Source organism: Eptesicus fuscus, chromosome 14, assembly GCF_027574615.1.
Source record: "Eptesicus fuscus isolate TK198812 chromosome 14, DD_ASM_mEF_20220401, whole genome shotgun sequence".
NCBI lineage: Eukaryota > Metazoa > Chordata > Mammalia > Chiroptera > Vespertilionidae > Eptesicus > Eptesicus fuscus.
The window spans coordinates 77868952-77941040 of record NC_072486.1 but is presented as its reverse complement, the minus strand read 5'-3'; the positions used below and the strand labels follow the sequence as shown (position 1 = coordinate 77941040).

The 72089-nt window shown below is 42.4% G+C and overlaps 1 protein-coding gene across 1 annotated transcript; it reads right to left on the bottom strand.

Annotated features, from left to right (window-relative positions):
- Positions 1 to 42120: 42120 nt before the first annotated feature.
- Positions 42121 to 55693, bottom strand: LOC129151449 (GTPase IMAP family member 4-like). Its single transcript, XM_054726419.1, is given in 4 exon segments — positions 42121 to 43747; positions 43750 to 43833; positions 47187 to 47258; positions 55601 to 55693. Coding segments are annotated over 3 exon segments (954 nt in total). The 5' UTR covers positions 47248 to 47258; positions 55601 to 55693; the 3' UTR covers positions 42121 to 42938.
- Between the last annotated feature and the right edge of the window lie 16396 nt (positions 55694 to 72089).

Sequence of the window (72089 nt, the reverse complement as noted above, 5' to 3'; positions counted from 1 at the left end):
TTAGGCTAAGTTGAAAGTGGAATTAATGTAGTAAAAAGAACAACATAAACTGATGAACAAAAACAGATCCAGAGACAGAGAAGCATTGATCCTTAGGGGTTAAACCTTAAAGGGAAGGTAGGGGAGGGTGGAGGTAAGAGGGAGAGATCAATCAAAGGACTTGTATGCATGCATATATGCATACTAGTAGCCTGGTGCATGAAATCTGTGCACATTGAAAGGGAATTAATTAGATGAAATATTTTAATATTGCTATTTGCCTTTTCTCTATAATAAAAGTGTGAGAGATAAAAGGAAATGAGTACAATGTATATGAAAATAATACATAATTTTATTAATAACTAAACAATAACAAAATGATATAACAACAATAACAAACTCATAATATAAAAACAACATTGATGCAAATGATGACTGATAAAGTGATTAAACTTATTCTAATGTCTCCCTGTATACCACATTAAGAGTAAAAACACTTTCAGAGTGCTTGACTAATTTCCCTTGAGATAAAGTATTTACAACTTTAACTTTAAAGTAACATGCTTTTTGAACTCAAGAGAAAGCAACAGCTGTAACTGGTTTGGCTCAGTGGATAGAGCGTTGCCCTGTGGACTGAAAGGTCCCAGGTTCGATTCCGGTCAAGGGCATGTACCTTGGTTGCGGGCACATCCCCCTTAGGAGGTGTGCAGGAGGCAGCTGATCGATGTTTCTCTCTCATCGATGTTTCTAACTCTCTACCCCTCTCCCTTCTTATCTGTAAAAAAATCAATAAAATATTTTTAAAAATACTTAAAAATAAAAAGAGAGAGAGAGAGAAAGCAACATATAATTGACCATGTCCAAAAACGGGTTCAGGTAGGAATATTCCTACTCTGTTTAGAGTTTGTCCTTGTGATTTATTAATAGTCATCACAAATGCTGGCATAACAGGAAACTATCTTTGAATTAATTTAAATAGGAGGCCAGTGTCAGATGAGGACAAATCAATTCTTGGAATCAGAATACTCTCTCCCTTTGCAGATCCTGTTAATATTTCAGCTTTGATAATGTTAGGTCGCAATCTTGTGATAATAAATCTGGTACCATTACAAAGATGCCATTTACTACTAAGATTTTTCAATAGCATGATGATTGCACCCACTTTCAATTTTAATTTAACACATAGCATTCCAGAAGGAGTAATACTATTAAGAAATTCAATAGGAAAATTTTCCTTTTCAGCATCATCTGTTGAGTCAATGGAATCATCACTCAAATAGGTGTGAAAATCTCCAAGTATAGCCAAAATTTCTTCATTTAATTTTTGAACATGCTCATTTTTTGAACAAAGAATTGCATGTTTAGATATATTTTAATATTATCTATAGATATACTATTTCCAAAGGTGGCTTTAACAATAGATCCATTAAAAATCATTTCGTGGGGAATTTCAATAATATCTATTCCTAAATGAAAACTGCTATCAAGTTTGCCATCTCCAAGTTTTACTAACCATTCACTATGAGCAGAATACTCTGATCTCATATTTGTTTTAAGAAACAACTGTCTGAAACATCCCCAAACACTTCAGTACTTTAAAACTTATTTGTACTATGGCCAATCGTATAGCATGGTGGCACAAAAATACCCTCTGAAAAGAACTTTCCCACCAAATGCAACATTCAAATTAGCGCCAGCAAGAGCTTTATATGTATGGCACGTGTGCGAGTCAAAGTTTATTTTTATATTTCCAGTGTGCATCATATGTACCTGTTGGTCGGACGGATGGACAAATGTCGGTCACTTAGCCTTTGATCTATACAGATTATGACTCATGATTTTACCTTTTAAAAAAATTATCCTTTAATACCTCCAAAGCACAATGAGTAAGAATCTGAAGGTTTATGTGGCTTCTATATGGTTTCCAGGACAAAGTTCTTTCCTTTACCCACCACTCACTTCTCTCCTTTTACTCTTGAATGTTAATTCCAACATAATTTCCGTCACACCTCTTGAAAAGGATCCCAAGTTTTTGATAGTCTACATGATAAAACTTACAGAAAAATACAGCATGAGACTTTCATTCTCTCACTAAGTTCTTCATATAACTGTAATTCCTCAGTCTCTATAGAATGAAAAAGGAAAATAAAAGTGCCTTCTCTCATTCCAAGGCCTTTCTCAGTCAGGCAACCACAAAAATAATGAGCCATGTAATCTCTATCAGGCATAATTCAAATCAAATCCCATCAGGCAAAATCTGGGATAATTAAAATGTATAAGAGAACAGTGGTGACCTGGGGGAGAACTTATAAAACCTTTTCTCCTGCTTTTGCTGAATATTCTTTTTGTTATGCTAGACTGTAAGTCCCTATCAGGGACCTGGTCAGGCAACTGCAGGTGCTAACCCACACGGCCTGCCCTGGCCCGTGATCCGTGATCGTGGACCTGGGCAGGCGGCTGTGGGCGCTAACCCTCGTTGCCTGCTCTGCTCGGTGATCAGTAATGGCGGACCTGGTCAGCTGGCTGCCGGTGCTAACCGCCTGTCCCAGTCCACCATCATGGCTTGGATCCCACCGGCAACGGGCACTCTCCCTCCCCCCCGCCGTCTTTGCTGGTTTAATGTGTATATTTGCTCCTGATTGACTGGTGGGTGTGGCTGGTGGGCGTGGCTTATGGGTGTAGCGAAAGTACGATCAAATTGCATATTACTGTTTTATTAGGTAGGATGTTTTATTAGGTAGGATAAGCCTAAGCAATAGACACAGACACCAGGGGGGTGAGGGCATGAGCCAGGGGAGGGGGGGCAATAGGGGGATAAGGACACATATGTAATACCTTAATCAATAAAGAAAGAAAAAAATAGTCTTAATTTGGCAATATTTGATATAAATGAGGGCAATCTTAGGGGCAAATTTGTTTCAATAAAATTTATAACACACAGAGGTTAAGCAATTAACTGTCTTTAAAGTTTTCTTTTTTACCTATAAACTAGATGGGATTATGAATTTTTCTAGTTTTAAAAAACATTCTGGCTACAACCCTCTGAATTAATGTTTTATTTTTCCCCTACCATTTGATTTGGCATTATTGAAAACTTAAACTGTTTTTCTGATCTTTGCAATTGTAAATTGCAGCTAAATGACATGACATAAACTTGAAAAATCACAACAATTTAAACAATCTCAGTGGTGATTGCTGTTTAAGCCATGAAGAATTTACCTGAGCACCTTTTAGCATCATCAGAGACATTCAATCTGAAGCTAAGAAGGTTCTATCAGATTGTCACTGCTGGCTTTCATTCCAGCAAAAGAAACATTGAGCAAAAATCCATAAATCTTTATGAATGCCAGCCTTACTGACTCAAAAACTGGTTTATAGCAGGTGTTGCTCAGTGGTTGAGCATTGACCTATAAATCAGAAAGATACTGTTCAACTTCCGGTCAGGACATATGCCCAGGTTGCAGGCTAGATGCACAGTGGAGGACGTGCAGGAGGCAGCCAATCAATGATTCTCATTTTTGACTAGAGGACCGATGTATGAAATTCATGCAAGAGTAGGCCTTCGAAGACCTGGCTACCACCACCCTCTATGAAGCAATCGATCACAGAGCCCTCTCCCTTCCCCACTCCCCCCCACAGCTCCAGCTACCTCAGCCCTCGAAGCCCAGGCTGCCTTGTGGTCCTGAGGCTCTCCCCCCACCCACTAATCATTCCAGAAGGTCATTCTGGAAGGTCGTTCTGCCATCTGGTCTAATTAGCATATTAGCTCTTTTTTATATAGGTCCTATATTATAGGATGTTTCTAGTACTCTCTAAAATCAATAAAAATATATTTTAGTAAACTGGTTTATACCATATTTTCTGGCATATAAGACCACTGGGCGTACAAGACGACCCCCAACTTTTCCAGTTAAAATATAGAGTTTGGGATATACTCGCAGTATAAGACTACCCCTCTTCCAACACACACCAAATAAAAATGAAGGCATGTTTTGGGGGGTAGGGGATGCTGGAGAGAGGTCAAGGGGGAAAAAAAGGAGACATATGTACTACTATTTGTAATACTTTAAACAATAAAAGAAAAAAAAAAAAAGACACCTGGCATATAAGATGACCTCCAACTTTTGAGAAGATTTTCCTGGGTTAAAAAGTCATCTTAATACACCAGAAAATACTGTAATTTGCTCAGATCACTAAACTTTGTTTCTGTCTTCTGTTCTCATAAATACCTGATTGCTTGCTCACACAATATAGGCCTCACATTAGAAATTCATCTTCATCATTGCATCCTGAAATTTAACTTAACTGACTTATACTCAGGAATGAATGATTGAATCAATGAAGTAAAAACAATCTACCAACTTAGTTTCAAGGATGTAAAATATTACTATTTAAAAATTCAAATTCAGGACTAAAGGGACCAGGATTCTGTCACCATGAATTTTCCTAATATAACTAAAAGTTATATCTCACAACATGTTCAGGCATTTCATGCTAAACTAATGCCCAAAGGTTCTGTTACAGATTAGTCAGGGAACTTCCATAGAGATGGAATAAGAAATTGTCAATGGGAAATTGTAATTGACCCCATCATTCTTGTAACATTATTTCTGTATATGATGACCTGTTAACTAATATGTGACTGCAGATAAACAGCCAATTTGCTTAATAATTCTAGGGTCTAACTTCAACAGAAAGAGACTCTGACCTTCCAAAGTGCCATCTCTGGAATATTTGCTGACCTTTCACCAATTACTGGTATTGTATGTAAAAGATTGTGTTGGCTTGCAGTCCACTTGACAAAGAACTCTCAACAATCCTCTTTCAATTTTTTTGTTCTGGGTTTTTCTTTTTTTTTCCTTCTTACAAAAATTCCTGCCCATGTCCAGTTGTTCACATGGTCTTTTGGATGTAAGTTCTTGAGCAATTTCACTTGAATAGACCATCTTTCCTTACATTAGCACTTGTCTCTCAAGTATTGGCTTTTGAAGTGGAAGGCATCTGAACCTGGGTTTGGTATCAGCCTGTGTTAGGTATTCTTAGACTTTTCTGTGCCTACTTTCCCTTCTGAATCCTGGAGGAGAGAATGGTTCTTGGTACCCTTGGAGTAGCTGGTAACACTTGGAAATGCCTTGGACACTAGAGATGTGAATTTCCCCTTTTCCTTTTCATAAACGAGATATTAACTAAAGTACAGCTGCTCTCAAAGTGTGTTCCCTGAGCAGCAGCAGCATCTGGGAACTTGTTATAAATTCAGAGTTTTGGGTTTCATCCCCCACCTCCTAAACCAGAGACTATGAATTTAACAAGCCCCCCAGGTGCCTCTGATGTATGCCAGTACTTCAAAAAATACAGAGAAGAGAGGGGAAAAAAAAATGGTGAAGGAATAGAGTCGGTTTTGGAGTCTGGTCCTGGGGCAGAGAGTGGGAGCGGCAGAGGCTCGCAGAGGGAGTGTATGTGGCCAAGCCAAGGGACAGATAAACTCCAGAAGAAGGCAGGGGAGCGCTGGGCAATGTTCTCCTGACCATGCAGCACCCACAGGGGCTGGGTCCCCTCCTGGAGCTGCGCGCTCACCGGGCGCCTCGCCATTTTGCAAGGAAAGGAGGATTTTATTGGAAACCTGACTTTCCGCGACAACTGCAAACACTGAATTGCTGCGAGCACCAGACCATCAGTCCCCTATTGGCGCAAACATTCGGATTCAAGGGAACTCTTCACTGCACCATGGAAAGGTCAGATTTCTCCTGAAATAAGGAGTGGTTTCTAATCCCCACGGTGGGTGAGGGAAGCACTGGGTGAGGGAAGCGTGGTGGCCGCGGGACCGGCAGGAACTGGGAGGTCTGTGCCTGGAAAAATCTGCTGCAGTTGGAACTGCAATGATCCGTGAATGTGGAGGGGGTCTTCTGAGATGCTGACAGAAGTGACCTCTTGAAAGCAACTCATTTTAATCTGACGAGGAGGGTCAGACTAAGAATTTTCAAAGGAGTGCAGGATCCTTAGTCTGGCGCATAGACCCACTGTCTGCACACTTGGGCTCTTTCAGACTCTGACTGCTGAGCCCAATACATAGAAAAACCTAGGTGGAAAACCCTGAAAGACTGCAGGGGGAAGTTGTTTTTTCGGTACCTGGGGAGCAGAGCTGGGTGAGACCATCGCAGAGGCAGCTCTGAGGCGCACACCTCCACAAACCGGTAGTGAGTGCATAGAGGGGGAAAAAAAAAGCTAGAGAGGCCCAGAAGTCAATTCAGAAACACTGCCACCCAGGGGCTGAAACGCTAATTGTCTCTGGTGTAATCAAAAATAAATACGAGAAATTAAAACACAGCCGGCTTAAAAAGCAGGACTGGCTTCCAACCCTGAGGAGCCCTGGAATGAAGCTGAACTGAAATACCGCCCAGACTGGGAAACAGGCGTACCAAACAGAATAATAGAGGAAGTGAATGACAGCCGCTACTGCACATTTTAGTCTTCCTATTTTTTAATTTTAAATTCTTTTTTCAATTTTTTAAATTTTTTATCCTCATTTTTTTTAATTTTCATTTTTTGCATCTTTTACTTAAGAAACTAAATTTTTTCTTTTTCCTCACTTGATTTTCACCTTTTTAATTATTACATTTTTATTTTCAATCAGCATTATTATTACTATTATTTTACTTTTTTTTTTAATGTCATTTGATTTTCTCTTTCTTTTATTTTTGGATTAGTGTCCTACATTCGATTTGCATCTTTCCCTTACAATCGTTTTACCCTATCTCAAAGCTAACATTAAGCCATCACTCTCCTCCTAACCTTTCCCCTTTGGGTCTCCTGTTTATCTTAACCCTTTCTGGCTTTAGATTTTCCCTACTTTTTCAGTTTACTCTCTGCTAAAACTTCACCCTACTTATATATCTAATTCCCAAACCCCTGCTCCAAATCCATACAAACCTCTCTCTACGCTACCTTAAAAAAATTATTTTTCTCTCTGGCCTTTTGTTGTTGTTTGCTTGAATGTTGATTAGATTGAATGTTTATGTATTTTTATGAGATTGTTTTGATTATTCTTTTAGTTGGTTTGGTTGGTTCTTTTGTTTGCTTTGTTTTTGTTTGTTTTTTACTTTTGTTTTCCCTTGCCTCACTTGATATTAGCTGGTGTTGCAGTTTGCATTAATCTCCAGGCTCGTGTTGCTGGAATTTGCTGGGAATAGTGGTTCTTCTAGTGGAGTTTACTCCCCATATATATAGTTTGTTCCCCTTTTCTCTCTTAGTATCGTTCTTGTCTCTCTTACTTTTTTTTCTTTTCTTTTTCTTTTCTTTTTTTTTTCTTTCTGCTTTTTTCCCAAGTTCAGATTCACACTCTTTTTATTTTTTTTGTTGTTGTTCTTTCTTTTTACACTCCCTCTTCCACTCCTATTCCCTAATTTGTCTTTCTCTGGTGGTTACCTTTATTGGAGGTTATTAATATTGTGAATACAATTCTGTTCAGTGCCTTGTCTGTTGTGCCTGGTTCTGTTGTATTTTTTACCTTTAAATCAACGACGGAGAGAGAGATCTATATAACCAGACATCCGGAGAAGAGAGACCATGAGGAGACAGAGAAATAGCCCCCACAGGAAAGAAAAGCAGGCATCAACAGAAAAGGAAGTAAAAGATTTAGAGGCAAACAACCTATCAGAGAAAGAATTCAGAGAAATGGTCATAAAGTGGCTGAAAAGGATGGAAGACAAATTCGACAATATGAGTAAGAACCAAGAAGAAATGAAGAAGAACCAAGAATAAATGAAAAATGACATCGCTGATGTAAAGAACTCAATAGAAAGCATCAAGAGTAGACTAGAAGAAGCAGAGGACCGCATAAGTGAGCTAGAAGACAAGATGGAAAAAAATACCCAATTACAACAGCTTCTAAAAACAAAAATTAGAAAGATTGAGGAGAGCCTAAGGGAACTTTGGGAAAACACAAGGCAAAACAACATCAGGATAATAGGGGTGCCAGAAGGAAAGGAAACTGAGCAAGGAATAGAAAACCTGTTTGAAGAAATAATAACAGAAAACTTCCCTCATTAAGGAAGAAAAAACCCACACAAATCCAAGAAGCTCACAGAGTTCCAAGCAAAATGAACCACAAAAGACCAATGCCAAGGCACATTATAATTTAGTTGGAAAACACCAACGACAAAGTAAGAATCTTAAAAGCGGCCAGAGAGAGACAGACAGTTACATACAAAGGAACCCCCATCAGACTAGCAACTGATTTCTCAACAGAAACTCATCAGGCCAGAAGGGAATGGAATGAAATATACAAAGTCATGCAAACGAAGGGTCTAAATCCAAGAATACTGTACACAGCAAGGCTATCAATCAAAATTGAAGGTGAAATCAGGAGCTTCACAGACAAAAAAGGACTAAGGGAGTTTATCACCACCAAACCAGCAATGAAAGAAATGCTAAAGGATATGCTGTAAAAAAGAAAGAAAGAAAGAAATAGGAAGCAAAGAAGGAACACAGGGGTATAGAATAAAAATGGCGTCAAATAAGTACCTATCAATAATAACTTTAAATGTAAATGGATTGAATGCCCCAATCAAAAGACACAGGGTAACAGATTGGATAAGAAAACCAAACCCATATATCTGCTGTCTACATAAAACCCACCTCAAAAAAAAAGGACGCATACAGACTGAGAGTAAAGGGCTATAAAAAGGTTTTCCAGGTGAATGATAATGAAAAAAAAGCTGGGGTAGTAATGAAAAAAAAGCTGGTACTTATATCTGACAAATTAGAATGAAAAATTATATGAAAAAAAAGCTGGTACTTATATCTGACAAATTAGAATGGAAAACAAAAGTAATGATAATGAAAAAAAAGCTGGTACTTATATCTGACAAATTAGATCTCAAAGTGAAGGACATAACTAGAGATAATGCAGGCCACTTCATAATACTAAAGGGAGAAATCCAACAAGAAGAAATAACTCTGATAAACATATATGCACCTAATACAGAAGCACCAAGATACATTAAAAAACTTCTGGAAGATATCAAAGGAGAGACTGACAGCAATACAATCATAGTAGGAGACTTCAATATCCCACTATCACCATTGGACAAATCCTCTAAACAAAAAATCAGCAAAGAAACATCAATCCTAAATGACTCACTAGAACAGATGGAATTAATCGACATCTTCAGAACATTTCACCCCAAAGCCACAGAATATACATTCTTCTCAAGTGCACATGGGTCATTTTCAAGGATAGACCATATGTTAGGACATAGGCAAAGTCTCTCCAAATTCAAGAAGATAGAAATCATATCAAGTATCTTCTCAGATCACAGTGGCATAAAACTGGAAATCAACTACAATAAAAACAACCCAAAGAAATCAAACACTTGGAGTCTAAACAGCATGCTATTAAACCATGACTGGGTTACCAAAGACATCAAGGAAGAAATAAAAAACATCATGGCAACAAATGACAATGAAAACACAACAATACAAAGTCTATGGGACACAGCGAAAGCAGTTCTGAGAGGGAAGTTCATAGCTATACAAGCCTACTACAAAAAACAAGAAACAATGGTAATAAATTACCTAACCCAACAACTCAAAGAGTTAGAGAGAGAGCAACAAGATAAGCCCAGTGTAAGCAGAAGGAAAGAAATAATAAAGATCAGAGCGGAGATAAATGACATAGAGACCAAAGAAACAATACAAAAGATCAACAAAACCAAGAGCTGGTTCTTTGAAAGGATAAACAAGATTGATGAACCTCTAGCCAGGCTCACCAAGAAGCAAAGAGAGAGGACCCAAATAAACAAAATCAGAAATGAAAGAGGTGAAATAACAACAGACCCCCACGAAATACAAAGGATTGTTACAAAATACTATGAACAACTCTATTCCAACAAACTGGACAACCTAGAGGAAATCGACATATTCCTAGAAAAATACAACCTTCCAAAACTCAACCAGGAAGAATCTAAACAGCTCAACATGCCAGTAACTATGGAAAAAATTGAAGCAGTCATCAAAAAGCTTCTGGCAAACAAAAGCCCGGGGCCAGGCAGCTTCACAGGAGAGTTTTACCAAACTTTCAAGGAAGAACTAAAACCTATCCTCCTCAGACTATTCCAAAAAATTCAAGAGGAAGGAACACTTCCAGGCTCCTTCTATGAAGCCAGCATCACCCTAATACCAAAACCAGATAAAGACAACTCAATGAAAGAAAATTACAGGGCAATATACCTCATGAACATAGATGCCAAAATCCTCAACCAAATTCTAGCAAATCGGCTCCAGGAGTACATCAGAAAGATCATACACCATGATCAAGTAGTATTTACCCCAGGAATGCAAGGATGGTACAATATCCGCAAATCAATAAACATGATACATCACATAAACAAACTGAGAGATAAAAATCACATAGTAATATCAATAGATGCAGAAAAAGCATTTGACAAAATCCAACACCCTTTCTTGATAAAAACTCCCAACAAGGTGGGAATAGAAGGATCATACCTCAACATAATAAAAGCTATATATGATAAACCCACAGCAAACATCATACTCAATGGGCAAATACTAAAACCATTTCCCCTAAGAACAGGAACAAGACAGGGATGCCCACTCTCACCACTCCTGTTTGACATCATACTGAAAGTATTAGCTATCGCAATTAGGCAAGAAGAAGAAATAAGAGGCATCCAAATTGGAAAAGAAGAAGTGAAGCTGTCCTTATTTTCAGATTACATGATATTGTACATAAAAAACCCAAAAGATTCCATAAAAAAACTAAAAGACTTAATAAATGAATTCGGCAATGTAGCAGGATACAAAATTAACGCCAAGAAATATATGGCTTTTCTACACACCAATAATAAACTTACAGAAAGAGATACTAAAAAAGCAATCCCATTTACCATCACATCAAGAAAATTAAGATACCTAGGAATAAACTTAACTAAGGAGGTAAAAGACCTATATGCAGAAAACTACAGGACACTGAAAAAAGAGATAGAGGAAGATGTAAACAGATGGAAGAACATACCATGTTCATGGATTGGTAGAATCAACATCATTAAAATGTCCATACTACCCAAAGCAATCTACAGATTCAATGCATTCCCCATCAAAATACCAACAGCATATTTCACAGACCTAGAAAGAACTCTCCAAAAATTCATCTGGAATAAAAAAAGACCCCGAATAGCCACAGCAATCCTGAGAAAGAAGAATAAAGTAGGTGGGATCTCAATACCAGATTTCAAGCTGTATTACAAAGCCACTGTTCTCAAAACAACCTGGTACTGGCACAAGAACAGACATATTGATCAATGGAACAGAATAGCGAACCCAGATATCGACCCAAACCACTATGCTCAATTAATATTTGACAAAGGAGGCATGAACATACAATGGAGTCAAGATAGTCTCTTCAATAAATGGTGTTGGGAGAACTGGACAGATACATGCAAAAAAATGAAACTAGATCACCAACTTACACCATACACAAAAATAAATTCAAAATGGATACAGGATTTAAACATAAGACGGGAAACCTTAAAAATACTAGAGGAATCCACAGGCAACAAAATCTCAGACATATGCCAAAAGAACTTCTTCACTGACACTGCCCCTATGGCAATGGAAGCTAAAGAGAAAATTAACAAATGGGACTACATCAAAATAAAAGCTTTTTTACAGCAAAAGAAACAATCAACAAAACAACAAGAAAGCCCACTGCATGGGAGAACATATTTGCAAATGCTATCACTGATAAAGGTTTAATCTCCAACATCTACAGGCAGCTTATGCAACTTAATAAGAGAAAGATAAATGATCCAATAAAAAATGGGCAACAGACCTACACAGAATATTTTCAAAAGAAGACAGAAGGAAGGCCAAGAGACACATGAAAACATGTGCAAAGTCACTTATTATCCGAGAGATGCAAATCAAAACAACAATGAGGTACCATCTCACACCTGTCAGAATGGCTATCATCAACAAATCAACAAACGACAAGTGTTGGCGAGGATGCGGAGAAAAAGGAACCCTCGTGCACTGCTGGTGGGAATGCAGACTGGTGCAGCCACTGTGGAGAACAGTATGGCGTTTCCTCAAAAAACTGAAAATGGAACTCCCATTTGACCCAGTAATCCCACTCCTGGGAATATATCCGAAGAAACTAGAAACACCAATCAGAAAGGATATATGCACCACTATGTTCATAGCAGCACAATTTACAATAGCTAAGATTTGGAAACAGCCTAGGTGCCCATCAGCAGATGACTGGATTGGAAAACTGTGGTACATCTACACAATGGAATACTATGCTGCCATAAAAAAGAAGGAATTCTCATCATTTGCAGCAACCTGGATGGAATTGGAGAACATTATACTAAGTGAAATAAGCCATTCCATGAAAGAAAAATACCACATGATCTCACTCATTTAGGGATAGTAATGAACATTATAAAGTGATGAACAAAAAGATAGATACAGAGACAGTAAAGCATCAAACAGACTTTCAAATTACAGGGGGAAAGTTAGGGAGAGTTGGGGGAGTGATGAAATCAAATGAAGGACTTGTATGCATGCATATAATTCATAAACAATGGATGCAAAACTCTGGGGGGGGAGGGCATGTGTGGGTGTGGGGTGAGGGGGTAATGGTAAGATATGTACACATATAATACCTCAATAAAAATATATATAATAAAAAGAAATAACTGGACTCATGAAAATACTGGCAAATAATCATTTAAATAAAAATTGATTATGGGACATACTTCGGTGTTTCCGCATATTTCACGAATAGGAGAGATGGAGGAAAGTAAATTACTGGACGACACAGTGTTCAGAACCACATTTATAAGGTTATTCAAGAATCTTCTAAAAACCGCTGAGAAACTTGAAGAGACCTTCAAGGACCTTAATGAGAATACCAAAAAATTGGAAATGGACCAGTCAGAAATTATGCATACACTGTCTGAAATAAAGAATATACAGAAACTCAACTGTAGATTACGGTACCCGAAGAGTCAAACCAAAGATCTGGAATATGAGGAAGCAAAAAACACCCAACCAGAGAGGCGGAAAGAAAGAAGAATTCAAAAGTGTGAGGATAGCGTAAGGAGCCTCTGGGATGGCTGTAAGTGTACCAACATCCGAATTATTGGGGTGCCAGAAGAAGAGAGAGAGCAAGATACTGAAAACCTATTTGAAGAAATAATGACAGAAAACTTCCCCCACCTGGTGAAAGAAATAGACTTACAAGTTCAGGAAGCACACAGAACCCCAAACAAGAGGAATCCAAAAAGGACCACACTAAGACACATCATAATTAAAATGCCAAGGGCAAAAGACAAAGAGAGAATATTGAAAGCAGCAAGAGAAAAACAGTTAGTTACCTACAAGGGAGTACCCATATAACTGTCAGCTGATTTCTCAACAGAAACTATGCAGGCCAGACATGAGTGGCAAGAAATATTAAAAATGATGAAAAGCAAGAACCTACAACCAAGATTACTCTACCCAGCAAAGCTATCATTCAGAATTGAAGGTAAGATGAAGAGCTTCACAGACAAGAAAAAGCTAAAGGAGTTCATCACCACCAAACCAGCATTACATGAAATGCTGAAGGGTATTCTTTAAGAAGAGGAAGAAGAAAAAAAAGGTAAAGGTAAAAATTATGAACAACAAAAAGACATCAAATACATACCTACCAACAAGTGAATCTAAAAATCAAGTGAATAAAAAATCTGAAGAACAGAATGGACTGGTGAATATAATAGAATCAGGGACATAGAAAGGGAAGGGATGGACAAGTATCAGGGGGAAGGGGGTCTGAGGGGTGCAGGAAGAGATTGGACAAAAATCTTACACCTATGGATGAAGACAGTGACGGGGAGTAAGGGCATTAGTCGTGGCGGGACAGGAATCAGGTGGAGGGGAACTACGGGGGGGGGGGAGGAGAAAGAGGAACACCTGTAATAATCTGAACAATAAAGATTTATTTAGATTTGAAAAAAATATATCTTCTATACAGCCTTAAAAAATTGATTATGGGATTGGATGGACTGAAGATTATTTTTATGACTTTGTTAAAATATTACTGATTTTTAAATCTTTTTGGTTTGTTTACCAGATATAATGAAACATATTTGTTTATTTGCTCGCTTACAATTTGATGAATTATACCTTGACAAGCAATATTGACCATTTAAAAATTATTTTCCCCTATTTATCCCTTTAGAATTTATAAATGCAATAAGAATCTGTTTTCCTTATAACAGGATACAATTGGAAAGTGGTTTTATTAAACACAGCTTTGACTGGAATATCATGTTTTGGAGAAACATGCCTAGACTCTGAATGTCACCAGAAACCTTTAAGGATTTAGGTTTGAGTTGGAAGCCTATAAAAGCCTTTTGAAAAACAGTCTGGTACCTTGCCTAGTCACATGGTTCATGGCATTCTCTTCAGAGAAGGAACAAAGGTTGCATTCCTGGGAGATGGCAAGGAAAGAACCGCAAGACATTTTTGAGGAACTAATAAACTAGAGGAATGTATGGAATTTACCAAAAAATATGAGTATTGCAGTCAAAATGTGATGGCAACTATGTGGCTTGGTTTCTTCTCCCAGAAAGGCTATCTAACGTTCAATTTTCATTATGAGACTGCAAAGCAGATTTAGGATAGCCTATACAGTCAATTGCTAATCTTGTGTTTATGGAAATTATCAGGCCAAATGAAAACTGGACTTAATGCAACAAATAGTATTAATTTGGCTAACTTTAATATAAATGAGGGTGATTTTAGGGGAAGAAATTGTCTTTCAAAAGTATCTATCTTACCTAATAATAGAGAAACATGTAAATTGACCGTACCTCTGCTACGCCCACAGCCCATCAGAGTAAGTATGCAAATTAACCCAACAAAGACGGCAGTTAATATTCATGCATATCTGGGTCCTGGGAACCTCCTTGGCACCCAGTTCATTCCCAGCTGGACATCGGGAGGAGGCTTTAGGCTTGGAACGGGCCGAGCCTGCAATCGGAGGTGCTGGGGGGTGTGGGGGAACCCCTTCCCAAGCCTAAAACCTGGGGAGGAGGCTTTAAGTTTGGGCAGTGGCCAAGCCTCTGATCTGAGGGAAGGGAAAAAAAAATCAATGGAAACATATCCTCAGGTGAGGATAAAAAGAAAAATAAAGAAAGAAATGTCATATTCTATGAAAGACACATCTAGAAAATGCTTAAAGAAAGTTGTCATTTTTTCATGGTGAAGGGACTGAAGTCCATGTTGATGAAAATACCTTGATGGCTGTGGTAACTGGCAGTGGATGCAGCAGTGGGGTGATGGGGCTGGCATCTTCCCCAATCAGCCTGTTCACCTCCCGCAAAGAGAGGCCAGACTATGGCTTAGGTCCACTCCCCACTGGACATCTAAGCCGACAGTAGGACATCCCCTGAGGGCTCCCAGTATGTGAGAGGGGACAGGCTGGGCTAAGGACCCCTCCCCAGTGCACGAATTTTGTGCACTGGGCCCCTAGTAACACATATTTGTGTATATCATATTCTTGTTCAAATTATTTTGAAAGTTTTATTTTCTACCTATTAATAGGCTGGATCCTGAATTTTTCTTACTTTCTTAAATATTTGGGCTATAATCCTCTGAAATAATGTTTTATTTTTCTCTCATTATTTGACTAAGTTACTGAAGTCTAAAAATTTCCTCTGAGCTTTGCAATTGCAAATTGCAGCTACAGTGCATGATATAAATTTGAAAAATCACCACAACAGCATCTTAAGCAATTTTAGTGACTGATCCTGTATAAACCATGCAGAATGTAACTGAACACCTCATCGCATCACAAGAGACATTCAAACTGCAGAGAAGGAGGATCTATCAGATTGTCACTACTTGATTTCATTCCACCAAAAGGAACCTTGAGTTCCACATATAGAAATAGTCTTGTTTGACAGCCCTGCAGAGTCAGAAACTCGAGTGACTATCGCTATGTAATGTTCATCTATGTGTCTGTTCTGAAGTCTAATATATTTGCTATCAATGCAGTCTTTCCTTCCTTTTGCATGAGTAATATTTAAACTATTTATCTTTTCCTTCCTTTAATTTTCAGATTATTTCTACCTGAATATTTGAAAGGACTTTTCTGTAAAAAAAACTATAGTTGGGTCATGTTGTGTTTTTTTTTTTTTAATTTAAATTCTTTATTGCTTAAAGTATTGTATGTGTCTTTCCCCCCTCCCCCCATTGATCTCTCCCAGGCTGTTCCTACCCTCTCCCACCCCACAGCACATACCCTCACATCCCTATCTTGTCCTGTTCTTAGGGGAAATGGTTTTAGCTGTTACCCATTGAGTATGATGTTGGCTATAGGTTTATAATAGAATGCTTTTATTATGTTGAGGTATGATCCTTCTATTCCCACTTTTCTGAGGGTTTTTATCAAGAAAGGGTGTTGGATTTTGTCAAATGCTTTTTCTTCATTGATTGATATGATTATGTGATTTTTGTCTCTCAGTTTGTTTATGTGATGTATCACATTTACTAGTATTGATTTTCAAATATTGTACTATTCTTGCGTCCCCGAACTAAATCCCACTTGGTCGTGGTGTATAATATTTTAAAATAATGCTGGATCCGATTTGCTAGAATGTTGTTGAGGATTTTAGCATCTATGTTCATGATGGATATTGGCCTGTAGTTCTCTTTCTTTGTGGTGTCTTTATCTGGTTTTGGAATTAGGGTAATGCTGGCTTCATAGAAAGATCTTGGGAGTGTGCTCTCCTCTTGAATTTTTTGGAATACTCTAAGTAGGATAGGCTTTAGTTCTTCTTTAGATATTTGGTAAAACTCCCTTGTGAAGCCATCTGAAAAAGGGCTTTAGTTTGCTGGAAGTTTTATTATTATTATTATTATTATTATTATTATTACTGCTTCAATTTCATCAGTAGTTATTGGCCTATTCAGGTTTTTTGATTCTGCCTTTTGGAAGCTTGTATTTTTCTAGGAATATATCCATTTCTTCTATATAATATATCCATTTCTTCTATGTTGTCCAGTTTGTTGAAATAGAGTTGTTTGTAGTAATTTTTTTTACAATCCTTTGTATGTCTGTGGGGTCAGTTATTACTTCACCGCTTTCATATCTGATTTTGTTTATTTGGGTTCTCTCTTGTTGTTTCTTGGTGAGAATAGCTAGAGATTCATCAACCTTGTTTACCTTTTCAAAGAACCAACCCTTGGCTTTATTGATCTTTTTTTGTTTGTTTGTTTTGGATTTTTTGGTCTCTATGTCATTTGTTTGCACTCTAATCTTTACTGTGTCCTTCCTTCTGCTTATTATGGGCTTTTCTTGTTGCTCTCTTTCTACTTCTTTAAGTTGTAGCATTAGATAATTTATTATTATTTTTTCTTTTTTTTTGTGGTAGGCCTGTAGAGCTATGAACTTCCCTCTCAGGAATGCTTTCATTGTATCTCATGGATTTTGGATTTTTGTGTTTTCATTGTCATTTGTTTCCAGGATGCTTTTTATTTCTTTTTTTATCTCTTTGTTTACTCAATCATTGTTTAATAGCATGCTATTTAGCCTCCAAGTGCTTGATTTTTTCATTGTTTTTATTGTAGTTGATTTCTAATTTTATGCCATTGTGATCTGAAAAGATGCTTGATGTTATTTTATCTTCTTGAATTTTTAGAGACTTTGGCCGTGTCTGAGTATGTGGTCTATCTTTGAAAAGGTCACATATGCACTTGAGAAAAATGTATATCCTGTAGCTTTGTGGTGAAATGTTCTGAAGATGTTAGTTTATTCCATCTGATCTAGTGAGTCATTTAAGATTGCTGTTTCTTTGCTGATTTTTTTTTTTGTTTGTTTAGAGGATTTATCCAGTAATGTCAATGGGGTATTAAAGTCCTCTACTATGATTATATTGCTGTTAATCTCTCCCTTGTTATCTTCCAGAATTTGTATTTTATGTATTTGTGTGCTTCTGAATTGGGTGCATATGTATTTACCAGAGTTATATCCTTTTGTTGAATTGCTTCCTTTAATATTATGAAGTGGTCCTCTTTATCTCTTGCTATGCCCTTCACTTTGAGGTCTATTTTGTCAGATATAAGTATTGCTACTTTAGCTTTTTTTTTTTTTTTCATATCCATTTACCCAAATAATGTTTCCCATTCCTTCACTATCAGTATATGTGAGTCCATTGTTCTGAGGTGGGTCTCTTGTAGACAGATTATATATAAGTCATGTTGTTGTATCCATTCAGCTACCCTGTCTTTTGATTGGAGTATTTAGTCTATTTACATTTAAGATTATTATTGGTAGGTATTTGTTTGTTGCCATTTTTAATCTTTATGCATGTATTCCTTCTTCACTTTCTATTTCTCATTTTTACAGCAGTCCCTTTAGCATTTCTTGCATTGATGGCTTGGTGGTAATAAACTCCCTTAGCCCTTTTTGTCTGTGAGCTCCTGATTTTACCTTTAATTCTGAGTGATAGCTTTGCTGGGTATAGTATTCTTGGATGCAGTCCTTTGCTTTGCATCACTTTGTATTTTTTATTCCATTCCCTTCTGGCCTGATGTGTTTCTGTTGATAAATCAGTTGATAGTCTAATGGGAAATCCCTTGTAAGTAATTTTCTGTCTGTCTCTGGCATCCTTTAAGATTCTTACTTTGTCATTGATGTTTGCCAATTTAATTTTGATGTGTCTTGGTGTCAGTCTTCTTGGGTTCATCTTGTTTGGAACTCTGTGTGCTTCTTGGACTTGTGTGACTTTTTTCTTTCCCAAGTCAGGGAAGTTTTCTGATATTATTTCTTCAAATAGGTTTTCTAATCCTTATTCCTTTTCTTGTACTTTTGTATGCTTATTAAATAGATGTTGTTTCATTTCTTGTTGTTTCAAAGCTCCATGAGGCTCTACTCCAGCTTTTTAAGTTTTCTTTTTCTTCCAGTTGCCGCTCTGCTTGGGTGTTTTTTCTACATTGTTTTTTAACTCGCTGCTACAGTCCTTAGCTTCTTCTAGTCTACTGTTGAAACATTCCTTTGTGTTCTTTATTGCATTCTTCATTTCCTCTTGACTCCTCTTAATTTTCTCTTGATTCTGTTGAATTTGTCTTTTATCCTTTTCAGCATCCTTATATCCATTGCTCTGAATTTGTTCTCTGACAAATTGCTTGCCTCCATTCTGTTTATTTCTTTTTCTGGTGACTCCTCCTTTTCTTTTGCATGGGAGTTGTTTCTTTGGCTCCCCATATTTGCTGTTCCTTTGTGATTGTTTCTATGTATTTGATCACACTTCTATGTCACCAAGATTTTTTGAAGTTTGTCTAATAGAGTAGATGTTTTATGGGACCCTGTGGTGAAATCTCTCAGGTCTTGTGGCCTGGGTATTCTGGGGATGCCTTCACTTTGGAAATTTGGGTTCTCTTGTTGTAGCTGGTTCTTGAGTATTATTGTTCTGTTTGTGGATGGAATCTCCTCTCAGGGTGTCTGCTTATGTGGCTCACACTCTACCCATTCTCCATGCATCCTCTGACCTCCCTGGCTGCAAATTGTCTCACCAGCTGTGTCTAATGCACCAATTCCACGTGGATGTTATTCTATTTACTTGCTCCTTCTATCTGCTCTGGGACCAGGCGAGGACAAATTTGCCTATTTGGCCACCATTTTCTTCCTTCTGTTTGTCTGTTTCTCTCCCTCCCGCCAACCCCCCCCCCCCCCCCCCCGCAATTCAGGGATCTCTTTATTCAATCTGCAAACTGTCAGCAACTTGGCCCAGCCCACTAAGACCTCCTCTGAGGGCATACAATCAAAATGCATTTGGTGCCTTTCTTATTACCAAGAACTGACTACCAACATCTTTGCGGCCCCAAAGCAATTCAATGGTGTTTGCTTTGTCTTGTTTCAATACACACACACACACACACACACACACACACACACACACACATATATATTGTAGTCCTTCAAGCAAGTGGCAAAGGATCTGCTGCTCTCCACAGTGTTGCTCACCTGGTGGAGGCCAGGAGGCACAGGTTCTCCCTGGGAAGCACCTGGGGGTGCAGTGCTGAGTCAGTGTAGTGAGAAGGGTGGGCCTCCCACAGAGAGACTGGGCTATGACAGACCCAGGCATTCCTTGCCAATCTTCCCACACATCTTAAAATGAGAGATGTACCTAGAACTTTAAAACTAAAATCCAAAGTGCTGATTTTAAAGAAAAGAATCCCCCTGATAGGCCTGTGGGGAGACGAACTTCTTGGGGAGAATTCCAGGAGCATCATGTAGCAGGCTAGGGGAGCAGCAGGAAAGATACCCACCACCAGCACCCAGGACCCCTGCAGACAAAGGTGTCTAGTATCCATAGGCCTGCTCAACCAGTTAGGAGGTGCCGGGCCCAGAAAACCAAATGGCCAAGGTGGGGCTTGGGTTGCTCAAGAAAGCCTGAGGAATGGGTTGTGGGTGGTGAGATGAACTGGGGACAATCCTAGAGACTCCCTTCTCCAGAGTGATGTGCATTGTACCTATTGCCCAGAAAGGTAAGGCTTGAAAGAATGTGCTGATGTAAGCTATTAGAAAGGGCTGGGTCCAGCAGCCACATTTATGTCCTGAGGCCCATCTTGGGGCTATGGCCTAGGGTCTAAGCAGGCTGCTTTAGCTTGGGTGTTTCCAGGAAGATGAATATGGATGGAAATGGAAGTTTACTTAAGGCCAGAGCTGTGTCCCTGACCAGACACCAGAGGCCCCAAGTCACTTGGCAGCAGAGGGGTGCACAGTGGATCCCAACTGGCCTCATCAGGCAAAGGTCAACGCCAGGCATTATCCACTAACTCAGCCTGGGAGAGCAACCCAGTGGTTCATCTTCTTCCCACTTGCCAGTGGAGTCAAACTATAACTGCTCTGGGCAAAACCTGAGAGTGATCCAAAACCCTGTCCTCAGACGGGGGCATGGGACCAGGGCTGCTGGCTCCCCAAGGCACAGAGGCCTGGGAGGGGGAGGAGGAGAACAGCTGTGAGGCTCTCAAGGAGCAAGAAAGGAACTCAGGAAAACCATTGGGCAGCTTGCAGGGTTTGTCTTTGGTGCTGGAGAGCAGAGAGCTGAGGTTCAAGACTAAAGCTTGTGCAAAGCCAGAAATCAAGGTTCAGGGATGTTGAGGGAGGGTGGAAGGTATGGTTTAGGGGTTTCCAGATGGGGAGGTAATCAAACCACACAGACCCGACTACACATTTAGATGCTGCACAGATACTCTGGGGAGGGGCCCCCATGTTGATGTGGCCTCCCAACTACTTCCTTGATTATAAATGCCACAATGAGTCCCAAAGAGCAAGGAATTTGTCCACCCAGCTCCATGAGCAGCTCCCAAACCCAGCAGGTCCTGGAGGGAATGCAGGGTGGGGTGGGGGAGGCGAGAACTAGGGCTGCAGCTTGCAGAAGTGTTCCCTAGAGATGTATTTCCCTGAGGTCCTATTCCTCCCCCACCCCATGCTCCCTGCTTCCTGCCTACCCCTACATGGGGCAGCCCCTCCCTCCCTGCTGCTGTGGGGGTATCAGAGCTCTCTGGGGATGATGGAGAAGGGCAGTACTGGCTGCTGTCCTCCAGCTCCAGGACGGTGAGGAAGCGGTCGATGGCAGCCTCGCTCTGGCCCTGGGCCGGCAGCACTTTGCCCATGCCCTGCCATGCCTGGTGACAGGTACTCTGCCTTTCCAGGGCATCCTGCAGCACCCTCTGGGCCAGGAACTTGTGGTCCAGCCGACTCAGCATCAGACCCAGGCTGTGCTTGATGCGCACGCCATCAGGGTTCACTGTAAGCACCTTATTGTACAGCTACTGGCCTCCTCCAAGCTGCCCTTTATCTCAGCCAGCCACCCTGTATGTAGATTACTGAGTGCGAGGTGGGGAAGAGGCCCTCTGCCTCCTGGATGCAGAAACCAGCTTCCTTGAGGTGTTGCTGCTCCATGAACAACTCAGCAGCCTGGAGCCAGATCTGTTCCAGCATGGTCCACAGCTGCATGGGGCCCTGTTTCAAAACAGAGCTGGTCATGGTCAGCTCCCACATGGCCTCCTCTAGCTGCGAGGCTGAGATGAACAATGCCCCTAAGAACTGGAGTCTGCATCATGGGCATCAGGCAGAGTCCGGTGCATGTCACTCTGCTTCTTCAGCATGTGTTTGTCTGGTTTTTGAACCCCTGCTCACCACAGAGCTGCATGTATGCTGCTACACTGCTTGCAGTACTGCTTTGCCAAGCACAGCACTCCCCTGCTCCTCCCTTCTCAGCTGAGAAATGGGGACTCTGCTCTGTGACAGCAGTAGGCTCAGTGAAACCAGGCTGCTGTGAGACACTCTTGGCCAGCTTGGCACCACCACAAAGCCTGGGTCATGTATTTTAATCTACTCTGACAATCTCTGTCTTGTAACTAGTGTATAGACAGCAAACACACTCTCTTCCATAATGTGTCCTGATTGCCACACTAGTGGGATTTGCCTGCCCCCTGATGCCCCTGGATGCTCCTTCATACATTCCACAGCTCACTCACTGTCTCTTAGGGACTCTCTGGGCTCCATTCCTCCCTAACCAAAGAAAAATAATCAAATGTTTAATTGCTTACACTGAAAATTGTTATTCTTATTTCCCCCTCTTTATTTTCACAGCCACCATGGCCTTTCTTAGCAAGTGATAATGGTAGAGTTTTCCTGTTTGTTCCTTGCAAAAGGATATTGAAAAGTGGACAAGACCAAAATCCAGATTACCTATCAGTGCCTCTTCTGGGATAAGTGCACAACCCTTAAACCACAATGACCTTGGCAGCAGAGGAAATGCCCAGTCTCAGCATTTGGCACTGGCTTTGTATTCCCAATGTTTTCCAGGCAGAGTTGTGGGCATCATGCTAAAATGTCACTCCGCTGTTGAAGATTATTTCTGCCTTTCATTTGTCTCTTTGGTGATGTGAAGGCATCAGTGACCTGGGAGACTTTGTCTGTAAAGACACAACGCAGAGGATACTATAGGGAAGAGATATGGAATTATCCAGTAGTATTGGAGGTGAGCTTGAGTTTGTGAGCATAGAGACACTGGGGACAGAGCAAGTGTGGGTAGACAGGTGAGCCATGCTAACCTGCCTCATTTTTTCTAGAACAGAAAGCTGACTCCTTCAGACATGCATGGAACAGAGGGGATCATTCTTTACCCCAGCTTTTTCACCAGTTCTCAGCCCACGAAGGCCTGTTTGCCCTTTATTGTGAGATTTAAATAAAAATTGCCAAACCTCTCAATTTCTTTTTATTTACCTACTAGAGGCCCAGTGCATGATTGAATCATGCATGTGTAGGGTCCCCTACACGCTTTCGCTTTTCTCGGTGGAGCTGGGTGCCGCTGATGCACCAGGCCTTTCAGAAGCCTCTGGCTTAGCGGAGGCTTCTGAAAGGCCTGGTGCCAGAGCAGACAGGCACCCAGCTCCCCCACTTTTGATGGTTCGTGGCCGCTGAGGGGGGCTACCCTGCTGTTGAGAGGCGCAGGGGGCGGGACTCCTGCCCCCTGCGGCTCTCAACGGCCCGCTGAGGGGGGCTGCCACGGACACCTGGCTACCCTGCTGTTGAGAGGCGCAGCTGGGTGTCCGCGGCAGGCCCCCTCAGTGGCTGCGGATCTGGCCTTTGAGAGGCACAGAGGGCGGGAGTCCCACCCCCTGTGCCTCTCCACAGCAGGGTAGTCCCCCTCAGTGGCAGCGGATCCATGCTGCTCAATGGCCAGATAGGCCACCCCGAGTCCCTCCCCCCAGCCTCCCACCGCCCAATCGTGGGCGTAGCGGAGTGATGGTAATTTACATGTTACTCTATTATTAGATAGGATGACTTGAAAAGCCTATGCTCACCCTATCAGTGTGCCAGCCAGTGAGAAGACTCCTCTTTGTAAGCAGAATTTTTGCAGGCCTCAGTGGCTCCTAGGAACTCAAGTCTCTAGTTAAATTTTCCTTGGACTTGTAGAAGCCTCTGCATTGAACTCGCTAAAGGGTCTGAATGGAGATGCAGTAGAAGATGTTCCTTTCTGGGACAGATGGACAGTTCTTTAGTGATTTGTATGCTTATGGACACACACCCCAATATGTGTGTGTATAAGTGTGTCTGCATGTGTGCGTGTGTGTGTGTGTGTGTGTCTGCACTTGGGTGGGTGGTTTTTGCAGATGGGGTTAAGAATGACAGAGCAGTGCCTTTGTTCAACAGGCACATACTAGTAAGGCAGATGAACAAGCATCTACAAATATTGATATTCATTAACATAATTTTAATGTCCAAGGCATTTGTTCATGCAATTCAGGTTCAATTGAAAAAATGGGTCTGGACTTAGGTTTTGTGTTGGCTTGGGCCTTTGAACCACAGGGTATACCAGGGATGATTCGAGGACCTCGAGGCAGCCTGAGGTCAGTGGGAAACAGGCAAGAGTAATAACAGTTGTTGGGCTTCAGTAAGAGAATAGCTCAGGGAGGTCCAGGGCCCATGGGCTGGGTATTATTTTTTTTTTTTGGGGGGGGGGGTGGGACCGGGCAGGACTTTTGTTGGTAGGTTACTGCCAGGTAAGGGACACAAGGAAAGCCTGTGGGCCTCTGAGGCACAGACACCAGGGAAGGATGTGATTGTCAGGTGATGGGTCCAAATCCTACATAGATACACTCTGTCACTCAGGACGGACCTCCTCCACAGCCTGGAACCAGCCTCTGGAGAACAGTCTCCAAGGCTTGAACAAGACGCCCAACAGTGCAGATATGCACCACTTCCAAGCCATCACCCAGTCCCACAGCTTCCACCTTCCTCGCCCCCAGGTGCTGCCCACCAGCCTCTCTGCCACCCATCGCAGCTGTTCCTCAGGCCTTAAGAAAGCCAGCTCCTGCACCAGGCGGTACATGTCTTTGGAGTAGGGGGCACCTGCGTGGCCCAGCACCAGGCGCTCCACCAGCAGCATCAGCTCCTGCACCTGGGCCTCCTGCTCCCTGCCCACTGCCCTGTTGTCAAAGGCGCACACTTGGTCCCCACACTGGGAGACCAGAGCCCTCAGCACCTGGTTGTCAGTGTGCCGCATGTACTCCTGCAGAGAGTCCCCTCCCAGGTCCTCCTTGCGCGTGAACAGCACGATGGTGTGCTTCACTATGTTGTCTCCAAAAAGGTCCTTGAGCGCGCTCACAGCCTGCTGGTCCTGCGCAGTGAAGCGGCCCAGCTAAGTCACCAGGAGTAGCACATGGGGCCCAGGAGCTGATAGCAGGTAGCAGCGGGCTCGCTCCCGGCATCCCGGGACTGTCTTGGGGACCAGGGAGCTAAAAACGTCTGGGGTGTCCATGACTTCTACGTGCCACCTGTCCCACCTGTGGCTCCCCACCTCGCAGATTCTGGTCACGGAGGTGGCTGCCAGTCTGGAGACGAAGCGCCTGCAACCCAGGATGCTGTTTCCGGTGGCACTCTTCCCAGCCCCTGTCTTCCCCACCAGGATGAGCCTCAGCCGGGGCTCCTGCAGGGCCTGCGTGGTGTCTTCAGAACCTAGAGGACAAGTGATCTGTGAGCTTCCAATCCTGAAGCCCTTGAAAGAAGAACAACAGGGCCTCAACTCTGCTTTCGAACCAAAGACTTACTTAGGTCATTGGTAAGAGCTTTCTGAATTCCAGGGGATCTTCACCCCCTGTTTCTGTCATCTCTGGTTTAACCACAGGCATCTGTAGATGCTCAACACCTGTTGGGCTTTACTCTAGAGCAGGGGTGGGGAACCTTTTTTTTTTTTTTTGCCATTGGATATCCTATATAATAAAGAGGTAATATGCAAATAGACCATCACTCCAACACACAAGACGGCTGGCCCCATGTGGACACAAGATGGCTGCCACAAGATGGCCAGAACTGCAAGCGAGGGCATTTGGGGGAGATTGGGCCTGCAGGGTAGGGCAGTAAGGGGCGACCATGCTGGTAGGGGAGAGCAGCTATGGGTAATCAGGATCAGTTAGGTGTCGATCAGGCTTTCAGGGGAATGGTTAAGGGGTGATCAGGCTGGCAGGCAGGCAAGAGGTTGGGAGCCAGCAGTCCTGGATTGCCAGAGGGATGTCCCAGATAGGAGAGGGTGCAGACATGGCTGAGGGATATACACCCTGCCATGCACTAATTTTGTGCACTGGGCCTCTAGTTTATACATAATTTGGTTAATATAATCAACTTAATATACATTTATGTTGCTATGAATAAAGCTCCTAGATTTATTGAATTTTGAGAACTGACTGCTATTGCCCTGGCAGGGCCAGATCAAATGATTTAGTGGGCTTTAACCAGCCTGAGGGCAAGATGTTCTCCAACTTTGCTCCAGAGGATGCCCCTTCCTAACTCCAGGTAAGGTCTCACCCATTATCCCTGCTCCCGAACAACCTGTGATCTGGCCCTTCAGTAGCCTCTGCTACACTTCTCCCAGATTCCATAGAATATGGGCAGGAGGTGGCAGTAGGCTGGGAGTGAAGGGTTGTCTAGAGTCCCAGACACCTGGGTTTGATTCACTGCCCTTTCATGTGCCAGCTATTTCATCTTGGAAGTTTCCAGTCAAGTGTTAAACCTTTGTACAAAAATAGGAATAATAGTATAGAGTTGTTTCTCTTGGAAGAGAATAGCTGGCACATGAGAGGATTGAATGAAATCACCTCTTTTCTTGTACCTTCTCTCCCTCTTTCCCTCCTCCTACATCCCTTCACTCTTAAACTGGCTGCCTGCTAATAAGACACCTGTTTAACCCTCCATGTTCTCTAACATTCTACCTAGTGTATCACGCTCCCTCTAGTGCATGATCTGATACCCTCATCATCCTCTTCTGTGCAGATCATAGTAGGTTTCTTATCCACATTTTACACTTGGGGAATGGAGACCCAGACTAGTCAAGAAAGTTCATATTCTCCCAGCTTGACAGAGGCCCAACTAAAATGCCCATCTCAGAGCTCTTGCTGTTTTTACCTGCAGAGACACTTCAGAGACATACTTGGGGTTATCTGCTTAGTCCTGAGTTTGTCCATTTCTATCATTATTTAGGGCTCAAACTTGAAGGCAAGTATGCAGTGCACATGTCCTTACCATAGACACTTTCTTCATCTCTTGCCATCTCTTGCCATCTGCCGTCCTCCCATGTTTACCGGAAAATGTCCCAAACACTGTTCATTCATTCTTCAAATAGGGATAACTACCTATGATGTGTCAGCTCAATTCCAAAGAGCTGGTGTCACCACCCTGACAAAGTCATTTTCCTGCTTCCCTTGAACATCAGAATTGAAGGGAAAACACTGGAAGGGCTGGGAAGGGGTGGGAATGATATTGTGAGAGCATTTCATGAGCTTGGTTTTGTTTTTTTCAGGGACATAAAATCCAAAGGACAGAGGGGAAATTTTAACACTCATGCCAGTTTGAATGCTTTAGATATTAAATTTTCCCTGGTAATTCTATGTGATAAAATCTGCAGATACTTCAATTTCCCAGGAGCTTCAGAAGCCAGGGGAGACTTTGGAAAATCACAAGAATTTTAAAATTTTCTCAGTACACTAGGATTCCAGTTAGGGTGGATGTCCTGGGAGACATATGAGAACAGAACTGGAATTTTTATTTTGAAAATTGGAAAAGAAACATATGTCTCAGGTGATCTGGAGCCTCTGACAATGCTCTTGGGAAGTCAACTCATTGTCCTGTCTCAATGTGTCTAAATATGATCAGTGTCCTGGAGAGACTAGGACACTCCCCTCCAACTCCTGACATCTTTCCCCCCAAGCTGAGGCTTCTCCAAGTAAAGTGGCTCCAGCCAATCAGTCATCGTTTAACTCAATGGAACTTTCTGTGCTCACCAAGTTCCTGTGCACAGTGCACAGTCCCGAGTAAGACAGTGGGCATCCAGGCTGCAGGAGATATTTGCTGTTTCTCCTGAACCTACTGTGTGTGAAACGCAGACATCCTTACACACCCGAGAGTGTGGAGTTACTATTTCTAGTTCCTGCTCCCCTACCTGGTACTTACTGGAATGGAGGTGCAGACTCAGTGAGCTTCTTATGGGCACTGAATTCTTCCAGGTCCTCACAGCTCCTGCTCCCTTGCCTGCGCCCTTCCCCTGCCTATGGCATTTACCTTTCCTGCAGAGTCAGTGGCAGGCTTTGAAGCTGGCGCAGAAGGCCCTGACCTACTGCTGTCCTCTGGTTGTGAGTGCAGCAAGCTCTTCCTCCCAGCACACAGGGAAGTGCCTTGCCTCCCAAACCTCAGAGGACAGGAAGCCCCAGGGGGTGAGGCCCAGGGGTGACAAATTAAAGAGACAGGAATATTCACCACTGAGGCATTGAGATGGGAAGCCCTGCTTTAGGCTGAGGTGATGTCCTCAGAAGGTTCCTCTGACACAACAGCTTGTCCCACACAGGACCATAGCCTCAGAGAAGAGCATTTTAGCTTTCTGAGCCCAGTTTTAACTTCTAGCCTTGATCACTAATCTTAATTACTTTTGCTTTTAGGTCTTTACCTATAAACTGGCCTCTTGAGACCTCCTTCCCTAGGAAAGTGCCAGCAACATGGTCCTGGTGTCAGGAATCACATGAAAAATCTCATCTTTCTCAAAGGAAAGGAAAGTTTTTCCAACTATTAAAAATGGAACAGCAGGGAGAGTGTGAAAACTTTCCTTCAGGGCTTACTCTGGCCACCTTTGTAGGTCTCTCCCACCAGAAGGTCATGAAAAGGTGAGGAAAATTGCCAGTTCCTGCATGGAGGGAGGGAGACTACCACAGGCGGGCACCTGACCTGGTTAGCTCATTAACAAGGATGTGCCTTGCCTAATTCATACACACTCTCTGGAGTTGACTTTGCCCATATAGTGAGGGGTTTCACTTAATCTGAAGCTAATCGCCTGGGGTCTGATTTCCACCCACTCTTGACAGGTCCTTATTTCTAGTGAAGAATCCAGCTCCCAAAAACTCCACCTAGTTTTTCCCCATCAGCTTTATTGAGATATAGTTGACGAGATGCCATTGAATAAGTTTGAAGTATACAATGTGTTGATTTGGTACATTTATATATTTAAAAATAATCACTACCATAGTGTTTGCTAACACCTGCATTAGGTGCCATAATTACTATATCTTTTCTGTGTTGATAACATTAAAGATCTACTCTCTTAGCAACTTTCAAGTACATAATACAGGGTTGTTAACTATAACCACTATGCTGTGCATTCGATCCCCAGAATATGTTCATCTCTAACTGGAAGTTTTTACTCTTTGACCAACATCTCCCCATTTCCCCCATCCACCAGCCCTTGGTAACCACCATTCTACTCTCCATTTCTATGAGTTTTTATCTTAAAAGTACACACACACACACAAACACACACACACACACACACACAAAGGATATCATATAGTGTTTATTTTCCTCATTATCACTAATTTTACTTTGCAAGTGCCCTCAAGTTCCATCTGTAAATGGAAAGATCTTCTTATTCTCATGGCAGAACACACACACACACACACACACACACACACACACACACAAGAAAAACTATATTTACAGTTACTAGTCCTCAAAATACAGACTTTAATCTTGCATTATTTATTAATTATTGTATTATTTGTTCAAGGCCAAGGCCAACTGCATACCCTGAACAGGGTCCATACAGGACATTAGAAAAATGTTAATTATTCCATAAGCCTAACAACTGTAAACCTACTTTTTCCCAACTGTGCATATATGTGTGTCACATCATCATCATCTATTCATCCATAGACAGACCCTGAGGTTGTTTCCATATCTTGGTTATTGCGAATAATGCCGCAATGAACATGAGGATGCAAATATCTCTTCAAGATCCTGTTTCCATTTATTTTGGAAAGATTTCCATATGGATCATACAGTGGTTCAATTTTTGATTTTTTGTTGACACTTCATACTGTTTTTCATAGAGCCTGCACTGTTACATTTCTAGGAGCAGTGTAAAAAGGTTCCAATTTCTCCCCATCCTCACCAGACTTGTTATGTCTTATTTCTTTTTAATAATAGCCATTTAACAGGTGTGAGATGGGTGATATCTCATTGAGGGTTTGATTTGAATTTCCCTAATAGAGATGTCAGGCACCTTTTTTGGTTATCCATTTATATGTCTTCTGTGGAAAAATGTCTATTCAGTTCCTCTGTCCATTTTTAAAAATTGGATTTTGTTGTTGTTGTTGTTGCTATTGAGTTATATGAGTTTCCTATATATATTGAATACTAATCCCTTATCAAATATATGACTTGCAAATATTTTCACTCATTCTACAATTGCCTTTCAATTTTGTTGACAAGTTCTTTTGCTGTGCGAATGCTTTTTAATTTGACATAATCCCACTTATTTATTTTTGCTTTTGTTTCTTTGCTTTTGGTGTCAAATCCAAGCAATCACTGCCAAGACCAATGACAAGCAGCTTACCCTCTTTGTTCTCTTCAAAGATTTTTATGGATTCCAACCATGTGTTCAACTCTTAAACCATTTGCAATTCATTTTTGTGTATGATGTCACATAGGAGTCCAATTTCATTGTTTTGCCCCTGGGTATCCAGTTTTCACAGCATAATTTATTGAAGAGATTAACCTCTTCCCGTTGTTAAGTATTGACTCATTTGTTGTAAATTAATTGACCCTTTATTTCTGTGATCTCTATTTTCTTTTATTGATCTACATGTCTGTTTTTATGACAATACCATAATATTTTGATTAGTATAATTTTGTAATATAATTTGAAATCAGGATGTGTGATGCCTCCAGCTATGTTATTCTTTCCTAGGACTGCTTTAGCTGTTCTGTATCTTTTGTATTTCTATAAGAAATTTAGAGAAACCAAGATGGTGGCATAGGTTAAACACCTAACCTACAGCCGGGCACAACAATTTCAAAAATACAAGTAAAAGTCAAAATGGACATCATCCATAACCACAGGAAAGCTGGCGGACTGAAATGCCCACAACTAGAAGGAAAGAGAAAACCACAAGGAAAATCAGAGGAGCTGTAAAAGCCTGAGGTATGGAGACACGGGCGGAGAAATTTGACGGCCTGGCCGGCGTTCACTAGCAGGAAGGAAATAAAAGCTCCAGATTACGCTGAACACCAGCTCTGACTGCACTGAACCCCAGTTCCAGGCGAAACCCTGGGAAGCCAGGCGCACGTTGGGGGAATGAATCTGGGCTATGGGGAGCAGACACAGAGGAGCGGCGGAAGGCAGAGCTCTAGAGGCATGCACGGGAAGGTGCGCAGAGAAGGGACTGATGCCTGTGCCGCTGAATTGCCCTGCTGGGAAGGAGACAAAAGCGCCAGACTGCGCTGAGACCCAGTTCCAACTACACTGAAACCCAGTTCCAGGCGAGAATCTGGGAATCCAGATTCATTAGGGGAGAGACTAGACTGTTTGGCAGCGGGTGAAACTCCAGGGCGCGTTTCTCTCAGAGGTGTTTGCAAGGAGTACAGAGGGACACAGACACAGGAACCTCATAGGGCGGGGCTGCCAGGAAGCCAAGGTTGTAGGCTCCACCCTGTAACTCCACCCCATCCAAGCTGAGCAGAGGCTTTTCCCTGCTGAGTGCCTCAGGCAGTAGCTGACCTACACTACATTGGAGACCCAGAAACGAGGGCATCTAGTGGTCGGTGTGAGATGACACCAGATTTCAACCACGTGCACAAGGGACACATTCAAGAGGCAGACTCAGTGAGCGCCAAAGCATTGCTGCATCAAGACCCGGCCCATAAACATGTCTCCTGCACAGTAACTCTTCCTATATAGACAAAGAGGGTCCTCACGGCCAATTAGCCTGGAGGACAATTCCTCCCACTGATACCAACAACAATCAAGACTTAACTGTACAAAGGAGGACCAAGATGGAGGCATAGGGCAGAAGCCTGATCGTTGCCTACCAAAACAATTTTGAGACTACAACGGGAGAGCAGAGCAGACACCAGCCAGAACCACCGGAGGGCTGGCTGAGCAGATGCTCTACAACTAGAATAAAAGAGAGAGGTACGCGGGATGATGCTGATGCCGGTGACCCAAAGTCCACAATTTAAGAACTATGGCTCAGGCGACACAATGGCGGCCTGGAACATGCTCGATACAGTTCCCCTGGTGGTCTCCGGCTGAGGGGACGGCTCCACTCGCTTCCGAGCACGGACAGATGAACCCCTGGGAGACATGGGGTGGGAGACTCCACGCTGCTTCCTGAACTCCGAGTCCTTCAAGAATCTCAACGCCCAGGAAGCAGCCAGGTGCGCACGCTCGGCGACCAGCCACTGCTGCAGACCCAAGGGCCGACGCAGCGACACCGGACCAGCCCGCCGACGTGCACTGGGCACACCGGAGCTTCGCTGAGCCCGCCACCCAACAAGTTCTGTGGCAGCCGCCCTGGAGCTCTGAGAAAATGGCCGAAGGAATTGCTGAGAGGGAATTGACCAACAGGAATTGGGATCAAGAATACAAAATCCCGCTGAGACCCGGGTCTGGGCAAGGCTGCTAGCCTCTGGGCTCGGGTGTGGTCACACACCCTTGGGTCTAGGTGAGGCCTCACGCCCCTGGGTCTGGGTGAGGCCATGCACCCCTGGGTCCAAGTGAAGCCGGATTCCGGGTTTGGGTGAGGCCATGAGCCCCTGGGTCCAGGTGAAACTGAATCCTGGGTCCAGGTGAGGCCGTGTGCCCCTGGATCTGGGTAAGGCTGGGACCCGGGTCTGGGTGAGGCCGTGCGCCCCTGGATCCGGGTTAGGCCACACGACCAGGGGTCTGGGAGAGGTCACGCGCCCATGGGTCCGGGTGAGGCCACATGCCCCTGGGTCTAGGTGAAGCTAGATCCCGGCTCTGGGTGAGGCTGTGTGCCCCTGGATCCGGGTGAGGCTGGGTCCCGGGCCCGGGTGAGGCCATATGCCCCTGGGTCCGGGTGAGGCCACGCGCCCCTGGGTCTGCGTGAAGCTGGAGCCCTGGTCCGGGTGAGGCCATGTGACCCTGGATCCGGGTGAGGCTGGGTCCCGGGTCCGGGTGAGGCCTCGCGCACCTAGGTCCGGGTGAGGCCACGCGCCCCTGGGTCTGGGAGAGGCCATGTGCCCCTGGGTCTGGGTGAGGCCATGTGTCCCTGGATCCGGGTGAGGCCTCTCGCACCTAGGTGTGGGTGAGGCCACGCACCCCTGGGTCTGGGAGAAGCCACGCGCCCCCGGGTCCAGGTGAGGCCATGTGTCCCTGGATCCGGGTGAGGTTGGGTCTTGGGTCCGGGTGAGGCCTCGCGCACCTAGGTCTGGGTGAGGCCACGCGCCCCTGGGTCTGGGAGAGGCCAAGCGCCCCCGGGTCCGGGTGAGGCCACACGCCCCTGGGACTTGGAAAGGCCACGCGCCCCCGGGTCCAGGTGAGGCCATGTGTCCCTGGATCTGGGTAAGGCTGGGTCCCAGGTCTGGGTGAGGCCTCGCGCACCTAGGTCCGGGTGAGGCCACGCGCCCCTGGGTCTGGGAGAGGCCATGCGCCCCCGGGTCCGGGTGAGGCCATAGGTCCCTGGATCCGGGTGAGGCCTCGCACACCTAGGTCCAGGTGAGGCCACGCGCCCCTGGGTCTGGGAGCGGCCACGCGCCCCTGGGTCCGAGTGAGGCCACGCGCCCCTGACCTGGGTGAGGCTGGGTCCCTGGGCCCGGGAGAGGCCACGCGCCCCTGGGTCCATGTGAGGCCTTGTGCCCCTGGACCCGGATGAGGCCACGTGCCCCTGGGTCCGGGTGAGGCTGGGTCCCGGGCCCGGGTGAGGCCACGCACCACATGGGTCTGGGTGAGGCCATGCGCCCCTGAGTCTGGGTGAAGCCGTGCCCCTGGGTCTGGCCGAGACCAAGCCAGAGGGAGTCGGACCTCCATTACCACCATTTTTCCACCATCCAGAGCTGAGGGGTCAGTGCTGACATGTACACATAAGGAACTGGTGGACATTGAAATTGGGTCTCAAAAGAACTGTTGGTGCAAAAAGAAACTCACTATAGACTGATTCATTTGCCTGTCAGCGTAACTATTATTGCTCGTCTCACGTTCAGTTCTTATATCTCTAGTGACACATGATCTCACTCATTTGGGGAAATGAAGAACAACATAGACTGAGGAACAAGAACAGAACCAGAAACAGGAGGCATCGATCGGACTATCGGGCCTCAGAGGAAGGATAGGGGAGGGTGGGGGGAGGGGGGAGAGATCAACCAAAGGACTTGTGTGCATGCGTATGAGCCTATCCAATGGTTAAGTTCAACAGGGGGTTGGGACATCCGTGGGGAGGGGTGTGGGATGGGAATGGGTGGATGAGGACAAATATGTGACACCTTAATCAATAAAGAAATTAAAAAAAAAACAAGAAAGGAAAAAAAAAAGAAATTTAGGATAGTTTTTTTCAATTTATGAAAAAAATGCCATTTGAATTTTTATAGGAATTACATTGAATCTGTAGATTGCTTTGAGTGGTTTAGACATGTTGGATATGAGTCCCTCTGCTAAAAAAGGGACCTCCTTTGATACTAGTGTGTGACAGAGAAAACATGAGAAGTTGTGGGCATGTAAGAGAGTCTTTATTGTAGCCCAAGTAGCCATTGCTACTAAGGAGACATCAGATAAAACAGTTCTTCAAAGTAGCCCCACACTGTAGCCCTTCCTAAGATAGCAGCTATTGTAAACACAGTAGCCATAGGAGCCATCACTGTAGCCCAGCCTTACATAAAAGCAGCCTCACACTAGCTGGTCAGCAACATACTTTATACCAACTTAGACAAAAGAGGCTTCTTGCCCAACTAGTGACATCAGTGTTTTGGGTTATGGAAGTGCTTGAGTAGTACAGTAAGACTGCTGTGTCCTTGCTTTTGCACCTGTGTCTAGGAAGTTGGCCTTGGCCTTGAGCATCCATCATACTTTAATTAGGATTCCCACTCTCAGATTGGCCTTGAACATCCTGCATACCCTGAACAGGGTCCCCACAGGACATTAGAAAAATGTTAATTATTCCATAAGCCTAAAATATTTTACATTTATTTGTGTCTTCTTCAATTTCTTTCATCAGTATCTTATAGTTTTTAGTATACAGATTTTTCAACTCTTTGGTTAAGTTTACTCCTATATATTGTATTCTTTATGTTGTTATTGTAAACTAGAGGCCCGGTGCACGAAATTCGTGCACGGAGGGGGTTGTCCCTCAGCCCAGCCTGTACCCTCTCCAATCTGGGACCACTCGAGGGCAGTCGGACATCCCTCTCACAATCCAGGACTGCTGGCTCCCAACTGCTTGCCTGCCAGCCTTCCTGATTGCCCCTAACCGCTTCTACCTGCCAGCCTGATCACCACCTAACCACTCTGCTGCCAGCCTGTTTGCCCCCAACTTCCCTCCTCTGCCGGCCTGGTTACCCCTTACTGCCCTCTCCTGCAGGGTTGATCACCTCCAACTGCCCTCCCTTGCAGGCCTGGTCCTTATCAACTGCCCTCCCTTGCAGGCCAGGTGCCTCCCAACTGCCCTCTCCTGCAGGCCATCTTGTGGTGGCCATCTTGTGTCCACATGGGGGCAGGATCTTTGACCACATGGTGGCAGCTATATTGTGTGTTGCAGTGATGATCAATCTGCATATTACTCTTTTATTAGATAGGATAGAGGCCTGGTACAGGGGTGGGTGCCAGCTGGTTTTCCCTGAAGGGCGTCCCAGTTCAGGTGGGGGTTCCCTTGGGGTGTTGGGCAGCCTGAGAGAGGGGCCTGTGGTGGTTTGCATGCAGGCCATGCCCCCTGGCAACGCAAATGGAGGCCCTGGTATCTGGAATTTATTTTCCTTCTACAATTGAAACTTTGTAGGCTGGAGCAGAGCCAAGCCTGGGGCTCCCTCTGATGCCGGTAGCCATTTGTGTTGGGGTTATAATTGAAACTTTGTTGCCTTAAGCGGGTGGGCCCAGCCAGGGTGTGCGGAAAGCTTTGCTTCCCCTGTTGCCGTCGGCAACCCTGGCCTGCTCTCTCAAGCTCCATTCTGCTGCCATTTGTTTGAATTTGTTTACCTTCTATAACTGAAACTTTGTAGCTTGAGTGGAGGCTTAGGCCTGGCAAGGGCAGGCGGAAAGCTTGGCTTGCTCTGTTACCTAGGAAACCTTGCTCTCTGTGGCTGTAGCCATCTTGGCTTGGGTTAATTTGCATACTTGCTCTGATTGGATGGTGGGGTTGGCTTGTGGGTGTGTCAGAGGTATGGTCAATTTGCATATTTGTCTATTATTAGATAGGGTGGAATTATTTTCTTAATTTCTCTTTCTGATAAATCATTATTAGTGTATAAAAATATAAATGGTATTTTATATTGATTTTGTGTCCTGCAAATTTACTGCATTTGCTTATTATTTTTAAGTGCTGTGTATGTATGTGTAGAATTTAGGATTTCCTGTATATAAGATCTGTTATTTTCAAATAGAGACACTTTTAAATTTTCCTTTCTCTTTTGGATGCTTTTCTTAATGCCTAATTGCTCTAGTTAGGACTCCTAGTACTACACTGAATAAATGTAGTAAGAGTTTGCTCATGCATTTCTCCTGATCTCACAGGAAAAGCTTTCATCTTTTTACTGTTGAGTATGATCTTAGCTGTGGGCTTATCAGATATGGCCTTTATTATATTAATATACATTTCCTTTGTACTCAATTTATTGAGTTTTTATGATGAAAGGATGCTCAAATGCTCTTTCTTTATCTATTGAGATAATCAAATTATTTTTATAGTTTATATTGTTAATGTGCTATGTGACATGGACTGGCTTATGGATGTTGACCTATTCTCATTTTTTGAACATGTCTTTTCTTGTCTTATTGCCCCAGTTAGAAACTCCTGTACAAAATGGAAATGAAGTGACAAGAGCCAATATATTTGTCTTCTTCCTGATCTTAACAGGAGGAAGAGAAAGCTTTCAGTGTGTCATTATTAAATATGGTAGTAGCTGTGCACTTTCCATAGAAGCATTTTAACAGGTTGTAAAATTTTCTTTCTCTTCCTAGATTGTTGGGTGATTTTATTATGATGGTGTTCAATTTTGTGACATGCTATTTCTAAATCTGATGAGATTATCATGTGGTTTTCTACTGTATTCTATTGATATGCTGATTACATTAATTTATTTATGAATGTTAAACCAATATTGCATTCCTGGGATAAATTCCACTGAGTCACGGTGTGTACTACATTTTTATATATTGCTGGATTCTTTCTGTTAGTATTTTGCTGAGGATTTTTACATCCATACCCACAGGAGATATTGATCTATAGTTACTTTTTTATTGTGATGTATTTTTCTGATTTGTTAAAGGACAATACTGGCATCATAGGATGAGTTGGAAAGTGTTTTTCCTCCTCTATTTTCTGGAAGGGCTTGTGAAGAATTGATATTAATTCTTAAATGTTTGGTAGAATTCACTAGTGAAGCCATGAGGGCCTGAGTTTTTCTTTGTAGGTAATGTTTTATGTTAGTAACTTAATCCCATTATCCTAATATATAAAAACCTGGGTCATAAAGATGGAGGCTCAACCAATAGGAAGTCAGTTCTGCAGTCAGCACTGAGATGCTGTGGCAACACAGCACTGACTTCTTCCGCTGCAGGCAAGGTGCCCCAGAACTGACTTCTAAAGGGGCTATGAATAAGGGCCAGAGATAGGCCTAAAGAGAGAAGCAGGGACTGATCCATTGCCTCTGTGGCAGCTTTTGATCAGCACTTGCCTCTCTCTCCCAGTCTGGCCAGTAATCTCACCTCCATTTCTCTCCAGGCCTCCAATAGGGCTGCTGATCAGCCCCTCCTTTCTGATCAGGCCCCTGTTGATAGTCCCAGAGACGCCGACTGGCATAGGAACTGACCAATCTGAACATAATCTGAGTGCTATGAGGAGCGAAAGGCTGCTGAAGAGGCAGAGCTTCTTACGTGGATAGACATATGAATCGACCAATAAGAACCTAATGTGGGTGCTGTGATGAACCAATGGCTGTCTAGGAGGCATAGCTTTTGAAGCTGACTGGCATATGAATTGAGCAATCAGAACCAAATGTAGGTGCTGTGAAGAGCCAATGGGTGCCTAGGAGGCAGAGCTTTTGATGCTGACTCGCATATAAAGTGACCAATCAGAACCAAATTGGCCAGCAGAGGAGGGCAGTTGGTAGCAACCAGGGAAGCAGGGGAGGGCAGTTGATGGCAAGATCAGGCCAGCAGGGGAGGGCAGTTGGTAGCAACCAGGGAAGCAGGGGAGGGCAGTTGATGGCAAGATCAGGCCAGCAGGGGAGGGCCATTGGGGGCAACCAGGCTGGCAGTGGAGGGAAGTTGGGGGTGAGATCAAGCTGGCAGAAGAGAGCAGTAGGTGTGATCAGGCAGGCAGGCAGAGGCAGTTAGGGGCAATTAGGCAGGCAGGCAGAGAGGTTAGGAGCAATCAGGCAGGCAGGCAGAGGGGTTATGGGCAATCAGGCAGGCAGGCAGAGGCAGTTAGGGATGACCTGGAAGGCAAGCAAGTGAGCAGTTAGGAGCCAGCAGTCCCAGATAGTGAGAGGGACGTCTTACTGCTGGCAGTCAGACATCCCCCAAGGGGTTCCCAATTGGAGAGGGTGCAGGCTGGGCTAAGGGAAACCTCTTATTTCGTGCACCGGGCCACTAGTCTATACTAATAAAAGAGAAAGATGCAAATTGACCGTACTTCCACAACATCCACCAGCCAATCAGGAGTGAGTATGCAAATTAATCCAACAAAGATTTGGGTTAATTTGCATATGGAGGCACAGAGTGAAGACTGAAGGCTCCAGCTAGAGCAAAGACTGACAACTGAAGAGGCTTGGCTTCTCCGCTGCAGCCAGAGCAATGGCCTGGGTCCTAGTTGCTGGAGGAAAATGGGTGCCGGCATCCAGGGGAAGGAAAGTCTATTGCACGAATCTTCATTCAATGGGCCTCTAGTAAAATACATATAAGATATATGTATTTTAAAATACTTTTAAAATACATATAAAAGCCTAAGCAACTGTTATGACTGAATGACCAGAACAACCGGAATGACAGGTCAACCAGTCGCTATGAGAGGGAAGGAGGAGGGGAGCGGTGGGGGGGAACTGCATAGTGTTGGGATGCTGACACAGGTCTGTGTAGTGTCCATTCCTTCCATTCCCATTCTGGTGACTGTCATCTGCTCTCCTGACTCCTTTGTGCCCCAGGCTGGGATGGGGAACTGGGGGTGCATGGTGGCTGACATGGCCTCTATCCCAGGTGGATCGAGAGCTGGCTTCCTCCTCTGGGCCATTGGCCAATTTTCCATGCCCTGTTCCTTTCCCTGGCTGGTAGACCACGATTGACCCACTGCTTGCCCACCATGGCAGCAGTGCAGCTGTGAGGGAAGGAAGGGGGAAGGCAGGGAAACACAGGGTGGTGGGGTGCTGACACAGCATCAGTGTTTATTCCTTCTGTGCCCAGCCTGGTAACCATCACCTCCTCTCCCAACCCAACCTGGGCCTTCAGGCCCGGATTGGCCTGGCCACAATATGCCTGGCCCTGATTGGCCCTGATCACTGGCCAAGTCTGGGGACCCCACCCATGCACGAAGTTCATGCACCAGTCCTCTGGAGATGAAATAAACAGTTATCATGGAAAATAAATAAAGGGGACTATATCAAAGTAGAAACCTTCTGCACAGCAAAAGAAACCATCAACAAAATGAAAAGAGAGTTCACTGCATGATAGTGTATATTTACCAATAATAGATCCAATAATGGTTTAATTTCCAAAATATAAAAGGAACTCATACAACTTAACAAAAGGAAGACAAACAATCCAATTGAAAAATGGACAAAGGACCTAAACAGACACTTCTCCAATGTAGACATACAAAAGGCCAAGAGACATGAAAACATGCTCAAAGTCACTAATTATCAGAGACATGAAAATTAAAATGCCAATGGGATATAACCTCACACCTGTCAGAATAGCCATTGTCAACAAATCAACAAACGACAAGTGTTGGTAAGGATGTGGATAAAAGGGACCCCTAGTACACTACTGGTGGTAATGCTGGTGGAGTCACTATGGAATCAGTATGGAGTTTCCTCAAAAAATTAAAAATGAACTGCCATTTGACCCTGTGATCCCACTTCTAGGAATATACCCTAAGAAACCCAAAACACCAATCACAAAGAATATATGCACACCTATGTTCATAGAAGCACAATTTACAATAGCTAAGATTTGGAAACAGCTCAAATGATCATCAGCAGATGAGTGGATAAGAAAGATGTGGTTCCACAGAATATTACACAGCTGTAAAAAAAGAAAAAAAACTCTTATCATTTGCAATAGAATGGATGAACCTGGAGAATATCATGCTAAGCAAAATAAGCCAGTCAAAGAAAGATAAGTATCACATGATCTCACTCATATGTAGAATCTAATGAACAAAATAAACCAATGAACAAAACAGATCCAGAGACATAGAAGCATGGAATAGACTGACAAATTTCAGAGGAAAGGCTGGGGTGGGAGAATGGGGGGAGTGATTAACTAGGGAACTTATATGCATAGTTCATGGACCCAGACAATAGAGTGGTGAAGGCCTGGGAGAGGTGCTTGTTAAGTGGAGAGAGTTAATGGGGAAAACAACAACAAACAAAGGGGACATTTGTAATACTTTCAACAATAAAGTTTAAAAAAAACACACATAGCCAAAACCGGTTTGGCTCAGTGGATAGAGCGTCGGCCTGCGGACTGAAAAGTCCCAGGTTCGATTCCAGTTGGGGGCATGTGCCTTGGTTGCGGGCACATCCCCGGTGGGGGGTGTGCGGGAGGCAGCTGGTCGGTGATTCTCTCTCATCGATGTTTCTAGCTCTCTATCCCTCTCTCTTCCTCTCTGTAAAAAATCAATAAAATATATTTAAAAAAAAAAAAACACACACATAAAAAGCATTGTTATGGAAGAAATAGAGAAAACTCTAAGGAGCCACACCACAAAGTAAGCTCCAGAACCAGACTGCTTTGTATGAGAATTATTCCAAATCTTCAAAGTCCAGATAGTTACAATGCTCTTTAAATTGTTTTACAGCATAGAAAAATGAAGAGAAATTTTCTTATGGCCTGGTTCTTTATAAATCTTTACTAGAGACCCGGTGCACAAAATTCGTGCACAGGAGGGCGGGGCAGGGTATATGTGTTCCTCAGCCCCGCCTGCACCCTCTCCAATCTCGGACATCCCTCTGACAATCAAGGATTGTTGCCTCTTAACCGCTCGCCTGCCTGCCTGCCTGATTGCCCCTAACTGCTTCTGCCTGCCAGCCTGATCACCCCCTAACCACTACCCTGACAGCCTGATCAATGCTTAACTGCTCCCCTGCCAACCTTGTTGCCCCTAATTGCACATCCCTGCCAGCCTGATCACCCCTAACTTCCCTCTCTTGCCTGCCTGGTCGCCCCTAATTGCCCTCCCCTGCTAGCCTGGTCACCCCCAACTGCCCTCCCCTGCAGGCCTAGTCACCCCCAACTGCCTTCCCCTGCCAGCCTGATCATCCACAACTGCCCTCCCCTGCTAGCCTGATCGCCCACAACTGCCCTCCCTTGCCAGCCTGTTCACCCACAACTGCTCTCCCCTGCCACGACCCACCTCCTCTGCTGGGACCCACACCCTCTGTGCGAGGCAGTGGAGACACTGGGATCGGCTTCCTCTGCACCCCATGGAGCCGTGGGACCACCAGGCCTCACCACACAGATGGCCCCTGGAGTGCCTCCTCTGTGCACGCAGCTATCTTGTGACAGGTGTGATGACAACCTAGGCTATTATTACTATAGATGAAAGGGATTTTTTTTCCTCAGGAAACATACAAAACTCTTGGAAACCTTCTTGGTTACACAAATTTCTATCAGCAAATAATGAATGAATCCAAAGAGAATGTGGTCTTTGATGGACAGAGGGGTTAAAAATGTGGTCCAAACTTTCAGGAGAAATGACTAGAGAGATGTCGTAGGTTTTAGACCAAGCCAAACTACAAAATCATCTTCAACATTCACCAAAAAGTGAAATTTATCCCTGTGCTCTTAGAAGTATTAGTGATATTTCGTAAAGAAAAACAGACTCCCATTTTGCACGAATATGAGAGAATATAAAAGTTTTATTATAGTAACAATAGCAAACAATTCAAGTGGATGGGGGAAGCAGTGTGGGGATGACCCACCTGGCAGTAAGTAATCAAGGTGTGGGGTGATGGAAGTGCACCAGCAACAGTGAGTTTCACACAAAAAAGGAGAGAACTAGTTATTCAGCAAAGTGGTTACATTGAAGTTGGTCAGAAACTCTCTACAGAAACATCTGAATATACTGAACATTGCTCTGTTAGCTGTTGAATCTGTCTTTTGCTCTTCCTATTGTTTCACTTAGTTGAATTCTGAGAGATCTGTTTTCCAGACAAATTTTTGTTCTTCATTGGGCAGGGATAATTTCATTTCTCTGTACAAATTCAATTCAACAAATTTATCCAGAAAGTATTCCATAAGCATCTCCATCTATAGATTACTTAACAAAAAGAATTGATTTCTCTATCCACATAGGTAAAATGATCATTGTGTTCCAAAAGGTAAAAACAAGAAGTAGAAGCCACAGGCAGACATTATGTGCCAATCTAAAAAGGATCTAGAGGAGAAAATGTTTCTAAGGGATAATAGAGAAAGCTTAGGGTCATCCTTCAGTCCCCCGCATTCCTTTTCTCTGCATGTCTGAAGAAAGAGAGCATCCATACTTTCTGCTTTGGAGTTTTACAAAGTGAGAATGTGTCCCTCCCCTGTTAAATCAGTCAAAAGCCTAGTTATTGCTAACAATGAAATTTACTACACCCCCTAGTCCTGAGAGCCTGAGGACAGAAAGCTCTTACTTTGGGGAAAGTTACATGGGGAAAGGACACCTGAAAATATGTAGGAAATATAGACAGATTTTCAATAATCTTCATCTTCCTGGAACAGAAATGAGAAAACAAAGGAAGCAATATCGAATATTGTGAAGATTAAGGTAAGTATCCCTTCCTGATTCTCAACTTCACTTCTAGCATTTTGTTGCCTAAAGGAATAGTAATTCTCCTTTTCTTCAAATGTCGTCTTCATTTCTACCTGTCTCTTTTCCCGCTCCAGTTCATCTTCTAGCTTTCTGATTTTCTCTCCATACTCCTCTATTAACTGCCTTTTTTCTCTCTCCCACTCAACTCTGCATTGTTCTTGTATCACTTGGATCTGTTTCTGAATCTCCACCTCAGCCCTTTGGTATATCTTGTTAGTGTAGAATCCTCCCTGGTTCTCCCTCACTATGCGCTGGACCAGGTTCAGCAGCTGTGCCCTCTGAGCCTCCTGCTCAGCACCTGTCGCCTTATTGTTGAACTCACAGTGATGATCCTTGAACTGCTTCATCAGATCTTGAATGCCTTCTGGAGCTTCCTTTAAGTAATCATAGAACTCCATGCCATTCAAGTCATCTTTCCGGGTGAATAAGAGAATCATGTATCTCCTAGCTTTGGGTCCAAACATTGACAGCATCTTCTCCACAGCCTTTTGTTCTTCCTTTGTGTACTGGCCCAGTGAGACCACCAGGAGCACAGCATGAGGCCCAGGGGAGGTCAGGAGGACACATTTAGCAATCTCCCTTTGCGTGTCAGCATCCCGTACCTCAGTGTCGAAAATGCCAGGCGTGTCCACGACGACAATTTCTCTCCCATTCCAGGTGCTGCTCCCTTTCTCACAGACCTTGGTGACGGATTTCCTGTGGCACTTTTGCCTGGTCCAGTCTTACCCACTAAGAAAAGTCTCAATTGTGAATCTCTGGGGTCTTCGTTTCGAAGCCCTGGCACATCAAGAAAAAAAAGCCCAGTGTTAGGACTTACCTTCAAAATTTAACCCTCCAAGTCCCCCACCCATAGATGCCCTTCTCTATTGCCCACTAGTGTCCTGTCAATGAGTGATCTCTGCACTCACAGGAGGTCTATCAGACCCCTGGGTTTGACCTCTCTCCTGCAGGACTTGGGGAATGCTGGACACTTTTCAGTAGTCCCTTGGGCTGCTCACTCTGATCTTTGGAGGCTAAGTGCCATGGAAGGAGGGTGTAAAATGGTCAAATGAGAACTCTGAGCTACTGCTGGTAGCTGTTCCTCATTAGATAATGTGGGAAGTCACACAAAATTTGACTTTGGGACATCACAGTGGAAGATCTCCTCCCCCAAAATTATATTCAAAATGGAATTTTTCTTCTTCCCATTAAGAAGGGTGATTCAAGATGGAAATTTTCTTCTTCCCATCAAGCCTTCTTAAGGTTGATTCAAGCCTTCTTGCAGAGGAGAAATGTGTGCATGTACAGAAAAACAAAGTGTTCCTTTACATTTCGTGTATGCAGCCATCTTATCAGGGATTATGATTCCCAGGAGAACTAAATGCTTTACATTTAAACTTACCACTTTAGCATAGAAATCTAGTAACATTTTTCTATTTAAATTAATGTTTTGAAAAGTTATAGCAGAAAGTTTTAATAGTACTCAGGAGTTACTATAAAAGCCCTTGATTCATAAATAATAACAATAATACTAAAAACTCATAAAGAGTAGCATCAGTATAGTTATACTGTGTTAATGCTACTTAGGCATATCTATTTATTTGGACACTTAAAAGTTGATAACAGAACAACATATAGAGCATAGCAACTGAAAGATTCTTTCAAAATAACTGTATCTTAAATGGAATACAAATTCATCTATATAGCTCTTTCCACATTCCTATTCAGTAACTCTGCTTATCGCTTTAAATTAATATTTTGACAAGTTATCTGTTTTTGTTCATCAGTTTATGTTGTTCATATAATGGCAGAAAGTTTTAACAATGCTCAGGAGTTACTATAAAATCCCTTGATTCATAAATAATAATAATACTAAAAACTCATACAGAATAGCATCAGTATAGTAATGTGTCTGTCTATAAAGTTAAAGTCTTCAGGATTTGTTAACTACAGACCAAGACCATGGAAGACAACTGACAACCACATCTGAGAACCTGTTTCTCCCTGAAGGAAGACCCTGTCAGCACAGCCCTTGAATAAGACTGATTCCTGCAGGGAATATTATAACCACCTATCTCTTCTTTGAGTCAATGCATACATCATCACACTGACAATATTGCAGACATGATTACAAACTCCATTTTATTTTTTCAGATATATCATCACCATTCACCTACTTCCTCAGATGAAAAATCTAGGAATATCCTTGAGTGTTCTCTTCCCCTTGCTTTCCATAACCCATTCATCGGCAAGTTCTCCTGGCTCCATCCATCAATCTCCATTTTTCTCCATTTTGAAGACCATCATACTAGCTCAAATTAACATCCCCAATCATGTCTCAGCAGTCCCCTAAGTTGACTCTTATTTCCATTGTGCCCTCTGCAGTCTATTCTGTAAATTGGAATAATTTTTTAAAATATCAAACAAAAGAAAGATTTTGCAGAGCTCCTCCACCCACCTCCCTGTTCTGGCCTCCCCAAATCATCACTTATTCCCCAGATCCACACATATTTTGGTGAAGCTGTTGCTAATCCAGTGATTGGCACAACCATCTCTAAGACAGAGTTTCTGACATATGAAAAGCAGAATTCTAAAATGAGAAAAGTAAATATCCAGAAGCTGAGAACACTGGCTACAGAATGGCTAAGATTAAGGGAAAATGTGGGTTGGAGTTCAGATTATTATTTAGTTAGCATTACAGTGGAGATTCCATTCTAAGGATATCCTGGGTCATTAGTTGGACATTCAGAAAGAAGCAGGAAAATCATGGGAAGTGAAAAAGAAAAAAGAAAACCACCAAAGGCCAGCTCCAACACTACAACAATTTTCCAATGTTGACAGCATCTGGTAATCTATGTGATAATTTGCAGCTTTGGTCATTAATTCTTCCCATTTCTGTAAACATGTCTCTTTGGGATGTAGCTCTGAAGCTCCTCCCACAAGGTGATGAGTCTATTTCTTCACCTATGGCATCTGGTGGGTCCTGTGACTTACTCTGGACAATAAGGCAGTAGAAACATGATGCAAGTACACTCCAAAAGTGCTGATGCCCTGTGGCTTTCTGTCTCCTTCTGCTCTGAACCCTGCACCTGCTTTAAGAAGAGGCCCATGGACTTGCCTGCTTGATGGTGAGGGACACAAGGCCCAGTTATCCCTCTCACCCTAGCCTACCCAAGAGCCTGCAAACTACCAGACATGTTCATGTGTCTTTCAAATTCAAATTTACCCAATTTCTGTATCTTAATAGTGTCATACTAAGCAAAATAAGTGATGAAAAAAGGATAAGAACTATATGATTTCATTCATATATGGAACATAAAAGAGAAAGCCACAAGCAAAACAACAAAACAAACAAACTGATAGTCCAGGAGACAGTATGATGGCAGGTTGAAGATGGTAAAGGATGTCAAATAATGGTGAAGGAAGGAGACAAAGATTTAGGTGGTGAGTACAAATGCAATATGCAGATGACACATCATAGAATTGTAAACCTGAAACATAAAATGTTATTAACCTATGTCACCCCAATAAATTTAATCTAAAAAAGGAAAAAAAGGCCCAGCTGGTGTGGCTCAGTGGTTGAGTCTTGACCTATGAACCAGGAGGTCAGGGTTCAATTCCCATTCAGAATACATGCCTGGTTTGCAGGGTCTATCCCCAGGGGGGTGGGGCAGTCAATCAATGATTCTCACAAATCATTGATATTTCTATCTCACTCTCCCTCTCCCATCCTTTCTGAAATCAATAAAAATATTTTTTAAATTTTAAAAAAAGATTATCCAGTTTTGTACCAAACCACCGGCTTACCACTGGTGTATGAGTGAGTCTGGCTGAGATAAGCCCAGTTGGCCCAGACCCAAGAACTGCCCAGCTGACTTAGCAAATTGAGAGCCAAAGAAATGGTTGATGTTTTAGACTACTAAATTACGGTGTGGTTTCACAGTCCAGTATAAGTTCAAGTGATATCATTGATGTCTGTAGAAAAGAAAGTAAAAGGAAGAGTAAGTGAGAAACTGAGTGAGCCAGTCTGTTGAATTTTTTGGTAACAGTGAGGCCACCAGGAGCAGGAAATTAGGGATGTGAATGAATCAACTGCTCTCATTTTCTTCTTTCCCAGTCCTCAGGCCCGGGGAGTCTGAGAAACCTCTCACCATTGCTGGTCCTGGGTTCACTGAAGTTCAAAGGTGAAATGTACAATTGATTTGCCATCATAGGTAGAATTCCTGAAGATAAGAAACAGAACTCATTTTAGAGAAATGGAGAGTAACTGGAAACCAAAACCACCTGCAGACAACAGTTTATTATTTTCCATAAACTTGCTACTTGATTTCACCTTCCCTATTTCCCAACACATCTCCTCAACTTCCCGTTGTCAGTTTCTTTTTCTCTACACAAACATATTCAGCAATTATTGCTTTGAATGCTGTTTGTTAAGTACTCCATATCCTGGACCCTGGACTTTAATATTCCATTCAACTTCTCCATTGCCAAGTTCATGGGCAACTTAAACAGAACTCAGCCAAAATGTAAGCCTTGACCTCCTCTGGCTCCTACATGCCCTCCTGATCACATAAATGATCCTGTCCCTGTTGTAGTGATGGCATCAACATTAAGCAGGTGGCTCCTGTAGAATCTTGGGTTATCTACATCTCCTCTTTCTTCACCTGCTCATCAGTCCAAAACCTATTCCTATGGATTCTACCTCCAGAACATGCAAAAATTATCTATTCTCCCCACCTTTATGTTAATCCAAGCCACTGTTATTTGTTTGTCATGTAACAGGATCCTAAGCAATCATCTCATCATCAATATCTTTTATCCTCTATAATCAGATGCTTTTTTAAAACTAAAATTTGATTCTTTTTCTCCAACATCTCTCCCCACAACACCATCACCAACAACAATACAGCTGTGCTGGGGTCCACTTGCTATTTGCTCTAATCATATGCTCCCTCCCCCCGGGGATCCTATAGAACACATACCAAAATATAAAGTTGTTTACTCTTTTTACTCTGCCCCTTTAGGCTGTAAGTGTGTGATGATGGTAGCACTATCTGTCTTGTATTTTCCTTATTACCTGGGACAAGCACAATATTAGAAAATGAGTGATTCTCAATAAATATTTGTCAAATAAATTTATCACAAATTCCTCTGATTCTTGCTTCCTCTCTGATCTTTTGGTCCAGTCTACATCTATGAAAAATATTATTATTTCTTTATTCATCAATGCTTAGTGTCATAGAAGCATGGTATTGCATTTTAAATATTTTGTCTCCTTATTACCTAGAAATGTTTGATAATAGTCAAAGCCATTTAAATGATTCATATTGAAGTAGGCTTTGATTAGGACAGGTTGAAAATGCTAGTTGTTAAGGACAGGCTAATTCAATAAAAAGCCATAAAACACACACTTGAAAAACTATGAGGAAGACAGACGCCACTTTTGAAAGAAAAGTTATGTTTTAATTCCTTAAGGACAACAAATAGAACACAGCTTCTTATAAACTGAGAGGATAAATCACAGAATTTTTACACATAAGCTTTTCTACAAAGATGATGTTTTTGATGGGTGCTCATGGTGGAAAAACATCAAGGTTTGCTTTTTACACTTCCCAGTTCTCTTCACTGACCAGCTGCCCTCAGCTAATTCTTCCTGCTCACCCAACTCTACCTCTTAAGTTTATTTATAAATTCTATACATGGTGAAAGAAATAATTCACTTATACAAATATCTTAAGCAGCTATTCCTAAAAGAGGTACTCATTTGTAGGGCTCATATTTTAAAACAGATTATAGCCTAAAATCAGGAGAGACGGAAATCAGAAAGCAACAAGAAATCTATTCTGAAAACAAGTTTGCTGGAAGTTTCGGGTATAAACCCAGGGGAGAGGTCCCCTCTCCACCAAATACCATATTTCCATGCTTCTTCCCCAATACACATATGCAAGCACCCATATTCCTTTACCTGGAAAATCTGGGTTCTGCTTCCTTCTCTAACTTTGAAGGCAATGCTGAGTGAGGATATTGAGGAAGAGGGGGAAAGAGAAAGTGAGGGGAGGAGCTGCATAAATATGCCATGTAGGAGACCTGCCCACTTTTCCAGCTAAAAATACTTTCTGCCTTTGTTGACCTGCCTCTGGGCTCAGAGCTGGTGAAGGCCAGGCTTGGTGCACACCTTTACTCCTTCCATACACACACCCAGGCCCAGCAGAGTCAGCCACAAACTGTGGATTTCTTTTAGCTCCAAACAGGTAGCTCAGGGTTGGTCACAGGCAGTACCTGACATTCATCTGCACAGGAGTCCCTCCCCAAAGGTCCCAGGATAGACAAACCTGTTATCAGACCTCAGACCACAGCAGAGCATGACCCAATTAGCTGCACAAACAATACGCCCAAAGGAGAACTCGGCAGGCACCAGACATTGCTGGGGCAAATTCTGCCTCCTGTGGTCAGCCTCCTCACAGTAGCTGTAGTCCAAGATTCATCCTCATAATCAGTTAACTTAAAGGTCAACCACACCCATGGATGGGCCAAGAGCGAAGAAGACTCAACCACAACAGGAGGCCTCACATATTCCACACAAGGAACGTTCCTACACTATGGAGGTGACCAGGGAAACTGTGCCACCGAGCCCCATAATACACCTACTATGTAAGGGCACCCGACCAAGCCTGGGAAACATAGCAGATATACCTAATACACAGACACAAATACAGAGAGGCAGCAAAACAGGGGACAAAGAAACATACACCAAAGAAAGAACAGGAGAAATCCCCATAGAAAGAACTAAATGAAATGAAGGCAGTCTACCATATACAGAGTTCAAAACAATGGTTTTAAGGATGCTCAAGTAACTTTGTGAGAATACCAACAGAGACATCTAGAATGAAAAAGGACATAGAAACCATAAAAATGAACTAGTCAGAGATGAAGAATAAATATCTGAAATGAATAATTAAGTAGAAGGAATCTACTTAATTAGGTGAAACAGAGGCACATTAGGTGAAGCAGAGGCTCCATCGGCCATTTAGAAGACAGGGTAGCAGAAAACTCCCAATCAGAGAAACAAAAAGAAAAATAAATAAATTGAGAAGCCCTTGCCCTGGCCTGTTTCACTCAGTGGGTACAGCGCCAGCCTTCAGACAGAAGGTTTGCAGATTCAAATCCTGGCCAAGGGCATGTGCATCAGTTGCAGGTTCAATCCCAGGCCCTAGTCTTGATGTGTGCAGAATGCAGCCTCTCTCTTCTCTCTCTCTCTCTCTCTCTCTTTCTCTCTCTCTCTCTCTCTCTCTCTCTCACTCCCTTTCTTCCACTCTCTCTAAAAATCAATGGAAAAATAACCTCAGTGAGACTTAACAACAACAAAGATGAAGAGGAAAATTGTTTAAATACAGAAAAGGAATTTCACCAATTCAACAGGATCCTATGTTTAAAGAATTTCATAAAATTGGAATTAATAGATATTTCTATTACATAGTCATATATAACTATAAATTCTAAATGTCTTATCACTTTTTCCTGCAGGTGAGATAGAGTGGGTTATATAATTAAGAAGTGCGTTATAAACTATAAAATGTGGATTATAAAGTTCATTTAGATGAAGAAAAAGTTATTTGGCACCATCAAAAAAAAAAAAAAAATAACGAGGGAGGACTAGCTCTACCAGAAGGCAAGCATCATAGTTTCTATGATGAAAGAAGTGTGATATTGCTGAATGTATAGAGAGAACAGTGAAGTGAAAACAAAATTCAATAGATGAATTCAATAAAAATATTTTTAAAATTTAAAAAAGATTATGTATCTTTCACTTATATTCAATCTATTCATTTATATTCAATTCAATCCCATTATGTTAGAGAAACAATACAGCAGCCTCTCACCTCAAAGGGGAAAACTATGGACTAATAACGAGGACGCTAAAAGGGCTGATTCCAATGTAGCCCTGATATTTGGGGCTGGTGAACTGAGTCTAGGCCAGTAAGCTTGGTGTACATTCCTGATGACCTATGATTAAGTCGCTAACTCTTTCCCAGATGCTGGTCTTGCAGAACCAGTTACAGAGGCCATTGGAATGTGGACAGTGCTCTGGCCAGAGGGACGGTTATTAATGCTGATACCAGGCCAGACCATCAGATATGGCCTGGAGACCCCCAATACCTGGAGGCCTTCTTGCAAGGACCGAGAAAAGGACTGGAAACATAATCCATGCTTGTGGGACAAAGAGCACAGGGAGGGAGATATAAGGGAGGGCCCCATGTGTGTTCCTTTACTCAGATTTGGAAGGTTGTTCCCTGAGTCCGTTGGCGTTATTAAACAGTGTCCCTCCAACTTCCTCAAAAGCGTCCTTGGTCTTCTTGGTCTTCTGCAACAAGGTGATGCTAACACATTGCACTGTTCTCACAATGCTTGGTGGCTTTTTTTGTTTTGTTTTGTTTTGTTTTGTTTTGTTACTTAGCTTATAGGAAAGTAGCAAATGTTTAAAAACAATCATTTGCTTTTGTCCCTCCAACTGGGAAAGGCATGAAATGAAGAAAGCATTCTTTTATGAAACGGAGAGGGGAACATTATTTTATTTCATTTTATTTTTTTTGGAATCTAAGTAGGCCAACTTTCTGGAAAAAGTACTCATGTCAGTCCTTGAAGGACTCATGTCCCATATTCAACCTTCCCCTGGGAAGGTGCACTGTACTTTTCCTCTTGGCCACTGGATACCCATGTGACACACAGAGTGCCGGGCACTGGAAATGCTCAGTACTTCCAACAAGCCACTGCCATTTACAGCAAGGCAATTTCTTTCTCTGTTCTAGCAAGTATGTGATCAGCCCCCTGAGCAGTTGGTAGAGTGAAGAGGGTGACATGGCCAAAGAGAAGGAATCAACACTGAGGACAAATTCAAGAAAAACTCACTTCCTGCTCAGTGTTTAATCAAATGTTTTTCCTGGCTGGCTCTGAGATTCTTGTCTCCCAGTGATCACCATTCTGTATCCCAGTAGATTTAAACAGAAACCGGCACAATCACTGGCATCAATTGGCATAAATGTTTCATTCAGATGAGGCATAATATTGTGTCATTTATCTTGGTGTTAGAAAAGGCAAATATGTCACATACAGCTATACCTAAGATGAGGTTGTATTTACTTATTCAGTTTTAAATATTATGCAGTTATGAAACATATTTTTAAGTGAAGAAATACACAGAGTTATAAAACAAAAACCTACAATTTGCAATGAACAAATGTAAATATTTTGGCATTTTTACTGAAGCTATTCTGTTTGATTAAAAAGCTAACACATTACACTTAGAATTTCATTTATGTTTCTTTGACTCCCCAGTCTCTTTCACCCACCCTGTGCCCTTCAGAGGCAACCAATATTCTGAGGTTTTTATGTATCATTTCATATATGTACTTATAGTTATATATATACACCTTTATCTATAGGTTATGTCTAATACTGTTTTTGCATTTTAAACTTTTACATAAATGACATTACTTGTGTAACATTTTATCCAATCTGCATGCCCCCCCACTGGGGATCAAGCCCACAACACTGGGCATGTGTCCTTGACTGGAATTGAACCCAGGACCCTTCATCATTTGAGCCAAACCAGATAGGACCAGTTACTTTTTTAATATATGTTTTTATTAATGTGAAAGAGAGAGGGAGGGAGGAGAGAGAGAGAGAGAGAGAGAGAGAGAGAGAGAGAGAGAGAGAGAGAGAGAGAGAGAGAAAGAGAGAAAGAGAGAGAGAAAGAGAGAAAGAGAGAGAGAATGGAGAAGAAAGAGAGAGAGAGAGATATAAAATGATGTGAGAGAGAAACATTGATTGACTGTCTACCAAACATGCCCAACCAGAGATTGAACCCAGGAAGGTTCCCTGACTAGGAATTGAAACTTTGACCTTTTGGTGCATGGGAAAATGCTCAACAAACTGAGCCACTTCATTAACAAACATTTGAGCTGTCTCAAAATACATGCTTCACTTGCTACATATTTCTGTGCAACAATTGACCTGGGATAGACAGCTCCCACCTGACAAGATATTGTCAGTGTGACTCAGGAGCACCGTGCAAATCCTCACTGACACCAGCCTTGTGTGAGAAGTCCTCAAATATGCACTTGTACTTGGCGATGTTCCACTTTAAATATATTTTATCACCCTTATGGGCATACATAAGGATGTCTTCATCCATTATCATTTGCATTTTACTGATTACCACTGAATTAAAAAGGGTGTTCGTAGTATGTTTGCTATTCAGATTGCTTCTGTTATATAGAAATAATGCTTGCATGTTTTTCTATCCACTGAGTGATTTTTTGGGGCCTCCTTAGGAAAACCACCCATTTTCACATCATCAGATGTGAAACTTCCTTCTTTCCTTTCCTCCTTTCTTTTACCCTTTCCTCCCCCTTCTACCCTCCCCACTTAAGCCCAGAAAAGAGCCTCTCCTCACCACCCTCTCTTATACCCTGTCCTTGACTCTGGGAAATTATACTCTGGCTGTTGCTAAACCTGCTCCAATTCTATGACACCTTTTCTACTTTAAATGACCTTTTGTGAGGTTTGGAAACCTCAGAAAATATGTTTGAATCAATCTTTGCCAAAGATGATGACAGTGGTGACCATGTAGATAGTGAACTTCATCATTGTAATAACCCTTGTGTGGCCACTTATAACTTTCTAAGTTCTTTCCTGTCCATTATTTATTCTTCTCCTAAATTAATATAGGTTTAAAATTTTGATTAAAACATTAGGAAACTGAGCAACAAATGACCCTCCCAAGGTCACACAATTGTCTTGGAACGAAAACTGAAAAGCAGCTCCTTTTGCCAGCCAATTCTCCTTGTTCCACAGGAGGGAAGAAGATTAATACAAATAAGTCCACAGGACCCCACATACAATGTGGCTGTTCCATGGTCAGAACATAAACTGAGGCTGACAGGCTGGAAGACTGCCCTGAAACCAACAGAGACAATTGTACCGTGAAATCCTGAGTGCATGCTTTTCCAAGGTTATTCAAAGAGAAAACTGCAGGGGGCAGGAGCTGCTCTGAATTGAAGCATTTCAGTGTGAACCAATCTGGTGTTTCACTGACTTGATTATCTGTGTGACCCAAATGGATCAGAGTGCCTGACACAGAAAGGCCATCAAACTCAGTTAACATTAGCCATGATGCAGGGTAGTAGTTCTCCTGGACCGTCTTCTGAATGTGTCAGGTGGCAGGGGAGATGTCTGTCCACAGGGGAATGGGCTTTTAGGCAGAAATTATCAAATAACAAAGTGTCTTGAGAGAGTGACAAAGGATGTTGACAAAGATGCTAAAATGAGTCACAGACAAAATATTAACAGGACAGAATAAAGCCTAGGAAAAGACTGGGGGAAGCATGGCAGACCTGCAGGATTGTGGTGCAGGCCAATCTCAGAGCAGGCAAAGGTGTCAGAGTAGGCAAGAATGGGAGGATCAAGAAAGGAGGCAGATTCCTTCTCTAAAAGGAAAATTCTACTCATCGTCTCCAAAATGGGGCCAGGTAGTGGCAGGCAGTGTGCAAGCTGAAGTTGTAAGAGCATTGGCAGGACAATAGGGGGTCTAGTTCAGACAGTGGGTTGAAGGAAATGAATATAACTGTACTTTGATTTTATAATGATTTTGAAATTACAAGAGCCTGATTTTTATCATGATGATACCTTATTGTATCAAACCATGAGAAAGCAGGCTCCCTCCTGCTGTTTTAGGAAAATCAAACTATTTCTTGTCTGCCTTGTTCCTAAGTGTCTCCTTCACTCATCTGCCACAGTCCCCATATTTCCTGCCACAGTCCCCATAGTTACCCATATTTCATCTGCCACAGTCCCCATATTTCACTCATCTGCCACAGTCCCCATATTTCCCCATATTCCCCATTTACAGTCCCCGTTTTCTAGTTTAGTTCTTGCGATTTCTGGATACTTCTCTCACATAAGGTTCAGCAGACAGTGGGATTGTCCTTGTGCCTGAACATGAGTCTGTTCTCCATGCAGTGAGCCCTATGTCGTGTCAGAGGAAAAGTGTGGGCTATTGAGGGAGAAAAGAGTGGTTTCAAGAAGGACAAGGTCATGAAACAATGTGTACTCAGGGGTCTCCTGTGGAACAGGTGCGCAGTGGGGCGAGGTTAAGAAATTAAGAGAGACAAACTAAGAAGCATACCCACCCCTCCCCCCAAGCTGGGCACCTGGGGAGGCTCAGTTTTCTCATCCATCAAGTGGGATGAGAATATTCCCGCAGCTGCGTGAAACCCTGTGAGACTCCAAAAGATCCAATGGGCTAAGCAATAGGCAATTAGCTGGAAAGCCTGAAGCACTGTGGAATGTGCTGGGCTGTGGGCTCAGGGCAAGTGGTTCCCAGGCCTGTTTTCCCTACTACACACCCAATGTTGTCCCCAGAGCACCATCACAGTCCCCTTTCAACCATGGGTGAGCCCAGAAGTAGGGTAACCTGTGTGAGGTCACACCAGCAGTGAGTGGCTCCGACTAGGTTGTGGGATCTCAGACACCCTGGCTGGTGGGACCCTCCCCCGCCTCCTCTTACCTGGTGGGGCACAGCAGGCCAGTGCTGGGCGGCCTGGGGAAGTATGAACTCTTGCAGGCAGTGGACTCAGAGGAAACAGGCAGATGCAGTTAAACTGGAGTGGTCAGGAGGCCAACTGATCCAGGACACAGTTGCTGTGAATGAAGAAAGGGGTGTGGCCCCTGCAGACAGGAGCAGGTCCTCCGGGTGGGTGGAAATTGCTGTAGACAAGACCCAGCGACCAGCAAGCCGTGTGCTTGTCCACTTATGGGATGCTTCCTGTCAGAGCGGGCCAGCTGCCAGGCACCTCCCATTTCCTGTTTGTGACTTGTTAAAATAAGCAATATGTGGAGGAAGAGGCTGTGCAGGCAGTGACGGGACCCCTCCCCCATCAGAAACAGCTCCTGTGACACAGGAAAGTTCCCATGGGGCACCCCCTCCCAACACCCTCCTCAGCACCCATTCCCAGGAGCACCTGCCTAACCCTACTCCCCACGGCCCTTCTCCAGGCTCTGCTTCTAGCATATTCCTGCTCAGTAGGGACAGACAGGCACTGCTAGTACACAGAGAGCCTGGAAGATCAACTCTAAGGACATGACTTTGATGGGCTCCCCAGCCGCAGGTGCTGGCTGCCCCCTCTCTGCCATCAGACAGAGCAGCCTGTGGGACTCATAAGGACTGGAGCCTTATGTATGGGCAACCAGGAGCAGGGCTGTCATTGCTCTATTCATCAACTTACTGCACATTTAAGGCTGGAGCAGTGAACACAGAACAATTACCTTGCAAAGCGAGATGGAGAACACAATATGGGCTTAGGCTCCCGCATTCTGTTGATCAATTCCAATAGTTTTATTTGGTATATTTGCAAATCAAGGAAGCTCTTCTTATAGGTGCTGTTTTATACTGACCATTAAATAAGAAATTGATTTATAGTATCAAACCACTGGTTTACATAAGTGAGGTCAGAGGGCCTAAACTTGAACTTAGGGGGAAGAAGTCCTCTCAGCCTGAAAGAACACTTAACTAGATGGAATGGTGGATTGCACCTGTTTTATAATAAAAAGATGCTAGAAAGTTCAGGCAATGGTCAGAATTCCGTAACTCATTTTCCACACATTTGCTGATCCCATTTTACCTGCCAGGCACTGTGTTATCTAATGGGGACAAAGATGAAAATGTCAGAATAAAAATATCTGAAAAAGAAAATCACTAAAGAAATGCTTTTGACCACGAGGAGAAACTGTTAAACCTCTCTAAGGATATATGCTTCAAATTATTGAGAGCACATTGTGAGAATCAGATGGGGGATGTCATATGACATTTAGTCCCTCTCTTTGTAGTTTATGTAAACACCTGCTATCATCATTATAACATTTTCACAGTAATAATCATCTAGCACCCAAACTTGACTCTTTTTCTCAAGACAGCTGACAAACAACTGGGAATTTTATGCCACTCTTTGTGCCATTGCCATCCACTGATGGCAGCTGAAAACGTTTTATCAGTAAGCAAATGCCAAAATATTGGAAAACTCAACAATTTAAACAGACAGGAACCATAGTCATCTTTGTATTATCAAGTGTACTAAAAAGACATGAGCTCTCCAGAGCTAAAGTTCTGGTACACTTAGTCCTGTAACTTTTGATTATTTAGAGAGATTTTTAAAATTTTATTTTGCTATGATGTTTCTTCACAATAGAATTTGATCTCTGAGGCCCATGTACATTTTTAGACCTAACACAGAATCTTAGTCATGTGATACTAGAACAGGGACATTTAGTGCGGTACAGTTCAAAATATCCTTGGGATTCTATTAATTCAACAAGACCATGTTCACTCTTAACTCCATCAGAAAAATGTCTTAATTTAAAAAATATCAGTTATTTTAAACTATGTTATTTCTTTTTGGAATTGATCAAAATAGTTTATTTTGTTTTAGTATAATGATGTAACCATAGTCTCAAAGAATTAAGTAATGATATTCAAGGACATATCTATCTATATAATCTATATAGTAGAGGAATATGCAAATTAGCTGGGACACCATAATGTCACAACCAAACAGCAGGGACCTGAGGCTGCTTGGTGCTTGGCCAGGGCGAGGGACCTCATGCCATACCCCCCACCCCACGGGGCTTGACAGGGGACCTCAGGCTGTGCCCCTCTGTTGGAGACTGGGTGTAAGCTGACACGGTCCTTGCACCTGAAGGGGTTAGCAAGGCTTGGTCCCCTACTCACACAGTTTTCCCAGTCTTGTGTGGATGGCGGTTATCATTAGGATGAGAGCAACCTTTCATGGCTTGCCAAGAAGTCTGTAACTGTTTACTGAAATTTGGTGTACCGAGAATTTGTCCTTCGGCTCTGTCTCTTGTTTAAAGATTAAGAGGAACAAAGAGTACATTCCTCTTCACAGACTTCCTATTCAAGTGTTTGTGTATAAAAGGCATTGCACAGTTAATAAAGCAGCTGCAGTCTCTCAATGACTTGCAGACTCCTCCCGATCCCGCTGTCCTGTCTTTCTTTCTTTTCTCAATTCCCACCTCCCCACATCAGCCCGGTTCAACCTGTCAGGCTGGCCCTGACACCCCTCGCCTGGTGGGGCTTGAAGGGGGACCTCAGGTCGTGATCCCCGTCCTCAGTGGAGGAGGGGCCATCCACCCTACTACTCTAGGAACCAGACTGATAGAAACTCCAAGGTCACAGCTGACCCCATTGGTCTCTATATAGGATCTCTGTCCATTCAAGGGCAGAATAATATTTTGGGACACTCATGGAGGGGTAGGCTGGGACAGTAAAAAATACCCATCATATTCCCTGCAAGTGAAATAGCACCAACCCCACCTAAAGCCCTGTTAGAAACAGACCCTTGAGTGATTAAGACTGACAGATGGTAGACAGGCAAAGAGGGCATATTGGCTCCTTCTGCTTGAAGACAAGACCTGTGAAGACAGACATAAGCAGTGGACATGGAGCTTCAAGTATGGTCCTAAAAACCAAAGGACAGTGCCTGACAGTGATTAGCACCTAAGTACCTACCAGGAAGCCCAGCATTGGCAGACAGAACTGAAGAGTGGGTCTTATGCCAGCTCCTATGGGGCATTAAAACTTAGCTGATGTGAATGACACTTTATTTAAAAATTTTTTCATTGTTTATCTTTTGCACCTATTTTCCTCTCTTCACTTTTTGTTATCCCTTTTCTTTTTTTTTAATTTCTTTATTGATTAAGGTATTACATATGTGTCCTCATCCCTCCATTAACACTTGTCCCCCCATTCATGCCCTCACCCCCCTGGTGTCTGTGTCCATTGGTTAGGCTTATATGCATGCATACAAGTCCTTTGGTTGATCACTTTCCCATACCCCCACCCTCCGCTACCTTCCCTTTAAGGTTTTAAGATCTGATTGATGCTTCTCTGTCTCTGGATCTGTCCCTGTTCATCAGTTTATGTTGTTCATTATATTCCATAAATGAGTGAGATCATGTGGCATTTATCTTTCGCTGATTGGCTTATTTCACTTAGCTTAATGCTCTCCAGTTCCATCCATTATGTTGCAAATGGTAAGAATTTCTTCTTTTTTACAGCAGCATAGTATCCCATTGTGTAGATGTACCACAGTTTTTTAATCCACTCATCTCCTGATGGGCACTTAGGATGTTTCCAAATCTTAGCTATGGTGAATTGTGCTGCTATGAGCATAGGGGTGCATATATCCTTTCTGATTGGTGTTTCTAGCTTCTTGAGGTATATTCCTAGAAGTGGGATGACTGGGTCAAATGGGAGTTCCATTTTTAGTTTTTTGAGGAAACGCCATGCTGTTCTCCACAGTGGCTGCATCAATCTGCACTCCCACCAGCAGTGAAAAAGAGTTCCTTTTTCTCTGCATCTTCACCAACACTTGTTGTTTGTTGATTTGTTGATAGCCATTCTGACAGGTGTGAGATGGTACCACATTGTCATTTTAATTTGCATCTCTTGGATAATTAGTGACTTTGAGCATGTTTTCACATGTCTCTTGGCCTTCCTTCTGTCTTCTTTCAAAAAGTTTCTATTTAGGTCCGTTGCTCATTTTTTTTTTTTTATTGGATCACCTATCTTCCTTTTGTTAAGTTGTATGAGTTCCCTGTAAATGTTGGAGATTAAACCCTTATCAGCGATAACATTGCCAAATATGTTCTTCCATGCAGCGGGCTTTCTTGTTGTTTTGTTGATGCAAAAGCTTTTGATTTTGATGTAGTCCCATTTGTAAATTTTCTCTTTAGTTTCCATTGCCCTAGGAGCAGTATTAGTGAAGAAATTGCTTTGGCATATGTCTGAGATTTCTCTGCCTGTGGATTCCCCTAGTATTTTTATGGTTTCCCATCTTATATTTAAGTTCTTTATCCATTTTGAGTTTATTTCTGTTTATGGCATAAGTTGATTGTCTAATTTCATTTTTTTTGCATGGATCTGTCCAATTTTCCGAACATCATTCGTTGAAGAGACTGTCTTTACTCTATTTTATGTTCATGCCTCCTTTGTCAAATATTAGTTCGGCATAGTGGTTTTGGTCCATTTCTGGGTTCTCTATTCTATCCCATTGATATATATATATATCTGTTCTTGTGCCAGTACCATGCTGTTTTGAGAACAGTGGCTTTGTAATACAGCTTGATATCTGGTACTGAGATCCCACCTACTTTGTTCTTCTTTCTCAGGATTGCAGCAGTTTTCAGGGTCTTTTTTTTATTCCAGATGAATTTTTGGAAAGTTCGTTCTAGGTCTGTGAAATATGCTGTTGGTATTTTAATGGGGATTGCATTGAATCTGTAGATTGCTTTGAGTACCTTTCCCCTTTTTACTTTTTATTATTTCCTTTCTGTTCCCCTTATTTTAAAATTGATCTTCCTTCTCTATATGCTGTATTGATTTGTTATTATTCTAGTCTCTGTTGTTTTGTTCATATATCTAATTTCCTCTTCCCAGCTCTTACTCAATTTCCCTTCTCTTTTCTTTTTTTCTCACTAATATATATATCCTATATAATAAAAGCCTAATATGCAAATTGACCGTACTCCAACACACAAGATGGCTGCCCCCATGCGGTCAAAGATGGCTGCCCCCATTTGGACACAAGATGGCCACCACAAAATGGCCAGCAGGGGAGGGCAGTTGGGAGGGACAAGGCCTGCAGGGGAGGGCAGTTGTGGGGGATTAGGCCTTCAAGGGAGGGAAGTTGGGGGCAACCAGACCTGCAGGGAAGGGAAGTCCAGGGGGACCAGGCAAGCAGGGGAGGGCAGTTGTGGGTGACCAGGCATACAGGGGAGGGCAGTTAGTGGCAATTGGGCCAGCAGGGGAGGGCAGTTAGAGGCAACCAGGCTTGCAAGGAAGGGAAGTTAGGGGTGATGTGGCCAGCAGGGGTAGGCAATTTGGGACAACCAGGCCTGCAGGGGAGGGCAGGTAGGTGCAATTGTGCCTTCAGGGGAGAAGTTAGGCTTCAATCAGGTTGGCAGGGGAGTGGTTAAAGGGTGATCAGGCTGGCAGGCAGAAGAGGTTAGGGGCAATCATGTAGGCAGGCAGGTGAGCGGTTGGGACTCAGCAGTCCTGGATTATGAGAGGGATGTCCGACTGCCTGATTAGGCCCAATCCCACTGGATCAGACCTAAACGGGCAGTGGGACATCCCTTGAGGTATCCCAGGTTGGAGAGAGTGCAGGTTGGGCTGAGGGACACGCTCCCCCCCATCTTTGACCACATGGGGGCAGCCATCTTGTGTTTTGGAGTATGGTCAATCATGCACCAGGCCTGCATGATTGAGAGTATATATATATTCTCTCTTCTCTTTCTATTTTCTTCTTATCCTAATTTCTTAAATTGTATCACATACTAAATTTAGGCCTATCTGCTCTCTCCTCTATTCTTTTCAAATTTCTTTCTTTCTTGTCTTCTCATTTCTTCTCTCCCCCCTTTATTCTAAATTGTGATCCTTCCCCTACTTTTCTAATTATTTTTTTTCTTTTTCTTATAATACTTTAATGTTATTTTCTTTCTTTAAGCTCTCCATCTATAGATTCTGTTCCTACTTTTCCTGGGTGTTTTTGTTAGTTCTTTTTAGTTTATTTGTTTATTTTATTGTGTTTTCTCCTCAGATCTCTTTCTCCATCCCCCAATCATTCTTGTTCTCTTTTCTCTTTTCTAATTCCTTTTCTCTGGTGGTCACTTTTGTTGGGTCTCTAGGGGTCTTATGTACATTCATATTCTGTTCCTTCTGTGTTGTGTCTTCTCTCATTGTATATTGTGCTGTAGGTCAGCACTTCCACAATGGCTGGCTTGATGTGGCAGGGAGTGAGCTATATAATCAGACACCCTGATAGGAGACCATCCATTAATGGGACAATAACATTCAAGACACAAGCAGAGCAGGATAACCTGAATATCTCAATTAGGAGGCCTCCTTAAAACATAGCCTAGGAGACCTGAGAGATTGCACCACTGGGTTCTGCAAAATATCTACTACATAGCCCATCCCAAAAAATCTGGGTGGCATAACAGTTTGATCTAATACATACAAACAAATACAAAGGATCAGCAAAAATGTGGAGAAAAATAAACAACCCCAAATGAAAGAAAAGGAAGATTCATCAGAAAAGGAACTAAATGAAATGGAGACAAGTAATTTGTCAGAGAAAAAATTCAGAGTAATGGTTATAAGAATGCGTAAATGTCTGGATGAGAATTACATGCAACTCAGTGAGAATTATAAGAAGCTGAATGAGAAATACACCAACATGAGTAAGAATCAAGGGGAAAAGAAGAATGGCATAGCTTTAATAAAGAACACATGGAAGGTTTCAACAGTAGACTAGAAGCTGGGGACTGAATCAGTGAGTTAGAAGACAAGGTAGAAAAAAACACTCAATCAGAGCAACTAGAAAATAATTAAAAGGCAGCACAAGAGTCTAAGGGAACTTTGGGGCAATATGAAATGAAAAAGCATTTACAAAATAGGGATGCCAAAAGGAGAGGAGGCTGAGCAAGGAATAGAAAACCTGTTGGAAGAAATAATGACAGAAAACTTCTCTGATTTGGGGGGAAAAAAAGTCACACAAGTCTAAGAAGCACACAATCCCAGTCAAGATTAACCCCCAAAAACCTACAGTACCAAGACACATCTTAATTAAATTGGCAAACTTAAAAGACAAAGAAAGAATATTAAAGACTGCAAGAGAGAGACAGAAAATTACCTACAAGGGATGTCCTATTAGACTATCAACTGATTTATCAACAGAAATACATCAAGCCAGAAGTGAATGGCATGGAATATACCAAGTGATGAAAAGCAAGGGACTGGCCCTGACCAGTTTAGCTCAGTGGATAGAGCATCAGCCTGTGGACTGAAGGGTCAGAGGTTCAATTCTATTCAGGGGCATGTGTTTGGTTGCAGGCGCATCCTCAGTGAGGAGTGTGAAGGAGGCAGTTAATAGATGTTTCTCATGTTTCTCTATCATCAATATTTCTGGCTCTCTACCCCTCTCCCTCCCTCTCTGAAAAAATCAATAAAATATTAACAATAAGCAAAAACAAGGGACTGAATCCAAGAATACTCTATCCAGCAAGGCTATCATATAAAATTGAAAGTGAAATCAGGAGCTTTGCAGACAAAAAGAGCTAAGGGAGTTTATTACCACCATACAAGTAACTCAAGAAATGCTAAAGAAACTGTTGTTAAAAGAAGAAATAGAAAGGGAAGAAGGAACACAAGTCAAAATAATAAAAATGGCAACAAGCAAATACCTACCTATACTAATAAAAGCCTAGGTGGATGGCAGCCAAAAGATGGCTACCACAAGATGGCCAGAAGGGGAAGGCAGTTGGGGGTTATCAGGCTGGCAGGGGAGGGAGGTTGGGGGCAACCAGGCCTGCAAAGGAGGGCAGTAGGAGGGGACCAGGCTTCCAAGGGAGGGCAGTTGGGGGCAATTGGGCTCGCAGGGGTGGGCATTTGTGGGTGATTGGGCCAGCAGGTGAGGGAAGTTGGGGATGAGTAGTTTGCCAGAGTAGGGCAGATGCAGGCAATTGGGCTGTCGGGGGGGGGGGGGGGTGGCAGGGGAGGGCAGTTGTGGGCAATGAGGCTGGCAGGATAGGGCAGTTGGGGTCAACCAGGCCTGCAGGGGAGAGCAGTTGAGGGCGACCAGGCTGGCAGGGGAGGGCAGTTGGGGGTGACCAGGCCTGCAAGGGAGGGTAGTTGGGGGCTATCAGGCTGGCAATGGAGGGCACTTGTGAATGATCAGGCTGGCAGGGGAGGGCAGTTATGGGAAATCAGGCCTGTAGGGGAGGCCATTTTGGGGGTGATCAGGCTGGCAGAGGAGAGCAGTTGAGGGCAATCAGGCCATCAGGGGAGGGCAGATCAGGGTGATCAGGCTGGCAGGGAGCAGTTCAGTGTCAACCATGCCGGCAGGGAAGTGGTTAGGGGATGATCAGGCTGGTAGGCAGAAGCCGTTAGAGGCAATCAGGCAGGCAGGCAGGCAAGTGGTGCCAGTGGTCCTAGATTGTGAGAGGGATGTCCCACAGGGATTGGGCCTAAACTGGTAGTCGGACATCCCCTGAGGGGTCCCAGATTAGAGAGGTTGAAGGTCGGGCTGAAGGACAGCCCTCTCCATGCATAAATTTCATGCACTGAGACTCTGTATGTATAAAACCTAAGCGACTGAACGGTTAAATGACTGAATGACCAGTTGACCTGTTACTATGATGTGCACTGACCATCAGGGGGCAGACGCTTAATGCAGGAGCTGCCCCCTGGTGATCAGTGTGCTCCCACAGCCAACCTCCTTCGGTTCTTTCCCCTGCCAGCCGGTCCCTATCGGCCCTGATTGGGATTGGCTGAGATGGTCCCGATCAGCACTGATCGTTGGCCAGGCCAAAGGACCCCATCCATGCATGAATTCATGCACCGGGCCTCTAGTCAATAATAATCTTAAATGTAAATGGATTAAATGCTGTAATCAAATGGCATAGGGTAGCTGCATGGATAAGAAAACATAACCCGCCCTAGCTGGCTTGGCTCAGTGATAGATTGTTAGCCTGAGGACCAAAGGGTCCTGCGTTTGATTCTGGTCAAGGGTTTGTACCTCAGTTGCAAGCTCCTCCCTAGCCTGGGCCCTTGTCTGGGTGCATGCAGGAGGCAACCTATCAATGTGATTCTCTCACATTGATGTTTCTCTCTGTCTTTCCCTCTCTCTAAAAGATCAATGGAAAAATATCCTCCAGTGAGGATTAACAACAACAAAAAAAACAAAAACAAAAAGAAAACATGAATCATATATATGCCCTCTACAAGACACCCATCTCATACCAAGGAACTCACACAGACTAAAAGTGAAGGATGGCAAGTTTTTTTCAGGCAAGTGGAAATGAAAAATAAAAATAAAAATGGGGTAGCAATACTTATATCTGACAAAATAGACCTCAAAATGAAGGCCATAATAAGATATAAGGAAGGTCACTTCATAATACTAAAGGGATCCATACAACAAGAATCTTTAACTCTGGTAAGCATATATGTACCCAATCCAGGAGCATCCAAATATATAAAAAACACTTCTGGAGGATATCAAGGGAGAGATCAACATCAATATAATCGTAGAAGGGGACTTTAATACCTCACTGGCATCTCTGAATAAATCTAGACAAAAAAAAATCAACAAGGAATCAGCAATCCTAAATGACACACTAGATCATATGGAATTAATTGACATTTTCAGAACATTTCACCCCAAAGATACAGAATGTAGATTCTTCTCAAGTGCAAATGGGACATTTTCAAAGATAAACCACAAGCTAAGTCTCTACAAATTCAAGAAGACTGAAATCATATGAAGCATCTTCTCAGACCAAAATGGCATGAATTAGAGATCAGCTACAGTAAAAATGCTCAAAAACAATCAAACACATGGAGACTAAATAGTATGCTATTAAATAATGAATGGGTTACAAAGAGATCAGACTTAACAAAAAACATTCTAGAAACAAATGAAAACCAGCACACAACAATCCAAAATCTATGGGACACAGCAAAAGCAATCCTGAGAAGGAATGTCATAGCACTACTGGTTTACCTCAAAAAACAAGAAAAACTGGTAATAAATTATTATCTACAATTCAAAAAATTAGAAATAGAACAATAAGAAAAAAGTCCCAGAGTAAATGGAAGGCAGAAATAAAGATCAGAGCAGAAATAAATGACACAGAGACCAAAACAACAATACAAAAGATCGATAAAACCAAAAGCGTGTTGTTTGAAAGGATAAACAAGATCGGTGAATCTCTAGCCCAACTTACCAGGAAATAAATAGAGAGGACCCAAATAAAAAAATCAGAAATGAAAGAGGTGAAGTAACAGCTGATCCCACAGAAATACAAAGGATTTTAAAAAAATACTATGAACAACTTTATTCCAACAATACAGGACCACTTGGACAAAATAAACATATTTCTAGAAAAATCCACCTTCCAAAACTCAATCTGGAAGAATCAGAAAACCTGAATGTGGGGAAGTACGGGATTTGATTAGCAAGTCTGTAAGGAGGAAACTCCAAAAGGACCCTCAGAGGAAGTTGGCTGAAGGCAACCACCCCTGTCTTGACTTTTCCAAACAAGTCTGAGCCCGTGGGTATATTTACTGGAATCTTTATGCTTAGTCTTCAGACATCCTTGCTTCAAGGACACTGCAGAGGCGTGTATCTTCTCAAGGATGCTTACCCTACTGATAATATCTAATAGTTTAATTTAGTTCAAGCGACTGTTACAATAAAAGCCTGAGGAGGCAGGCTAAGGGGGCTGTTTGGTTTCTCTAGCTAGGAAGTCCCTTAGCCCTCTCTTTCACAGAAATGTGTGTCACAGTAATTATTCATCCATTCCTCAGGGTCTTCTGGTCAGCCCTGGAACCTGAATAGGTCAATAACTACTGATGAAATTGAAGTAGGAATAAAAAAAACTCCCACCAAACAAAAGCCCTGATCTGGATGGTTTCACAGGGGAGTTTTACCGAACATTCAAAGAAAAAATAACATCTGTATTCCTCAAACTATTCCAAAAAATGCAAGAGGAAGGAACACTTCCAAGCTCTTTCTATGAGGCCAGCATTACCCAAATTGCAAACCCAGATAAAGACATTACAAAGAAAGAATACTAAAGACCAATAGCCCTGATGAACATAGATGCTAAAATCCTAAAATTTTTATTTTGCAAATTAGATGCAGCAACATATTAAAGAGATCCATACACCACGATAAAGTGTTTTTTTTTTCCCCCCTGGGGATGCAAAGCTGGTACAATATTCACAAATCTATAAAAGTGATACAATACATAAACAGATTGCAAGACAAAAGTCACATGATCACATCAATTGATGCAGAAAAAGTGTTTGGCAAAATCCAACACCCTTTTTGGATAAAAACTCTCAGCAAAGTGGGAATAGAGGGATCATACCTCAACATAATAAAAGTCAGGTATCCTAAACCTACAGCCTACATTATACTCAATGGGAAAAACTAAAAACATTTCTCCTAAGAACAGGAACTTTTGGATGCCCTCTTTCACCACTCTTGTTCAACACTGTAGTGGAAATCCTATCCATAATGATCAGACAAAATTAGAAATAAAAGTCACCAAATTTGGAAAGGAGGAAGTAAAACTCTTATTATTCACAGATGACATGATACTGTACATATAATACTCTAAGACTCCATAAAAATAGTTGGGTTTAATAAATAAATTCAGAAATGTAGCAGGATACAAAATTAACACCTAAACATCCATAGCATTTTTATATACCAATAATGAATTGCCAGAAAGAGAAACAAACAAACAAAAAAACACAACAATCCCATTTACCATTGTATCAAAAAATAAGTAAGATTATTTTTTTGGAATTAAGATTATTTTATTTAGGAATAAACTTAACCTAAGAGATAAAATACCTGTACTCTGCAATCCACAGGATGTTGAAAAAAGAGATAGAGGAACATATAAAGAAGTGGAAGAATATACTATATTCATGTTTTGATAGAATAAAAATAATTAAAATGTCCATACTACCCAAAGAAATCTACAGAGTCAATGCAATACCTATTAAAATAACAACTGCATAGTTCACAGATCTAGAACAAAGACTCCAAAAATTTATATGGAACCAAAAAAGACCCCAAATAGCCGCAGCTATCTTGAGAAAGAAGAACGATGTTGGAGGAATCACAATACCAGATATCAAGTTATACTGCAAAGCCACTGTGCTCAAGATATCCTGGTACTGGCATAAGAACAGGCATGGAACAGAACAGAGAACCCAGAAATTGACCCAAGTCATTACACTCAGTTAATATTTGACAAAGGAGGCAAGAACATACATTGGAGCGGAGATAGTATCTGCAATAAATGGCGTTGGGAAAATGGGACAGATACATGCAAAAAATGAAACTAGACCATATTCAAGAAAAACTCAATATGGATAAAAGATTTAAATATAAGAGGTCAAATCATAAAAACAGTAGAAGAAACCATAGGCAGCAAAATCTCAGACATCTCTTATAGTAATATGTTTACTGATATATCTCCTAGGACAATGGAAACTAAGGAGAAAATAAACCAATGGGACCACGTCAAAATAAAAAGCTTCTGAACAGCAAAAGAAGCCATCAACAAAATGACAAGAGAGCCCATTGCATGGGAGAACATATTTGCCAATGATGCATCTAATAAGGAGTTAATATCCAAAATATATAGGGAACTCATACAACTTAACAAAAGGATGCAAACAATCCAATTTAAAAAATGGGCAACGGACCTAAATAGATACTTTTCGAAAGAGGACATACAGAAGGCCAAAAGATATATGAAAAAATGTTCAAAGTTACTAATCATCTGAGAGATACACATCAAAACGACAATGAGATAGTACCTCACACCTGTCAGAATGGCTATCATCAACAAATCAACCAAATCCCATGCAATGGTGAGGTGTGGAGAAAAGGGAACCCTCATACATTGCTGGTTGGGAATGCAGACTGGTGCAGCCACTATGGTAACAGTATGGGGTTTCCTCAAAAAATTAAAAATGGCCGAAACCGGTTTGGCTCAGTGGATAGAGCGTCAGCCTTCGGACTGAAAGGTCCCAGGTTCGATTCCGGTCAAGGGCATGTACCTTGGTTGTGGGCATATCCCCAGTAGGAGGTGTGCAGGAGGCAGCTGGTTGATGTTTCTCTCTCATCGATGTTTCTAGCTATCTATCCCTCTCCCCTCCTCTCTGTAAAAAAATCAATAAAAGTATATTTAAAAAAAAATTAAAAATGGAACTCCCATTTGACCCAGTGATCCCACTTCTAGGAATATAATCTAAGAAACCAGAAACACTTATCAGAAAGAATGTATGCACCCCTATGTTCATAGCAGCATATTTTACAATAGCTAGATCTGGAAACAGCCTCAGTGTGCATCAGCAGATGATTGGATAAAAAAACTGTGGTACATTTACACAATGGAATACTACTTGACAATAAAAAAGAAAGACCTCTTATCATTTGCAACAGCATGGATGAGCCTGGAGAGTATTATGCTAAGTGAAATAAGCCATTCAGAAAAAGGTAAGTATCACATGATCTCACTCATATGTGGAATCTAATAAACCAAATAAACTGATGAACAAAAATAGACCCAGAGACATAGAATCATGATCAGACTGTTGAACCTCAGAATAAAGGCAGGAGAGGGTGGGTGGGAAGAGATCAACCAATGAACTTGTATGCATATATGCATAACCCATGGACACAGATAATGGGGGTGGTGAGGGCCTGGGTTGAGGGGATGTGAGCAGATGGGAGAGGTTAATGGGAAATAAAGGAGAACCTATGTAATACTTTCAAACAATATAGCTTAAAATATTTTTATTGATTTCAGAGAGGAATGGAGAGGAGAGAGAGATAAAAATATCAATGATGAGAATTATTAAAAGGCTGCTTCCTGCATGCCCCTTACCAGGAAACCCACAACCCCAGCATGGGCCCTGACTGGGAATTGAACCCTGATCTGGTTTATATGATGACATTCAACCACTGAGCAACACCAGCTGGGCCATCAGGTTTAAAAAGAATACATATTTGCACTAGCTGGTTTTGCTCAGTTGTTAGAACATCAGCTCTGGGAATGAAGAGTCCCAGGTTTGATTCTGGTCAAGGGCCAGTACCTCGGTTGCAGGCTTGATCCTTGGCACTGGGTCAGGGTGATTGCAGGAGGCAACCAATCAATATGAGATGTTTCTCTCTGTCTCTCCCCCTTCCTTCCTCTCTAACAATAAATGGTAAAAAAAATCCTAGGGTAAGGATTAACAACAAAAAGAACAAAATAAGACATATTTGTGCTTATTTCTGGCATCCATTTGTTTTCTATGAGTAAATGACTCAATTCAAGTCTTCTAGCTACGGGAGAAGCTCTGTCTCTTTTTTAATTTTCTCCAATGGGCTTTCCTAGCTATTTGCTGCTGCTAGTTATCTCAGTGGTTTGATTGCTTTCAGTTTCTTTTTCATGCTTGGTTTTATTCTCTGTTTCATGATATTGACCAAGAAAAGCAGTTTTGTGGTGTGCTTCCTGTTTTGCAGCTTTTGGCCTCATCGTCCTTTGTTTTCTAGGTAACTGTGTTTGAGATTGGCTTATACTCTGCCCTTGTGGTTTCACATTCTGGGTGGCTTCTGGTGTGGCTTGAGACGAGGGACTTGTTTGTTGCTCAGAGTTGCAGTTCTAAAGGTCATTCCAATATGGGTTCCTTGCTGGGCACTTCACTAAAAACTGCTGGATAAATGACCAACTACATTGGAAATACTTTGTCGGAAAATTTCTGCAGGGAAAGGCTAGCCTAATGCAGAACCTTGTGCCTGGTGGCACACTAACAGTTGCATTGAGCTCCTCCCATCTGGGCACCAAGAAAAGTATGTAAAATTAGAGGCCACTGTTTTGGAAATAAGTTTGTGTTTTTTAGCACTCCACACTAAGCTTTGTCTTAAATTTAGGATCACAAAGCAAGAAGCAACAAGCAAATTGTTGCATTGAAAGGAATTAGGCTACAAGGCCAAGCTCATCATAAATGGGGCCATTTTAGTCATTGCACTATAGCATTTTCTTCATTTGTTTGCAAGTAGAAGAGTGTTATCCACAGCAGGAAACTATTGTTTTGTTGTCCTCTGTACTAGCTATTGTTAACTCTCAGATCCTATATTTCTGAATTGGTCTTGGCTTTAGACACCTTTGTGGCTAAAGTTTCATGATGTTGCTTAACACAAGGGCTTCGGATGTTCTATTTAAGCACAAGACATGATTGTCACAAGGTAGTTTTATTTCCTTCAGAAAGATGAGGGATTCACATCCAAAGCCCTTTCTCTGCAAAAGGAGGCTTAGCCATTGCTTTTATACACTATTTGGTCAATTACACATTGATTTCTTCTTCCCAGTTAGCTAAGGTGACCAGAAGTCCCGCTTTTGGTGGGACAGTCCCGATTTTTAACAATTTGTCCTGCGTCCCGTGGCTTTTTAAAAAAAGTCCTGATTTTTGGAAAGAATGCATGACAAGCTAGGGAACGGCGGGAGAACGGGAAGGGAATATACGGTTTTCGGTGGCCATGTGGCTATTTAGCCAGGATAAATAATGCACTAAAAATTGTGGAATACGTGTTGTCCTTACCAGGTACTAATGCTGCGCGACTGAACGTGTTTTTCCTACAGTAAATAAAGTGTGGACATCAGAAAAATCACAATTAAGTTTTGAGACTTTGAAAGCCATTTTATGTGTGAAATATAATTTAACAAATCCTTGTGAAAAATTTCATGACCTTTTAAATGACAGCAATCTACTAAAAAAAAAAAATCACTCAAATGAGAAATATGCCAAAGAATAAAATAATACTATATATAATTTTTTTATTATATTTGTAAATTGTACTTATGTTGAAATTTTAAAAAAATATATTACAATACTATTTTTGCGTTCTATGAAAATTTTTGTTGCTCCATATAGACCAAATTTTTAATCAAGAACTCCCCCCCCCCCATACACACACACACACCGGTCAATGGTGTCCCGCTTTACCAATGTTAAAATCTGGTCACCTTACAGTTAGCTATATGTGTGGGGTTGGGATCCTGTCAAGCTCATCTTGCTTACAGCTACGCCTACAAAATACTGTGCTACATTTAAACACAATAAGATGCATTTAGTAAGTGCTGCCCAGACCTTATGATCCTTGACTTATCTAACAATGACATCCACCAAAGCAAGGTACAGTTCTATTTTAATAACAGGAAGTTCACCCTAATTGAAATCCCACTTGATGGTAGCATATGATCCTTTCAATGGGCTGTTGAGTTCAGTTTGCTAATATTTTGTCAAGGGTTTTTGCATTTATAATCATCAGGGATATTGGCCTATAGTTCTTCAAATGTTTGCTAGAATTTATGTGTGAAACTATATAGTGTATGTAGGTTTTTCTTTG